This window comes from Aphelocoma coerulescens, chromosome 2 (genome assembly GCF_041296385.1).
Source record: "Aphelocoma coerulescens isolate FSJ_1873_10779 chromosome 2, UR_Acoe_1.0, whole genome shotgun sequence".
Lineage (NCBI taxonomy): Eukaryota > Metazoa > Chordata > Aves > Passeriformes > Corvidae > Aphelocoma > Aphelocoma coerulescens.
This window is the reverse complement of record NC_091015.1, coordinates 27,470,865-27,536,628: the sequence shown is the minus strand read 5'-3', so window position 1 is coordinate 27,536,628 and position 65,764 is coordinate 27,470,865. Positions and strand designations below refer to the sequence as shown.

Sequence of the window (65,764 nt, the reverse complement as noted above, 5' to 3'; positions counted from 1 at the left end):
TCACCTCTGAGTCTCCTTTTCTCCAGGCTAAACAATCCCAGTTCCCTCAGTCGTTCCTCATAGGGCTTGTGTTCCATGCCCCTCACCAACCTTGTTGCCCTCCTCTGGACACACTCAAGCATCTCAACATCCTTCCTAAACTGAGGGGCCCAGACCTGGACACAGTACTCAAGATGTGGCCTCACCAGTGCTGAGTAGAGGCATTTATATTATTTATTTATATTCAGCCATTTTTAATTTGCTTGATTTTCCTTTTAGTTGGTGAAGTGTTTCACAACCAGTTATCTGTCCACTCAGTGAATCCCTGCCTCATGGTCTATTAGGTAACTAAGTATCTGAAAACAACTGTATAAATGTACAAGTTCACTGAATTGGCCAACTTCTTGAATGCAGCAGAACATGGCTGGATGGCTGCACTAAGCAGCAGTAATGTGCATTTGGTGCCTCCTATCTAAAAAGCCATGTGCTAGCAGTGGATGTGAGGTTAGACTGACGAGAGTTCATCAGGCTCAACCCTCAGCAAGTTTTAAACACCCCTGTTCAAAACTGTCATGTTCATTATCCCATCCCATAACCTGGAAGTGTCAAAGTACTTCAGTTGTTGCCAGAGAAGTTCTTCAGGTGCTAAGCAGTGGATTTTCGTGTGTAGTGGGGAAGGAGGGCCTGATCTTCTCTTTGCACAGTACCCAGCCCAGCCGGGGCCCTGAGGCGGCACATAAGACATGGAATCTGATGTCAGTGCCTTACTCTTTCTAAAGATAAAACTTGGTTCTTTCCACACTATTTGCTACTCTTTGGCACTGGCAGCTCCTTGCTCAGTGAGCTGCCTTGTTCTGCACTCTGCAACTTTCTTGAGCATTAAGAGGGGACTGAACTCACAACTTTGGGCTGCAGTTCTGGCAGTAAATAAGACATCTACTAAGGGGATTAACTGGGAAGTACCTAAGGTTTACACTGGGGTGCACTTACACGTAGGAGTGCTATTTTGTACTCATAACAGAGACTGTTTGCCCTAAATCTTCTTCATCCCAAGCTGTAATTATCTGCAATGCCAAAAATGTTAGTTAGGCGCTCAAGGGAGAGCCAGGCTGCTCTTCAGCCCAGCTGGGTTACCACAAAATCATTAAACAGATTTTTGCAACTTTAAGCAAGTCTGTGGTTGCTAAACTTGCTGTGGATTACATTTGTCTGGATAGTTTCTAAAACACTTGTGGACAATCCACTCCAGCATTTTTTAGTAGCTGAAGCAGTTAGGTGAAAAGCAGAGAGGAGGCTGTATTGACTTCAAAACAGACAATTAACTGTTCCGTAAGGCTCAAAAAATGTTTGTTTTTTAGTTCACAGATTATAGACTTCCACTATTAAAAAAAAAGCCAAAACAAGGCACAAAAAACCAAACTCCTGTCTTGGCTGGGACAATTAAGAGCATTGCAGAGGTTCAACTAAAGATTTTCTGAATCCTCATCCTGTTTTTAGGTAGAAAAGCATCAGAATGATCATCCCTTTTACACAAGGCAAACCACAGCTGCAGGGTTTTTTCTTTTCCCTTCTCCTCCCACAAACTGCCCTACCAAGTAGTTCATATTAAGCATTGCTTTCTTGTAATATGTAATTTTTGAAATTAAGCTTTGAATCACTTACAATGCAATTTTTTTCACACTTTCAAATGAAAAAAAAAAAAAAAAGTCGGAGTTATTTAAAATATAATTGATTTTGCTTAAAGAAAAGCAGTTGATTTCCCTGTGTACAATGCACTGTCTTCATAAAGATTTATTGAATTTGAAAACTAGAGCAGGAAAGCTACCATCCTGCAAATAGACATTGTTAAGGCAAAAAATCTTACATACAGAGTTACAAACAATTCCTCCCTACTACTAAGGAAGTGTCTGGCACGTGCTCCTCGGCAGCCTGGGCTGTGGAGTCCCTCCCGGGCCAGCGCCACTGAGAGGATTGGCTGTGCTGTGCTTTCAGTGCTTGGGACAATGGGGCAGTTCATCATCCTGGGAAAATTACAGATTGATTTTTCTACACACATAACCTTCATCTTGATTTAACATGCTTCATTCCAGTTGCATATTCTGGTTGAGTAGTGGATTGTTTTAAAATAAGAACAGCTGCAGAACCCCTATGGCAGATGAAAACAGTGGCAATTGATTAACTGTCTTTATTGTGAAGTTTATTAAATTTGATGTAATTGATTCTGGTGATTCAAGGTTTCTACAAATCTCAGAGCAGCTGCTTCAGAGGGATTGGGACTCTGAGCCTTGGCAATTGAACAGCTCATAGAGAAAACTAACAAGTAACTTTATAAAGTAACTTTTCTGGCTTTCTTACATGACCATGATTTATTCCAACAGAGTAGAATAGGACTCACCTCGTTCCCTTCTGCTGTTTCCCTATCCAGCATTGCATGGGCATGACACTGATGTACTTTGAAGCAGAACCAATTGGCCACAAGCAGCCACCTGCCTCCTCCCAACATCCTTTTAAATTCCCTGCAAACATTAGGGGCTGCACATGCTAGGAAAAAATGGGACCACCTGAGCAACAAGGTGACCAGCAAGCAGCTTTGCTGCAAGTGGGAATACAAGAAATGTCATGGCCTACAAGCCCTGACAGGATCTAAGCCTGGAAAGGCTCAGCAGGGTATGAGATTGATGTGAGGACACAGCAACCCAGGTACTGCCATCATGCCTTTTCCTGGGGCCTCCATCAACTGCTATCTGCCACCTTCCATCACATCCCACTGTGAGTGCCAGGGTATACTGAATGAGCACCGCCAGCCAATGAATGGTGGGTGTACTGTCCAGTTTTGCTGTTCAGAGTATGTGGGGTGGAATAGCCCCAGAGCAGAGGAAGGGCACTCCTGTCTTCTCTCAGTGCTCAAGATGCTTGGATCTCATCATGCTAAGATGATCAGATCCCAGAGCAGCAGCAAGAATTAACATGGTAAATGTGCCACTGCTGGTATTGGGTCTCTCCTCACTTCTTCAAGCTCCCTTCAAAGCAGTTATTGCAAATTCCCCTCTGGTTAGCCTACTTTTATGACTTCTGCTCCTTGTAAATGTCTTATTTTTAAACAAGCCACCATATGGGGGAGGCAGGAAGCAGAGCAACCAGCAGGCTTGCCAACAGCCAAGCAGCAGAGGTGTTGCCTCAGCTGAGGAGCAGAAATGCTGAGATGGTCTAGCACCTCATTGGCCAACCAAGCACAACGGAGCTGTTGGAGCTGCCATCCTTCCTCTGCGTGTGCTCAGCCCAGCACAGTGCACACACACAGAGTGCACACACACAGAGCCTCTCCTGCGACAGTAAACAAGGGCACCATGGCCAAACAGGCCCTGCAGGTCCAGCAAGTCTGGCCTTGGGTAACCATCCAGCCTCCAGCGCCAAGGTGGACTGGCCTTGCAGTCAATCAGACCATTACCTGGCTATTCATTAACAGTGCTCTCCCAAGCATAAAATTGGCTTTTCCCCTCACTGACTAATTACAAACCAGTATAGCCCTCTCCTTAAGTCAGACAAGGTACTTTCCAGCACAGGAGCTCTCCCTGCTGGAGTGGGCCCAGAGGAGGGCCACTAAACCAGTCAAGAAGGCTGGAGCACCTCTCCTATGAAGAAAGGCTGAGAGAGCTGGGGTTGTTCAGCCTGTGGTCCAGAAGTCTGTGGGGGGAGACTTTATTGTGGGGCTTTCTTTTCCATATATACCATTTGTAAGAAAGACTGAGAGAGACTTTATTGGGGCCTAAGGACAAGAGGCAGTTTTTTAGCAGAAAGAGTGTAAGGTTTAGATTGCACATAAGAAAGAAATTTTTTGTAGTGAGACATTGGAACTGTTTGGCCAGGGAAGTGAGAGATGCCCCATCCCTGGAAATGTTCAATGGGACTACAAAGAACCTGATCTCAAAAAAAAAAAGTCCATGGCAGAGGGGTTGGACTAGAAGACCTTTAGAGGTCCCTGCCAACCCAAACCATTCTGTGAGTCCGTGACCAAGTGAGGAGGCTGCTGTTTGCCAGGCAGCAGTGTTCAGCTCCCAGCAGCTGCATCAGCTTTTAACTCTGTTCTACCGTAGCCAAAGCTTGATGTGCCCAGCCTTGTAATTAATCCATAGTGTGCTTGAAGTTTTGGCTGCTTGCAAAAAATTACAAAATTTAAATTGAGAGAAGCATGCTGTAGCTTGGAGGTGGAAGCCTGGCTGATACTACCTGCCAGCTATTTACACTGGTTGCTGTTAGAATCTTAATGGGATAAGGAATACTCAAAAATGAGGAAAAAAAGTAGATAAGCAATTTTAGAAGAGAGAGCAGACCTACCTAAGCTGTTAAGGAAGTTACAGCCAGTCTTCTCTTTAAACAGTCTTTCCTCTGTCCCAGAAACTTACTCTGCAGAGTGTTTCTTTTATTTTGGACTTCCACAGCTATTATGGCAGTAGGAAAGGCCCCAGGACAGGTGCTGGAAGCCACACGCTTGCTTCATCAACAGGCTGGAGCGAGGTGAAAAACAACTTTAAAAGTGCTACACAACTAAATCATCCAACCTTCTCTCCATCTAGATGGGTGGATAACAGGTGCCTGCAGGAAACAAACATGCTGAATGTAACGAGCAGGATGCAACAAGGAAAAAAATCCAAACTCCTATTATTCCAGGTACAATCCTCAGAAGAAACCCTTAAAACACAGGAATTGAAATCACGGGCCACTTTGCTGTTACAGCTGCTTCTTTTTCTGGACTGGTTTGGCATTCTGTGTGGTCCTCCCATGATCACCTCTACCTTGAACTTAAGTACCAGAGCTTCAGAACAGAACACCAAAGCCTGACACCAGAGAGCTGCCTCACTGTGGCAGGTAACAGCTTGATTGTCAGAAAGATTTTTAGAAGACAACACAAAGAATGAGACAAGCCCTGTGGGGGACTTTTCTGATCTATGGTTCAGCTGGATCTTGGGCTGATCCAGCCCTTCCTGCAAAGTTTTCCCTGGTTTTGGAGACAGCAGCCATGGTTGCAAGAGCCAGATGCACTGGAGCGATTCAAGGCTCTTCTCCCAAAAGGCCAGTCTGGGCTCCAAAGTCACAGCAGCCTGCCCACAGCCCAGGGTTGTGAGCATCCCAAACCCATCTAAACATGGGCCACCACTGTCATAGCAGGTCGTTTCCAGCTGGAAAAGAGCCTGCAGTGGTACTGATCTGGCTGAAAACTTTCCACCCTCCCCCGCAAAAGATAAAAAAAATAACACGTTTGAGGCAGCAGAGGCCACAGATGGGCGTGAGGCTGCACAGCGGCGAGACACCAGCAGCACTGCGACAGCCCTCAGGCAAGACCTGTGGTCACCTCTGCTTGTCACCAAACCACAGCCAAGCTCGCATGCAAGATACTCACAGCCACTGCTGCTCTTCATGTAGGGAAATGATTACAAGAAGCCTTACTTGAACAAAATCTTCCTTTTTTGTTAATTCTTAACCTTCCCTCCCCCTCCAACACTGAGCACTTTGCAACTTTTGCTTTCATTTTTAAGGGAAGTGACCCAGGTCTCCTTGGAAGCAGGAGACCTCTAGGCTTCACCAGCCTTTGCAACCTTCCTAAGTTACTACCGCTGTGCTTCAAAGCTTGGCTAGACCTCAGAGTGTGCAGGTCCATCTCACTGCTTGCAGTTTAAGCCATGGGAATGTTGCCAAAACAAAACATAAAAGGAAATAAGATTAAAAAGCAAACAGAGGCATTCAGGAAGAAAGGCTGCACTGACACTGCTTTACAGACCCTCCTCTTGCCCCCATCCATTTTATCAGCCCATCCTGTTAGCAAATATTAAATTAAATTGAAAAAACACTAAAAATCCATAATGGCCATTTTCCTATTTGAGATTTGGAGGAGCAGATTGAACTGTCTGTCCTGGGGTGGTTTTTAATGAACAGTGCAGTGTGTCTGCAAGTGGTTTGGGTTCCATCTCTGTTCCCCACAAACACGTGAAGTATTTAATGCAGGGCTTAATTGAGGTTGAGGTACATAATATTGTTTTCTTTAATGGCTGTTATCCAAGTGAAAAAAGGAAAGTGTTTTAAGATACAAGAAGATGCTTTTATAAGTCCTGTTGTGTAGCATCACCAGGACAAACCAAGTTCCTTTCTGCAAGGGCCAACTGCCAAAGTGAAACAAGTGCCTTTCTCCAGGGAAGATTAATCCAATATATACACCATTAGCAATGTCAAAATCTCTATCAAGGTGCTTAAGTTTGTGCACCAGGGCATATAAGAAAAAAAAAAAAAAAAAAAAAAAACCCACAAAAAAACCCACAAAAAACACCTGACCCACAACATCAAACAGCTTGGGGCCAGTCTTACCGTGAGTGAGGTAATGATGTTCTGTCCCCAGTGTACAAACGTGTACACCACAGTGCTGCCGTAACTCCCAACAGCTGCAGGAGTCCAGGGTTGCAGATTTTTCCTGTTGGTTTGCAACAAGGAGACAGCGGATCCCCGTCATCAGAGATGGTGGAAAGGAGACTCCCATACAGGAGGGACCAGCAGAGCCTGTGCAGACCATGTTGGAAAATGGAAACTTCCACAACAGTGAAGGCTGAGAGATGGACAAGAGCTCCTGCTCTGGCAGACCTGCACCCACAGGACAGAGCCAGTGCCATGAAGCCCCTGGGCCAGACAGAGGCACCAGTTTGTTGTCCAGTCTGGAGGTATATTTTCTCACTGAATACAAAATCAAGTCATGATACAGAGCAGAATTCAACAGCCTTTCAGCCAGGATGCCACCAAAGGGACAGACTGCAATCTACAGATGGCCTGATTTAGAGAACAAATGACATTTATCCAGGCTAATACTCCTCTGGAGTATTAAGGCATCCACTGTCTTCCTAACCTCAGGAACATCCTGTACGTACAAATACAGACATACAAGGTTACCCTCCAAATCAGGGGCCTAGGCTGCCTTTGCTTTCCCATTGTTTAGAAAGTGCAAGACCTACCGCTCCCATCTTCATCACTCCCCTACCCCAAAGGTTTAGTACTCCCCTGCAGAAGAGAAAAACCAGAAAATCCTCCCTAGATGAGAACAGATTTCTTAGGTACTCAGTTCAGAAGGTGTCTAAACGATCTCCTTGAAATTCTTCACTAGAATCAAAACCAGACCCACCATTGTACCCAAACTCATTTCATGAACAAGAGCCCCTGAATGAAGTGACAATCCTTAAAATACACCTACATGCCCAACCCAAAATATAACCATGCAGTGAAAGTCTGTAGTATGATACTATCTCTGTACTGTCGTAGAGATGGAAAGCTACATCTAAAGCCTCCTGTGTTTTCAGCAATTGACATCAAAATGAATGATTCTCAGCATTCTCAGGATGTACAATGAATTAGAATCCAAAGGAATCACAAAAGCAGATTTAAGCGCGTCCCCCCCACCCCTTCCCATTTCCTAAAAACAGTATTTACTTTCCAAAGGCAACACCCTTTTAAAATCTTTCGTAAGAATGAGTTCTTACTTTCCTATGTAAGAAGCCCAAGGATAGCACCAACTTTATGGAAAGGGAGGCTGCTGCCCCTCTGACCCTCTGAGGAACCTCTATCACAGAGATAAGGCATGACTAGAAATTCTTACCCAAATAAAACTCAGAAAGGGAGTAATTGCATCACCCAGCCTTTTGGCACCAAACCTTAACAGGGAGTCTAGTTTCTTTCAGCTTTCTCCTCTTTGGAGAAAGAACCTCTGTCCATAAAGATCTCAAGAGCACTCAGATCTCACCTGTGGAAAGCAGGTGGACACCTGGTTTTAGTTATCATGACTTATGCCTGGCAGTCTGAGATTTACATGATGCTATTTACTTACTACTTATTTGGAGAAGTTGAACAAAGGTACAAGAAATAGATAACCATGAGTATTACTATTACCCTGAGCAAACCCTATTTTCAACCAACAGCTGCACAAATCACTGAGAAGTTTAACCATACAAAAATAAAGCTCACACACACACCCCCTTACTTTTCTACAGGCACAGTTATTAACCTAACTGTGCTTTGTTATGAAGCTCAGTCTCTAATTCAGGGGAAAGAGATTACACGACCTTCTCTTCTCACAAGCTTCCAGCTCCTCTGCCTTTGAGCTTTCCAGGCTACACATCATGGCAGCCTAAAAATTTCCCATCAGAACTTCTTACAACCTGAGATAAAATTTCAACTTTTTCTTAAAAATGGGGTCACCTCTCTATCCAGCTTCATCTAATTGCTCTTCTTTCTTGTTACCAATTGAATTTGCAGTTTTTACTTACATGTTCACTCACTTCCAATGCAGCCTTTACTGAGGAAACTCCCTACCTCCTCAATTAGTGTTTTCCTCTCAGCCCCACTTGATAACACATTATTTCTGTGACCTGCTGCACTACAGAAAGACAACATCTACTCTCCAGTTTCTTACCACCTCTCCATAAATATGGTGCTATAGGGGAGGTGCCAGAATCAAAATAACTAATAAAGCTACTCAACTACCTCTGCTTTACTGGAGACTTCATTCATGTTTGACAAACCAAAAATTTCCAGAGACCTAATTCCAGACAGTTTAAAAGATGTGTTAACACACTAGTTGAAAATATTGCAGCACCTGCTTCTTTAGTGAGGCAGGAATGCTTAAGGTAGTTTAAAAATTCCACCTCTTTACTATCAACTGAAATATAAAATGCCCCAAATAATCCCAAGTTAGTAAGGCTTATAAAAACCTTATTTGAGCACTTTCTTTGTAAAATCATCTCACTTTAAACATATCAATACTTGGCAAAAATTCTTCCTTGCATGTTGGCCCAGTAATTAATTACACTTAGTGCTAAAACAAATGCACATTTTTAATGTGAATTTATCTACCTTCATTTTCTTACTGCTTTAGTATTCCATGTCTGTTAAATTTAAAGCTCATTAGTAATTATTTCCCATGTGTAGGTATTTACTAACTGAAATTAAGTCACTCTTCAACCATCAAGTTAATCATGTTGAGCTCCCACACAGCCGCCTTCTAGTTTTTCCAGTACTTTATTCCTATAGCTCTTCCCTGAGCCTTTTACAGTCTCTCCCAAACTAGAGTTTTCCAGGACTGGTTACACTAATGAAAACAGAAACAAGATACACACATTTTAACTGCATGTCAGTCTTTGATCAAACAACTTCCTTCAGCCAAGTACCAAGTTTGGATGACTGTATGTGTAATGCGTGTACTTTCCCAGCTTTAATTCACTTTTTCCTTGCATTTAGGTTCTGGACATACATAGCGTGGACTTCGGTTATTTCCTCCCAACTGAGTCGCTTCAAATCTGTGTTTTCATGGCTGTATTTTACATAGCAAGGCAGGCTGTTTTTCAACAGTTAATTGACAAACTTCTACTAGTTATCTGTTATCTCCAAACTGCTTGGGTTGTACCTCAAGTAATGTCTGAAGGTCCCAATCCGTTACCCTGGAGCAAGGCCAGGAGCTGGTTTGCTAAGCCTCAATGGTGTTTCCTTGCAACTGAATGGATTAGAGATGTTGGCTGAAATCACAATTTCTCATTTGTGTTACTCCTTATGCTTATACTGTGAAGATACTGAGACTCTATCCTTGTGCTAGTATCTGGCCCTTCCCAAGAGCTAATTTGTCAGGAAGCCAGAAATCACTTCCCTGACAGCACCCTGTTTCCTCTAAGAAGCAGGTCACTATCTTTTGTCCCCTACCCCAGCATACACAGCCAAGGGCTCCCCTTAGAGAGTCCTCCAGTCTCTGATGTGTTCACTTCCAGAGCCATGAATTACTAGAAAATGTATGTATGTTCAAGTCAAGACCTTTTATTCACCAAAGAGAGACGCAAGGCAAAATTATTTCATTAGCTCTCTACTCTCAGTGCTTTTCAAACTCCTTGTTTTGGCTTTGGGGAAGACAAAGGCAGTGAGTTAAACAGAGAACACCAAGTGTGGCTCATGTGGGGAAAAAAACCAAAATGTGACTAAGCAGGCAAGGCCTAGGTTCATGAGGATACTTACGAGTTCCCTGTGACACAAACTGCAGCTCATCTCTGCACAGCAAGCTACACACCTTTGTCAAAGTACTTCCTGAGAAAACTCCCACTCAAGGACAGCCCGAAACTGCTGCAGCCAAATCCATTCAGGGGACAGGATGGCCACAAAGCTAATCCTAGGAACCCCTTCAAGCTGAGGATGAAATGGCTGAAATGACGCCACTTCTCACTGAAGGACACCAAGCACTCTCGTAGCAGGGTGTGATCACAGAACCACAGAATATCCTAAGCTGGAAGGGACCCAACGAGGGTCATTGAAGTCCAACTCCTGGCCCTGCACAGGAGTTTTAGTTAAGTTCCAGTTGATGTTTTTTTAACATAGTCACATAGAACATAGAAACCTTGCAATCTTTGGGATGCTGAAAACTTAACATTTCCACTGACTGACGACCATAAACATTAATTCTTGATGGTTATTGCCATAGTGCTCTTCAGTAAACACTGACTTTGGAGGATTTACATGGATTTAAATATTATCCTTCTTTCTTCCTCCTTCCCCCTCACCCCCATCTGGAAAGAATTATTCCACAAGTCAAATGACAATCATTTGAGTCATACAAAACAACATGAAACCAAGACTGTCAGTAGATTTATACCACATCCTTTAGGGGTTTAGCTTAGTTTCACATAGTGAAACATCTAATGGCTTTCATCATTTTCAACAGATAATTTGAAATTAGCCATACCACATACACAACAGCAGATACATCGTTTCAAATAACTCTTAACTGGTATTTTTCCTGTGCTAGGCAGAAACAGAGTATGCTATTTAAAGCATATTAAGGCATTCAGCTATTTTTAGGGTTTTTCCCTGCTTCTGAGTACAGCATTATGCAAAAATCAATAGATAAGAGATTATCTTGTTGTAGAAGACATAGCACACTAGTCATACATGGTTGGCATTATTCTAGATGTAAATTTGGAACAATATTAAAATTTAATCTCCTCCTATGGTGTTTCATGCAGAGTTTCCAAAACAAATGAATGAACCGCTGCTTTTGTGTGTTGTCCCCACCACTTTTTTTTAACTATAAGTTTTATTTAAATAAGACACAGGAACTTCTATACCGAAAAAAATACAAAACAAAAGCCACACATTTCCTTGTGTAAAGCAATATTGTGTGATAACTTGAATACTGTTCAGCACAGTGGCTAGAAATAACAGTACAACTATGTACAAAACTTTAAACAATATTTGACAAATTTCTACAGCTGGATGTAGAATACAATTGAGATAAACAACTGCTGGGAAATTTACATGGCAAAGCATTAGCTTTAACACATTTGGTTCAAAACCTTCAATTCTGCTAAGAACAAATGTGCATTTTAATTAATATTTAGTTTCTCATGGAAAAAATATAAAGAACATGTAATGGCATTGCAAATATTGTACAGAGTTCAGCACTGATCTAAAAACCACTCATCATATCCCCTGGTAACCTAACACCAATAACTGAGACTACAATTTCTTATCTGGACATAACCAGAGCATAAAAACGTCATCGTACTGCAATGTTAGTCTAAAAAGAAAAATATTAAAAGGAATTGATACTTACATCATGAGTATTTTCTGCCCTTTATCTTCAGTCTATAAAATATATAGTGTTTTCACCTAGGCCTGAGATTAGTAGGGTTAAAGATGGCTGTTGTGTTTCACGAAGCTTTTTCACATGAAAATGGTTAGAGACAGACCTCTCTCCTTCTACATTTTCTGCAAGGGGAGTCAAAAAACAGTGGATGTTTTATAGGCTGCAAATTCCACCTTGTAAGACAGCGTTAACAAAAACTCAGTAATAAAAAGGAAGCAATGCTTTATTTCCATAAAAAGCACATATCTAGTGAGTAGTGGCTCACTCTCACCCCCCTCTCACCTCACTAGTGGTGAGGGGTGGCTCACTCTCACCCCCCTCCAATTTCATCTCCAAAAGCAGAAAAAAAAAGAGCAAGTTTAAATGCTCCTAGTAGCTGCAGGCTACTAATCTCTTCAATTCCTGGAAAAGGTGAACCTTATTCTCTTAGGAGTAGACAGCATAAACAGAGTTCCAATGAGCTGAAAGCAATGGAGCAAGAACACCAAGTTTATTTTGCCTTTGGGGTCCTCTTTGTATCACAGAAAATTATCTCTGAAAGCAATGCTCCTCTTTTTCCAGTATAATAGAAGAGCACCACAAATCCCATCTTGCCATGTACTATTTTGAGAAAGTGTCCAGCCTGCAAAACCAGGATTATTTTACATGGATTTTTCTTTTATTCACACTTAAGGAGGGGGGAAAGCACACTTTTACACACACAAGTAACTGAAAGTTATGGGAGAAGCTTTAAGTACCATGAACTTAAAACTATTGTTTTCCCCACCCCTCTTAGAACACCCACTTGCTACTTCTGGACTTTCACCCAAACACAATTACTCACTACATAAATAAAACGCTGCTCTTCTAACACTGCTCAACAAAATCTGAAAACCTACTTCCAACCAGCAAATGAACGAACATTTCCAAAAGAGAAACTAAACATTAATTTGACTTTTAGACGGTAACAGTAGCATTTCACATCCTTAACTGCCAACAAAAACCATGAGAGGAAATCCCCAATCGCCCCCTGTGAAACCTGAAAGAATTTCTGTCCTTTAACAAAAACATTCTTGTCTTTCAAAATCCTCTCACACACAATGTGGAATGTTTCTCATGTACAGCCTAGTACTGAACACTTTATTTGCAACAGTTTAACAGTCATTAACTGAGCAACACCTGAAACCTTTAAATGCCACAATTTTACATCTATTGAAATGACAGTAAATGCAACAGTTGTTTTACTTGTAAGCACATGACAAAGTGATATACATCACAGATTTGCTGGTTCTCCTCATGTTCACCCATGTCCAGGGTCATCATTCACCTGGATCTGAATGCACTTATTCCAAGAAAGTGGAATGTAATGAGGAAATATTAATGCATAAAACAAGGAAAGGCAAAAGAGTGATGTTCCCTCTTTAGCTTTGTAGCTGTAAAATATTTTATATTCCAATATGACATACATTCCAAGTTACCTGAGTTTACACTTCAAGAGAAGTACCTGAAGCTAGGCCATAGGGTGGGCACTGTGCAACTGCTGTGGCCATTTTTTTTTTTTTTTTTTTTGCATTGTGTGTATTACAGAAGTTAGAAACATAAACACCTGGATCAATTGTAAACATAATTCTGAAGTACAGTATTTTCCATAGGACACAACACAGCAAGACATTTTCTATTCAGACAGGCAACATTTTTTTATATATAGAGAGAGCTTATTTATACTGTAGAATTTGAAACAGAACACAGGACACAGTACTAATCTGGTCAAATGTACTATGAAATGCATAGTCTCCACTTAAAACGCTTAATGATATACGAATTCTGCAGGCATTACTGCTTTCTCACCAAAAAATGCTGAATATGGATTCCGTCCCTGCCAAGAACAGTGTTGAGATATTTTTTTGAATGCTGCTAAGTATTCCGTGGTGTTCTGAAAGGTTGCCACCTCATGCAGATGTATCTGAACTAGGATCTCCTCACTCCTTGTCTCGGGGCAGAGGCCTGCTCCACCTTGCTCTAGATTAGCATGTAGCTCTGAGGAGAGGAATGGTCTTCAGTCTGAATTTCTTGCAAAAGCGGCTGCTGCTGCTGGGACGGTTGCTGTACCGGGATCTCTGGGGAGTCCATTGTGCTGGTGTCATCTGACAGAGATGAGATAGAGACCCGGGACGAAAGCTGCTCAACAGTCAGGGTGCTCAAACCTGTGCTTTGACCAGAGTTTGGAGAGTTCTTCAGTGTCAGGTCTGAAGCGGGAAGGAGGGGGCCCAGAAGTTTTACAGGACAGAAAGCTGATCCGGTTGGGATGAAATTAACCTTGTTTTTGTCAGGACATGAAAAGAGAGGGGCTGAGACAGGCTGACGAGACCTACAACGAGAAAAAAGATTATATATCTGGCCAGCTGAGATGTTTTTCACATCATGAACTTTGTGGTTCTACACATTGCTAAAATGTGAATGACAAGGAATGGGATTAATTGGACAGAGGGGCAAACATCTTCCATATTGGTAGTCAGCTAACTGATCCACAGCATTAAAAATAGTACCATCACAAAAAATGACTTGGTAATTACTGGACAAACATGCAACTTCCAGCACAGAAAATCTGCACTACATATGCACACGAAAAATGCCGCAGTCAATTTCGAATGGCACAAATTCTTCTTTGATAGGCAATGCAGCAACAACATATTCAGTCATTTTAAATCCCTTTGAGGACCTCCATAAAAAGACCTCTCCTTTCCCATATTCCATAATTTGTCTGGAGGCTTTTTCCACAACCCAACATTGCTCCCTTCACCACCCAGCAGGCAATGGATGCTGTTAGAGCAAGAAACGTCCCCTCCTTAATTCTTTCATCCACAGGAGCTTAGCATGCAACCTCAACAGCATGTGCTGTGCTCAAATACTGCTGGGTCTAGGGAAAAAAGACATGATGTCCAAGAGTTTAACTTCCAATTTCTTGCTCAGCAAAAATATTGAGCCAAGTCTATGCCATAAGCATACTACCATCTACAAATGTTTTACATATCTTTCATTCCATTTTATATGTTTAATACACATCAAAATGCAACCTATGCTTGAAACTGGTAATTATGACAAGGAGAGTTTTTGTTTAAGGCATGAAAATTTAAAATGTTATAAAAAATACATGGAAAGAGGTTTAAATAAATGCTTAGGAAATTAATGTACCTTATCTTTCCTGCTTGGATTTTTGTTGCCTTTTATAAATGCACAAAAAGAGGTAAAAGACTCCATTTTCTCTTCACACCAATGTAAACACTTCAACTTCTCTTCTGCACAAACTATAAGAATAGTTTGCTCCTGAAAAACCCATCAGCTGGAATAGTTTATTCATCTGCAGTTGAATAGGCTCAGTAAACAGGTTTACTGCTTTGCAGATACCAGCTGATATAAAAGGCATTACTTACGACATTTCCTCAAAGACCTTCACTCGCTCACATCCCTCTGGGGGCTCTCGTTTGAACATGTAGCTGTTGTTTGGTTTGGGAGATGAAGCATACTTGGGCAACGGTGAGCTACTCCCACTGTCTGAAAATTTAAAGCAGTTATATTACTAGAGATTGAGAGTGCTTTTTAATTAAATTCGATTTCCAAACAAGATGCCTTTTTCACAATTTAGCCACTACGCTGGTTTGCTTCTACCACAACGTTTCCTTTATTGCAGGCTACTTCTAACACCCTTGTACAGCACATTTCTTCTGAATAACAGCTTCGGTGCAGCAGCAATCTATCGCATAACAACACGTAACAGGAGGATATTTTTATCCAGAACACTGCAATCGGAACAAAGCAGAGCTGTGATCCTGGAAACAAATACATTCTTTATTACGTAGTTCAAAAACCATAAATGAACAAGGCAATATGCCTAATACATGCAGGAGAATTATGAGTGGTAATGATAAAATGCCTTCTCACTGTATAAACAGTGTTATTAAAAATGTGCATATACACCTTGTATCTTACTTTAAAACATAATTCTTCACTGGAATGTTGACCTTATTAGTCTCATGAACAGCTCAGAAGCTGTAATAAAACAAGTTTGTGACACAGGTACTGCTACCTCATCATTACAATGTCTTATCTTACTTGCTTCACAGTTGTGAAGTTGTTTTAGTATCCAGAATAAAACTTCTGCAGTTTAATTCTCTCATCACTACTGGCTATATGATACAGGTATTCTTCAAAACTCCAGCTGTATGTGTGTATTTTAACCAGGCACACTTAGAATTAAAGGTGTGAAGATCTAAGACAAAAGGCAATGGGCGGGTTTGTTGGTACTTCTCAGAAAGTATGAGAGAAGGCTCAAGTCCAGTAATGACAGCAGCACAAAAGTTTGAAATATTAAGTCTATGAAAGGGTTCCCTTTAAGCAGTCATGCTGACAACATCATAGTGAATGCATTAAGGAAATGAAGTAGGTACAGAAATAGGTATCCACAGAAAATTAGCTTTCTGCAGTGGCTTCTACCTTTTCAAAGAGCAACATCTCTCCCAGGGTTGTATTAGTGGTTCCCTATGCCCTGCTTAGGATTACAATTAAAAAATGAAATATTAAAATTACACCTTAATTGGAGAGAAACAGCTGCTCTTGCTTTAGCTCTTTTGGAATCTTTCCACTAATGTGGGGTACCTTATTTTTAACTCAAGTTTATAACCTTTGTTTACTTTGCTGTTGTGCATGTGTGTCGCCTTTCAGCTACCCAAGCTTCAAGCACTATGATCTAACCTCACCAAAGTGGACAGATTTGTCTTTAACAGCTTGCAAAGAGTAACTACACAAACTTTTACATTACCATGACTCCAATACAAAGGCTAATATTAGCTGTTTTGAAGCATTTCTGCTTCCTCTTACAACAAGAAACAAATCAACTCGAATGTCACATTTCCCTTTGAAGACTTATGAAAGATATGAGGAAAAAAGTAAGTTGAAGTGAACCTCAGTAGCATATTGATTATTCAGCTCTTTCCTGCTGTGGAGTGAATACAGAACTTCTATTTACAGAATTTTTGGTGTTAACTACTAAGGCAGAAAATGCTTAGAAACGATACAGATATTTGCCAAGTTGGGAGCATGATGGTCCTGTTGGCAGCTTTCCACTGTTGGCCCACACCGCTCATTCCAAACACAGAAATCATTAACAGAACTCAGACAGTTTGTTTCCTCCTTCTAATATTTAAAATTGAAGATCCAAGTTTCTATTTAAAAAATTAGAGACATAAAATGTACTACTGTTCATTTCACCAAACAGTGGAAAACCATGGCAGTACATTCAAGGGAAGAATCAAACAGAATTCAAAGTTAAGTCAGTTCTTGGAAGATTCTAAATCTTGTCTACTAGCCAGTTCAGCTTTCAGACAAGGTTTTGGTTTAGTTAGCCCTGTCTGGCTGAAACTTTCTATGTAGGGCAGCTGCTAAACAAGTATCTCTCTTTACCCTCCCTGCTTTTAAAGCCTATGAGTTGTAAGATTTTCGTTTTGACCAAACACACAGCACGCACTATTTGAAGAACATGTGTGACTGTGATCAGACCTGCACATACAGGCCGGGTGTTGGGCGAGAGCAGAAGGGGCTGGGAACACAGGCCACAAGTGGCAAGAAGTGGAATTCACAGCTTAAGACAGTCTCCACCTGTGTATCCTGTAAGCTCTGCAGTGCTCATCTATCCCATCACTAATCCCCGACGACACAGACGCAGCAAACCTTGAGCGTTGTCCGAGTGTTTGATTTGTGCCCTTGTTGCTCTCTGAGGCCCCAAGGCCGAGCCCTCATGTCCCACCAGCAGGGGGCGCCCTGCCAGCGTGTCCCAGCCCACCCATCCCATTCCACCCCATTCCATCCCGCTCACAGCGACCATGGAACCTTTGGGGAGTTTTGCTGCCACAAACGCACAGCAAACAATACGAAGCCTTATCACACGGAATTTCTGGATACATACTTAAAACAGATATATTCTGTTATCTAGAAGACATTTTAAGATTGTCATTAAAACACTAAAAATACCTTTTTAACCTCAATACCAGAAATTACAGCTGGCACATATTAGAACAACTAAAGAGGCTAACTAAAAAAGAATCCGTAGAACAGTTTTTTCAGTGACAATACTTAAATGAAACAAAAATTTGCCAGTGAGCCTTGGGATTTGTTTTGATAGGTTCAAAAACACAAAATAAGACTATCCAAAGACTTCGCTAACAACCTCCCTTTAAAATACTACGAATCAGATGCCCAGAATTTAACAAGTATCTTCAGTTCATCTTCATGAACATGTTACTTGTAAGAGCCTGCTAGCAACAGTGGGACTACTAAATGCTATGTAAAGGCACATAAATCAAAATCCCTGAAAAACAGGGTATACCATCTCTATTTGTCCAAAAAACACCCTCCAAAATTCATCTGCTTATACATTCGGATGCCTTTGAATTTCACCTCTGTCACAGCTGCTGAGAATGCTATGTAGGGCTCTGAATTACAGTTTCATGGACCAGAGCATCACAAAACAGATCTAGTGAAACCAGTGGTTTTAATATAAAATCATAAAGCCAGGTGCCATGAAAATACCTTCTTTCCCAACCCTTCCTTGTCTGCTCTAATCAATACTGTGTTCAGAGCAATATTGTGGGCCTTTCCTGAAAATTAGCTTTCACTTGCTTTTGAAAAATTCAATTATTTAACAGCTTCTTGCAAAAAGATAAACCCAACAGCTGACAGAGTCCAAAGGACAGCTGTGAGGGCCTCAGGCCAAAGCACAGCTTTGCACAAAAAGTAAAAGATGCTTTAGGAATGTAAAGCAGTGCTGTGAGACGGATCATTGGCTCCTCTCACTGCTTATGTCTCTCAGTCAAACTAACCTTCCTTTCTTATTCAGCAACACACCCCAGAACCATTAATAATGCTGGTAATTCCACTTTCTAATGGTAAACCCAAGTTATTCCCATCAAGAGGAAAATCAAGCATTGAGAAAAGTAACAAGAAAACATAGTTAAAACATCTACATTTGGTTACACAATACATTTTTCCGAACTTAACAGGTCTCACAGAAAACTGATGATGGTTTTCCTCTAGCATCACAAAAGCCTTTAAAATGAAGGTGTGGAAACCTTCCCAAGTTTTTGTTGTACAGAGCAGGTAACATCCACAACAAATGTAATAAACTGTCCCTCATAACTTGTTGTTCTCTGGTATTTCTACCTATACTGCTCATTTATCTATAATTTAATGATTTTGAGTAACATTCAGAACAACTGGCCTGTAGTATCTGGATGATCTAGAAGTAAAAAGCACCTTTCTGACTATGTTTTAATAACCTCTGAACAAATTACCTTCTTTTGGAAAACTGCTACATATTTTCCTAGTTTTTAATCTTGCCCTTAAAGAATTGTGATGAGCAGTTCAAACTTTCATCCTTCATATGCACAGTATAACATTCCTTACTTAAACTGATTTTAAAATGCCATCACAATGACTTAAACTGGCTGTTTATCACCATCACCTACACACTACTACTGGAGAAGACTTTTGATACAAGCCTAGCATTAAAGCCAGTCTTAAAACCAAAATCCACAAATAAGTATCTACTCATAAATTTCACTCCAGTCAGCTGTTCAAAAAATACAAGGCAGGAGATAAAAGCCTTGAAAAGCATTAAAAAGGATAGATGCACTATTTCAAACGGTCTTCACTCGCTACTGCCAATAAATGTACTGCTGAAAATTCCCATTACTGTGATAACAAAGTACTAACTGCAAAAGGAATTATTCATTTCCTTGCTTTTTAACTTATATTTGTTATCAAGACATATATGAACCAATTTACCTGTCAAGATGGCTTTTTGTGTGCTAATACTTTAGTGGATGTTTCGATAGTGAATCAGTCTTGACAACATATTAAAATTCACATGCATAGTCTAAGAGGAATATGGTGTGGGTAAGCTAATACCACTGTTATTATTGGAGCACAGCCAACTATCATGTTGACCTAAGACTTTTACTTTAATGTGGTTAACTTAACCCACCCCCAGTTCAGGATTTGGGCAGATGGATTTGTTTTCCACTACTTCCTTTTAAATCCAAGATGGGGAAAAAAATACTTTTCAGAAATCAAGAAAAGCTAGTATTTCTCCTGCTGACTTCCCCAATCCTATTCCCAAATTACCTCAACAATTAACAAACAGATAGTATTTACAGAAAAAAGCTTAACCTTACTTATAACCTCAAAATACTATCTTTAGCTTATTAGTAAATATATGCTAAATCTTAGAAGTTTTCATTTCCTCTGTGAAACTTACTCCTCTTAGTTTGCATGATTTACTCAAATCCTACATCCTCCATACTGAAGTCCAGGTTTCAGTTAGCTGACCAGAAGCACAAGGGTAATTTTATTAGCAAACTGTTGTCAAAAAAAAGCCGCAGTCTTTTTCACACTGGTGCCTACATTCCCATACTCCATAGTCTGTCAGTAACTCTTAATTACTGAAATTCCAGTTGTACTCCCACTATAGAACCAAACATTTACAGACTTCAAAAAAAAAAAGCAGGATATTGATAAACACATAAATTATTCAGAACTTTTGAGCTGCTATGCAGCATACACAGAGAAGTAATTACTCTCCATCAGGTTGTTCAAACAGGTATCTGAACTTCTCACCAAATACCTTCAGGTGGAATGTAAGAGCTCAGAAGCAGAATACTTTAAAAAGCAGTCCAAAACTTCATCACCATTTTGAACAGCAAGCAACTCACCTACGATAAATATACAGTCTACCACAAACCTTCCTGAAACCTTTCTTAAATGTCAACATGTTACAGTCTGAATTCTTCACATTAGAATCTTCATAAATAATTAACTGTTTGCTGTGCTCCTCTGACGTATTTATGGAAGATGTTTGTGAAGTTTCACAAACAAGAGGGAAAAAGATATGTAAACAAACAAAACCAATTTTCAGATAAAACCTCAATCCCTCCACAGCCATCAAACAAAAACAAAAACTGATGTAATGAGTAAAATGAAGGTAGTTGTAAAAGCAGGACATCACATGCCTCCCATAGGTAAAGGCAGGCCATTCTACTCTCACCTTTATCACGGTCATAGAGTAAATCTTCTGTTGAACAGGGACTCCCATCCTGAGATTCAGGAGGGCAAAAGGGAGAGACACATGGTGAGTGACTGCTGCAGCTGCTGCTGCGCTCCTGGACAGACGGAGTCTGAGTGTCAATGCTTCGGGTACTACTACTACGATAGTGAGCAGGTAACGGGGCCCTTCGACCGTCAGGGATATCCAAAGGCTGCAAGAGAAACAAGCAACTCATGTTACAGAGAAAAGATCAAACTCACAAGCAAGGTCAGCCTGTAGCAGTCAGAAGTGAAGGCCTTAAGAAGAACAAACAAGGCATTTTTGAAAGAAGATCTCACACAAGAAAATAATGCAGTGTACAATGGACACAACATAGATTAATTACGCTGAGTACTGGGGCAATGTGCACATGGTTAACATCCACATTTCAACACATGCCAGTGTTATGTTTTTATGGTTTTTATGACAGTTTAAAAAAGCAAACCTCCCTCTCTAATCATACTTAGTACTACAGTTTTCAATAAAGGTCACCGTTATTATAAAAGAAAAACAAGTACCCTGACAGAGATTACATTTGGATAAAAGAGAAACTAGAAAATGTCAAATACAATGGCATGCTATTGCCATAACAACCAATTATAAAAGGAAACCATCCAAGTTTTGCTACTAAGTTGTAATTCTTTAGCACACCCCTACATTCCATCCCTCTAGAGAAGATGCACACACAGGCTTGTAACAAGGCTCACAAGCTTTGTCTTGAACCAAAGCTAGTAAGCTCTGCCTGCCCGTATCAGCCTAGCTGGCACTGGCCAGAGAGATCCTGCATCCCATTCTGCAACATACTGCATAGACATGTTCACAGCAGTAGATTGGCACGCTCTACTTACTTGTCCTTCCCAGTGGAAAATTAGCTTTTTAATAGAGACAGTGCTGCTTTAAATGTAAGAAATCAAATGGGAATTAGTGTCTTGCTTAGAAGCGAAGAGGGAAAATCGCCTGCAAGATTTAAACAATTTTTATTCTCACTTCAGGGAGAACTGTGTCCAAACCATAGAACAGCTTAAACGTTCTAGCTACAAAAAATTAATGTCTTTTTCCTTCTCACTTCAAGTGAACATTTTTATTTTATTACCTCTCTTCCCCATATATTCCAAAACTGTAACAGCTTGTTCCAGAGCCTAAAATTCAACCCAACACTTTTGCTAGCAATGAGGACATGACACCTATTGGCTGAGTATCACATTTTCCCCTTTTCAGCAACAGTCTATCCAGAAAACCACCACATATTACACAGAGAGGCAGACATAGCAGAGCAGGAAGATAATTTTCTTCTTATGAGCCTTCCAGTTAATACCATTTCATATTTCAAGTAAGAGCAAAGAAACACACTATAAAGAGAACATTACAGTTGCTCCATCAAATGCTGTAAGGTTTGGGCACAGCTGTGTGGTCTGTTCCAACAGCTCAGTTCACATTGCATATGCGTTACAACACGACTGCACGTTCTATTCCCACCACCCCCAACAGGCCCTGACTCATTCAATGCACAACACAGACCTGCAGCTCTGTAGTTTGTTACACACAAAGAAGAGAGAGAAAACAAGACTGAAGCTGTAGAAAGAAAACAGTCTCATAATTATCATAACCAAACCAACAAAGAAAAAAGAAACACATAAAAAACCAAAAACCAACAAAAAAACTGTGATGCAAAACAGCATTTTTATTTCTCTCTCTGCCGCAAAAATTCTGTGGGATGTCAGGGAATCAACTGAACCAACCTCTATCTTTTACAGTATCTCTTCTGGATGCCCAGTTTATACAGGTGTGATCTGTAAAAGTATTCTGCATTAAGAGATCCAGAAGGAGACTACACCCTGAACTCCTAAAATGGAATACAACATCCTGAGTTACCTGAAGAACGACACTACAGAACCCTGATGGATTTGTGTTTCCCCATCCATAAAGTGTAAATACTATCTTTCTTCTCACATAACTGTGATGTAAAGTGAACAAAATTTCAGACATACTCCTATTAAAAAGAAGCAAAATCTCAGGAAAAAATTCAGATTTCTGACTTCAAAGCAAGGTGTAACAGTAAGCATGAGGACACAAAGCTAAGGAGGAGAAAAGAAAAACACCAAACAGCTGCTAATTAAGGGCATACACTATGGTCTATATAACAAGTAAAACAAGGATTCCAGCGAGGGGAAAAAAACAGTAAGTGATCACATAATTAAAGACTTCAGGATAACATAGATGTTCTTCCACACCTGGATGAACAATGTAGTCTCAGCTAGTCAGGAAGTATATCCCAAATCACATATTTCAATCTCCTCTGAAATAAAGCCTGAGGTACAAAAATAATCCATATTTTTACACACATATCTAAAGATACACAAAAGCAGAAAAAGCTAAATATTTATCATACTTTCCAAGTGCAGTAACTTTTAAGGCATAGAAAATGCCAGTTAATATCTCAGATTACTGTGCTTTTGTATTTATCTTTCCCTTAATGCTGACAAGTGCAAAAATCTCCATGAAAATACCAACTAAAAGTATTTTGCTTGTCAAAAACTTTATGTATAAAACCTGATCAACATAAAAAACCACTTCTGAAGTTACTTTTCATAAGTCATGCCCAAACTATTCTAAAACTGAAGTTCTCACAACCTTACAACATAAGAAAGAGGGTAACTAATTTGGTACAGCTGCTATTAGTTTCCATAATGCCCAATGCATGGAAAACAACAAGAAATTACTGCATTCTATACACTATTTCTTGAGGGGTTTTTTGCAAGTATGTCCAGTCATTTATCTCCCTTATGCCAAATGCATTCTGACAGGACACCTGTCCATCCCTATGGGATGCGTGTTCTTGGACACAGTTACATACTGCTCTCATCTCCCTGCAAAGGTATGAAAATGCTCCATTTGACAGCAAGCATGCATTTCTCAACACACTGTTAACATTCACCTATCTGTTTTCAGTATTGATCTTTTTGCTGGAAAAAACACCAACAATGTTCTATTTAGGAGAATCAGGAATGCTACCAGTCTATAAAAATACTACTGATGGGAGTCTCCTCACAAGCTGTATATCTATCTGGGAGGCAACTCCTTGAGAGCAAAGCATTCAATGCTATTGATTTAAAAACTTTCCTCTAGACTGGAACACAAAGGCCAACATAGGTAAGTGCTTCTTCCTGCTGGCATCAGTGCATTAGATAAGGTGCAAGTGCAAAAACCATAATGTATCCTAGGAAGGAACACTTGGGAAAAACACAGTTTTCAGATGAAGGCTATGAAGATTTAAGTGAGGATCCTCTGCATCTGTGCAAAATAAAAAGTCCTTTTATTACAGGATTAAGTTTCCAGATGGGTACACAAAACCACCTTGCCATCTCCTTCCAGCAGCATTAAAAATCAAACAAGGAACACAGTAATCAGTTTACTTACATTGTGTGATAGTCCATCAAAATGTCTTTATTTCTAATTACTTCTGTATACTTGATAGTTCCAGAAGACTGTTTTTCCTAACAGGAGGCCTATGAACGCTTGCTTCCATGTTCTGCTACCGGGCACTTTTCATGATTTTCACTCTTGTATTCCGTAAGTGGGAACACCTCTTACCCCTTAATCCCTACAAAAAGTCCATCATCTTATTGTACCTCAGTCTCCAACATTCGTGTTGTGGAGTCACAATGGGACAAGGACAAAAGCCTGCAACAACTTCAAAAAAAGCTGATTCCATCTTAAAAGTTATGGTGAGAACAGAGACACACCATCACACCTTGTCAGAGTTAATCAGCAGGTTATAAAAAAAGGAAGCAAAATATATCCAAGAATTTTGAATAAATTAAACATTTATAATTTAAGCATTAGAACATGAATTAAAAGTTTATTAATAATTTGAGGAGAAAGAGGTGATTGAAGTGACTCAATAAGGACAACTTATTTTTATGAGAGCAAAAAGAAAACACCTTCAGCTAACTAAGCAAGATGAATTATGTGAAAAAATACATCTATAGCTAAACTGCAAAGAATGAATTTTTTTAATATTTTGACCACTCTGCAATCCCTCTAAACTTTATAGTCAATTGGATTTTTAAAAGGTAACGACACAAAGACATTACTAATCATCAATTATCTTTATGAAACACAAAAATAACAAGACAGCACAATAGTGGTGCGGTTTTTTTTACTTTTATAACTGCAATTTGAATCATCATTAAGATGTTAAAACAAAAAAAAAAGGTTTCAAAGAACCAACAGAATTAAGTCAGCACAAGTAAAGACAGAAGACATATTCCAAAGCAACAAACTATCTTTGACTGTGCTTTTAAAACAGTTTCTAAAAATAGAAAATGTTACAGCAAGAAAGAATGGCAGAAAATTCAAAGAAAAACAAACAGGTTCACTAGCAGTGAAACCAGTGAAGTTTGGTTTCCTACGATTTATCTTTTGTTCAGTAATTCCTAACACTTAACCTAGCTGCCCCAACTCCCCCAGGCTAAAACACAGCTAAGTTGTTTATTAGGAGAAAGTTCACCAGCAGTAAGATTGAGTAAATTATGATCTTGTTATGATCTTCCCATGAGCAAACTGAGATCTAGTAATCTCAAAGACAGTGCTAGGAGTCCCACTACAGGTCCCACAAGACCAGACTTCACAGAAATTAACAGTTACATAGCAGGAAACAACCCTCTGCCCACAAAGATGGACTTGACTTCAAGGGCAATGTCTGATTTATGACTTTCTTTTGTGTCTGAAGCTCTCGCCAGCTGAATGTTTGGAGGAAGGGTTCACTATTGCCTTGGTTGCATAAACTGCTGAGCACCTCTGGCCCAAATCCAACAATGCACTTAAGTATGTGCTTAACTGTTTTGCTGGATCAGAGTCAGTACATTCAGTAACATATGCAGGAGAGCTCTGCATCCCAAGCAATAAGCTGTTAAAACCCAAGGACAACATTTACAAGGATGATTTGTCTGACAGATAAATGAAATATCCTCCAACTATAGGAGATTAAAACCCTAGCCATAGCAACATCAATGGTGGCACTACAAAACACACCTTTTTGTACTCGCTTTGGAGATGCTGCAACAAGGCTTATTAAGCTGGGCTTTCAGTTTGCATGTTTGATTTTTTTTTTTCCTTATTCCCATTACAATACACACCTCTTCTAAAGGGATAAGACAGCCTTAGGAAAGAAAACTTAGTGTACAACTAACTACTACAGTATTTCATTCTTAAGACTGCTTTTTCCACACAACTAGGTGTCTGGAGAAGCCAAGACTACTACCAAACGTTTAAAGTTTATTAATGACACGAAGAACTGCAAATACAAGGTTTCAGAATCTTAAACCTCTGATTGAAGTTTTATAGCTTAACTTGTACACTGAATTGCTATTACATGACCATTCATGAGAAAAGCACCTACACCTTGCAGAAGATTAGAAAAAACAGTGGAGTACTTTACTCCACAGCAGAAAATTTTCATTGGGTATTTAGGAAACAGTGGCTGTAAAGCAAGAATTCCACATTTTAAGTGTCATCCAAGCACTAAACTCCTCAATGACAAGTCCAATGGCTCCAAAGCAAAGCTGCCCCATTTGTCACTATTTCCCACACAGAGATCTTCCAGGGCAGACTACAGAGGTTTCATGGAATTAAAATGGTCCACATTCAGTTTATGGAGAAAAAAAAGCATTAAAACCAAAAAAGAGAGCATAGCACCGGAAACTCACATCTTGCTCAAGAAAAAGCAAAATGAAGAAAATATAGCAACCTCCTGATCTCTTATTACTTATTACTGCAGCCTGAAGTGTCTGAATGTTCAAACACTTGTATTCGTCACAAAAACTTTCATGTTCTCTACAGAAAGGGCATTCTAAACAAAGTAGGTCTGGCCAAAAGCCCTTTAAAAATAAAAAAGAAAAACAACAACAAAAAAAACCCCACCATGCTAAAACACTGAAACAAAGTTTTCAAACAGTTCTTTGAAGAAAATTATTTGTAATTCCAGCCACAAGGAAGGTTCCTCAAGAGGAAGGTTTTCCCGGTGTTTATAGATTACAAAGAGATAACAACCATAAACATGTTACTATACGCTTACCTTGGATACTTCTTCTTTTCCACTGTTGTCCTTAATGAATACTTTTTCCAGTTCAGGGCTTATTCCTTCTACATTACACGGCACACGTGAAGCAGTTGATTTTGGCACTGAAATGTTTGACAGTGGCATAGGGACTGATCTGGAAATACAAGCCTAGAAGGTAGACAGTAACATGACTTAAAGATGGAAAACAGAATAAAGGCACAAGTCTGAGACCAAAACTAAAAACATTACTAAGTAAGAAGCTGTGTATTAGTTTTGCCATCCAGAAGATCATCTTTACTTAGTGAATTTAAATAAAAACAAATGCCTGCATAAATAAAAACCCAATGTATCATCTCTACTTAACTCAAAGAAGAGTTGTATAATCAAAGCATTCTATGACTTCACTTGGTAGTAAGTAGACAGGTGTATGTACTTTCCAGAGGCACCAGACTACAGTTTACACTGGAGGGGGACGGGGAGCGTGTGGGGCCCTGATGCTAATGTTTTAACTGGGATCCAAAAGGCATTTCATAACATTCCTACAGCTTAATGACTCAACTGAAATATTCACTTAATGCACTTTTACTCTCTTTTGGCTGGCTTTCGCAAATGAAAATTAAAACATTCATTCTGAACCTTTAATTTCATTAGCTTATAGCTTTTCAGAACTTTATGTCAAAAGTCTTAAGAGAAATCATCTTGAGTTTAAGATAAAAAGCATGTAAGTAAGTAAAAATATGGCTTTCAGAAAAGCCTGTTGAGTGGAGCTCTGTTACCAACAGGAAACACTCACAAGAATGCACACACGTCTTGCACAGTCAACCTTAAAAGCTTCACCTTGGCAGCAGCTACACTGACAGCCATGAACCGTGTTCACATGTCAATCAATGTGTTCTCCTCCTACTCACAGAATCACAGGATGCTTAAGACAAAATGTAAACATTTTTTCTGAGTTCTTATCAAGTGAATCTTGCACAATGTGCAGCTCCCAAGGTGCAAGTCATTTGCAAGCCATTTTCTGACTGCCAAAACACAATGCCTGCAGAACGGCTCTATCAGAGAACACCTTCCTAAGAAATCTAAATGTCACATGAGCAATGACAAAGTGAGCTCCAAGTACTAAAGAATGTTTCTTCACAGCATATGTCCTAGGTGGGTTTCAATCTGTGTCAAAGACTGTTTGCTATGTGACTATAATGGCACAGGTACTTGCAACAGCTTGCTCTGAGATGTAAAGCAAAATCCTCTTCTATGCAAAATGTTCCAGGACCCTTTGTTATAAAGGCTTAACAGGTTCAGGAAAAGTATGAAATTCCTATTGTCTTCACTGCATTAGGTTTTGACCACAAGATTTTACCCCCACAGAAGGAATGTAAGGAATCAGCCATTACAGCTCAACCAGCTGCTGTAACTAACTGTTTTATAGAACACCAGGTAGCTAAAAAGGTACTCAGGAAATGCCATGATTGAACCAACATTTCAGATGTTCAAAGAGTGGCCTGTTAGTAACAGGGACTCCAAGCTAAGGATCGACTACTATAGGTGAAATTTAATCAGGACTCAAATATCTGCACTCCCAAATAAGCCATGATTAAATGCTTTCTACAAGTGGCTTAAGGTCCATGAAGGCATTGACTGAACCTCACCTGAGCTTCAGAACTGTAACGTGGGTTGCAATTTTGCTGACACGTTGTAAGGACTAGATCATGACTGCTTTGGGCATCCTCCACTGCACCCTGCTTTGGTACTTTCTTTTTCTTTATTTTCTATTTTTATTTTTTAACTAGCCCAGATAAAATTAGGCTGCAAAACTTATAAGCAAATACCCTCCATAGGAGCTTTGAAAGTTTACCACAAAAAATTAGTCTTTGAAGCAAGTATGTATCCCTGGAAGCACAGGCTTATCTGGCCATGCCCAAAACTTTTACATCATTATGTATTTCACTTGCTATCCTGGTGCAACCCTTCTTTTATTATATGATTACCATCAGATAAATTCCAGTGAAGGTACAGTGTATCAGACTGTTAAGCATTTCAGCGTACCACACAAGAGAACAAACACAAGACAGATGGGAAGGCTCAGCAGGCTGTTCAGCCAACCCTGGTAAGGTGGGAGGCTGTTAATACAAGCAACTAACCACTTACCTGAGTCTGACTGATTGCTATATGGTTGCCATGGAGAGGGGACTGACGTTCCTTCTCTTTGTTGTGACGACTGCTCTGCTTACTGCGCTGAAGCTGCTGCCTCAGTTTGGCAATCTGCTGGAGAGAAGTTCAGGTCAAGTGAGAATGAGTTATCGAATGGGTAACTGCTCAAACCTTCACATATCAAGTGAACCATGGACATTTTAAATCCTCTTTGGAGGATTTTACAGGCATATGGGATTGCCTTTCCTTAAAGTATGAGCATTAAAGCTTCTTTTTGCTTATCAGATACTCCAAAGTATCTGCCCTATTCACCAACCTAAATACAACAGGCTTCGTTTATTTAGTGAATTTCCTCATTTACACACAAGCACTGTAATATCTGATGCAAATAAAAGTAGTCAGAATGACAATTTGTAGCATTTTCTAACCTCTAACTGGTTTAAACTGGGGACTTTGAAGCCTATAGTTTAATTTGTTTGATCTTAAACCAAACCATAATTTTTTAGTAGTAATTCATCATAAAAGTAAAGAGCCTTCACAAACAACTGGCAATCAAAATGCACTGCTCATCTTTGAGTACTTATTTAATACATTCAATAGCACTTCCCTGCAGGCAAAATTATCACAAATTCCTTCAGGCATATGGAATTATCTTTCCTACTGTCTGCTGCAAAGATGTCTAATCAAAAGTTACATATTTTAAATGTCAAATGCAACTAAAGCCATTATCCATTTGACCTGCTCCTTAACAAGAAACCTAAGAACTTCATTTGGGGATTGCTCTACTTATTTATCCCTCCTGGGAAACTTCTACATGAAAGAGAGTACTTACCTCTATAAACATTGTCTCAGAAGTTTAGACTATGTGCAAATTCACACAACAGGTACAGACACTTCCTTAAAACTGGATAATTTGTTCCCTTAGGCGCAAATCCTACTGTTCCCCATGCTCAGCTCACTGGTATATAAGGCCATGCATGGCCCCATTTCATTTTTAACTCAGCTAGAGACAGAATTTTTAAAAACCTGAGGGCAAGTAAGGAGAATGAATGCACATGGAATTCATACATCAGCTGGAAACTAACCTCTCTTTCTGAGTGACAACTTACAAGTACATGCACTCTGTGGTTATTTCCAAGTAGTTAAATATATCACTGGTACTCTTGCAAAGCAACTCTGTGGCAGAGAATCACTTCACATCACTCTTCACAGTGTCAGAGATGTGCTTGGTGAAGAGGTTTGGATGGAGCTTTGCTGCGGGCTGTGAACTTTTCTTTGTGCTGTTTCTGGTAGCACTCACAGAAGAACAATCTACCTTTAGGGCTTCATATCAAGTCTTGCCACAGCTCGTTACCCATATTTAGAGAACTGCTACTCAGAAATGGCTGAATGCTTTGATCTTTAAGCAACAGACAAACAGTTCAAGACTTCCAAAAGGGTCTGTGTGTTCAATACATCCAGAAAAACAGAGCCCTAATACAGCTGCATTACTTACACAGATGAGCTACATTTAGAGAACTGGGACAGTGAGCTCTTGATAAAAGGTGCAACTCAAGCACCATGCTGCAAGAAACTTTGGAGTATGAAGAGATATTTCACCTCTAAAAAAAATACATACGTTTGTCTGGAACTTTTCCCTTCTTCCTGTAGGAGTAACAGCAATTGGGAAACCCAACTCCATAGATGAAAAAAAATGCAGGTAACTACTCTGGTAAATATACACACATTACAAATATCTGTCTTACATTGGAATGCTGAAGAATGGGGAGAACTGGGAAATAATCTTCATCTTCCCTTTTAAAAACAGAGGAGAAAAATGATGCCCAGATCAGAAGACAGCTGTGGACAGAGATGGCTGGCTACAAGAATAATCAGAAAGCAAGGAGAGTGCTGTATATAAATCCTTCATTTCTACTGCCTCTCCTTGATGCTGCGCACTTCCTCCTAAATCAAAAAGTTAAATACACTATTTTGTTTAATTTAAATGAAATATGGTTTCTGAGTTCTCCTCAGGAGCACACTATGAAAAAAAATAACTACACAATACCACCTCAGAGGTCTGGCTGACTGATTTCTGTCACAAGTAAGCTTGCAAATCTTTGAGGACATAGACACTCACCGTAAAATTTGGATAGTGAAAGCTCTAAATGGGAGAGTGTTGATAGGCTGGTATGTCTCTAGGCTAGCCAAAAACCTTGAAGCTCTGATACTGTGAAAGGAATCAATGGATCCCTGGAATTTACGGTTCTCTCAGCCACCTCAAGAGTATGTGTATTTTGGCAGTCAATAGGCTCTTGACACTAACATAAAGAAAAGACTTCTTGGGTCACTGAGGAGAAACGGAAGAGGGAAAACAGTTGATTTGACTGTGTATCTGGAGCTGATACGATCACTTAAGCCAAACAAGCAATGCAGTGAAGAAACAGATGTGCCTTCTTAGATCATACGTCCTTAGCCCTGAACTTGCAGGACCCTAACTGTCCATGATGTGGTAGTTACCTTTGGACAAGAAAATGAGAAAGTAACAATGGGCATATAAAAAGGAATTCGCCATTTCTTATTTATCCAGCAGACCTGGGAGACAGAGGCTTGCTGGCACAGACAACCAGCAAGCTGGCAGTGTCAATGAGTACATGAAATTCGCTGAACTAAATGATGCTCCAGCTCTTCACCAAGGGGAGTCCCCAGTGTTCTACCACTTGCTCAAGCTAATTCTGACATTGCAATAGCTCTTTTTATTCTACAAGATTGTCTTTTAATTACCAATTATTCTCTATCTCAAACTGAAGTAAAGTCACTACTATTAACAGGAATAGACAGCTGTGCTAGCTTCCTTGAAGTTTATCTACACCTTCTTCTCAGGTAGCAGAGAAGCGTCATCAGAGCATCAAACATAAGCAAAATGATCTACAGACAAGTATGAGGTACCCTAATTCTTACAAAACAAATATAATTTATGGAGTAAAAAAGGATCTGAAACATATGCCTTGATGGCACCTGTTCTACCAATTATCTCAAAGAAGCAGCAGATCCTTTCTCTTGGGCACTCAACTGATGCAGCTAATATGAGCTAGGGAGCCTGCTGTGCAAAGAAAATGGTGCCAAGTGAGTGGTATCAGGAAAACAGGCACTTGAAGATCCACCATTAGACCAGATCTATTCAAAGGAAATAGTGCCAATGAAGTGGCAGGAAAGGAACCATGTGCTATGCTGGGGAAACCAAAGGGCAGTAACAAAACACTCCATTTTCACTGAGCAGCTAAGAACAGAAAAGGTTTGGGACACCACTTCCCTCACACGCCCAAGTTCTGAGCACGAACATGAGTGGGGCATACACAGTCATATTAAGGAACACATGTAAATCATCACAAAAAGATCTCACGTGTATCCTAAAGCATCCACTTGTCGAAGACATTTAAGCGTTAGCCTTGCGCATATGTGCACTTAGATCCATAACGTGAATTATATAAGTAAACAAATTCAAATGCTCTCCCTGCCTACCTAACTTGAAGACATGCAGAATATTCCCTTTAGAAAATACAGCTATTTTCTTAGAGGATACAGCTGAAAGTAAAACAAATTTTAAAACAAGAATCAAGGAATTTATAAAGGAGTGAACTCAATTTGAATGCTACTTCCAATGTTCGAATGCCCTTTGTTATTGAAAACTGTTTTGCTACATTTCGATGGGTAAACATATATGTAGTGAATTTCAAAGTACATCTTTTAATTCACAATTTGGCAAGTACTCTCATGTGACTGCATGGAGGGGGAAAACACAGCATAAATCTGTGCACATTTCAGAAAAAATTAAAAGAATTTTCAGCCTTTGCACTTCCAGTGACTGTTCTCTGCAATGTTGCTGATGCAGCGGAAAGACTCTTTTCTTCCCCTATTTTAAAGTAATTTATAAAAAAACCCCACCAACAATGAACACCAAGGAAACACAAAGATCAGTGCATCAGAAACCTACACAAAGTCATTCAGGGCACAAAGTTTCAGTTTGGTCTTAATGATTTGCTGTCAGTCAAAGATAAAATGACCATCCAGGATTATTAAACAAGTCAGGAAAACCCCCTACAAATATATTTTCTGCTTCCTAAGTATTTCTCCAGCTTGAAGCTGTACAATGAATATTAATTTTGTCTATGCCACTTGTAATATGCATGCAGTCTAATATAACTAATGACACTAAACTGAGAAATAACCAAATTAGGTCAGTGCTTTACAACACTGGGATAATCTGAATATCCTGGTAATTTCTCCCTTTTGAAGGGACCTAGATGCAGATGAATACGAAGGAACCTGACACATCCCACTGTACCTCTCCAAATGCTCACTAATATTTACTGGTCAATAGGCTGTATTTTTACAGCTCAGGCTACACAACATGGTAACTTCCTACTGCTGAACAAACCACAAACTCCTTGGTAATTAATGAGTGAGCTCCACCTCAATCATGAAATGTTTGTTAATAAACAAGTTAACCAGTAGGTCAAAGAGCAAAACAAGCATTAAAATTCACCCTAAACCTTTGAATACAATCTTTCAATTGGTATATGAAAGCCCATTAGGCATGCAAGCTCTAATATTCAATTCTCTTTTATTCCCAAGTCCTTTTCAAGTACTCTGTAAGAGCAAAAGGGACCTTCCAATGGGGGGCTGTTGCTGTCTGTGTAACAGATATAGCACAGAGAGCTGCTTAAGGGAAGTGAAAAATCAGCTGTCTGAAATATGTCTTTAAAAACCTATACAAAGCGAAAACTACTTGCTTTAAATAGAGGGTTTTTCCCAGTTCTGGGTAAATTCCAGTTCAGGGTAAGCTATAACTAAAATTGTCCCTGAACAACGTCAACAGAATTTCAAACTAATTATTCAGGTTGAAAAGGGAAAAAATACCAGTGTTTTTAGCCATTACTTGGTTTGTATTCAGTATAAAGACTGATAGCAATCTTCATCTCCCAGTCAAGACATGTACCTACTGAAATAATGTTAAAGCAGTGCGGCATCATCTTAGACAAGTTACACTTAAGACTTCTTAAAATCAAGTAGTAGAGCCCTTCAGAATAAACAATTCTTTAAAAGCAGATTTCGTTATGAAATTATTAAAGGAAAGTTTATATTGAGAGCTGGGGACTTTTAAATTTCTGACAGACTCACTACAAGAAAGCAAATATATCTATTTCAGCGCTAGACATTTAATCCTGACGCATACCTATTCCAATTAAGGGCAAAGTAAGTTTCACTACCCAAAGTGAAATCCTTTTTAAAAGTGGTAATTCTGAATTCATTTGCTTGCTTGGGATCTTAAACCTATACACTCACTTTTAGTTTTTATGATAAAGATCTTTTAAAAAGAGCTACCAGTTGTATTAAACAAATGTATCTCATTTTAATAGTACTCAAATTTAACCAAGAAAAAAATTTTTTTAAACTTAAATGCACATTCAATCTTATTTTATCAAAACCAGTAACTATCACACAAGTGTTTAGCTAGTTTACAGAACCAACATATTAAAAAAAAAAAACCATGCTAGAAACCATCCCATTAATTTCTGAAGCAAGAAAACATGAATCCAAACTGCAAAAACAACCCAAGGAAACTGCAAACAGCTATCTACTTGTTTACTGTCAAACGCTATGGGAAACAATTCAAAATTCTAAGCAGAACAATGTTACCTACACCACACATAACAAAAGCAATTGCCCAGGAGAAGGTGGTATTTTTATTTCTATTACTTAAGCTCTTGCTTTCAGCTGCCCATAGTTTTGTCAAATATCTACCATGCAACATTCTGATCTTCTATCTCCTCCCCATCAGAGACTTCAGTACAAGTGTTAAAGTTGTTTAAGAATGTGATTTAAAATGAAAGGGGGATGGAAGAGATTTTACCATTTTATGTGCCAAAACACCTTACTTTAGCTTTTTACCTGTACAGTTCTGTTTTCCACTGTTTTGGATGAAAAAGCCAAACATTTGCCTGGGGGTCCTTTATGCTGTAAATGTGCTCTTTTAGTCCCTTGGAAGAATCTTTACATTTGGTGAAGCTTTGGCAAAAATTTCAGTTTGCACATGTTCAAGAAAGATATCTGGAACTGGCAGCTGCATTTGTTAACAATTCTGCCTCTCGTGGGCTTCACACTTTGAATAGAACCACCCCAGAGAATTTCTCCTTCCAGGAACTGCAGATTACTGTGGCACAAAGAAAGTGAGTGCACAGATACTCTTGGTATTGAACAAACACTTAACACCCACCACATACAGGCTGACACGTGAGGGAAAGGAAAAGATAGGGATAAAATAGAAGCCAAACAATGGAGAGCCAGAACTGACAAGGAGCTGAAAGGTAACAGAGTAAGAGCTCTAATAGGTTAGATGACGAGTGCTGGATGATGCATGCAGAATGACACTGGGTTATGAATCCAAGGAACTAGAAAAGGTAAGAAAACTGCCCTGAGTAGCTTGAGAAAGGAAAACAGAGGAAGGGGAAGAACTGTAAGCTGAAGAAGACAAGGGTGGTTTTGGGGTGAACAACCATTGCAAAGTTTGGATAGAAACAACTCCCTTCCACAGAACCTATTTTGTCCACTAATGCATTCTATCGAAAAAGGAACTGTGAAACACATTGGCCACACATTTCTTATCTTTCTCGTGTGGTCAGTACACCAAGAGGGTGGAAACCCAGTACAATGGATCACTGTTATCAAATAACAAGAGACTTGCTCACATGCTGAAGGTTTCACTATCACTGACAGCCACAGGCCTGTGGTGAAGTAGAGCTGCTTGTTGCACAAGTTGATAGGGAACTGCCAGAATACGAAGGATATTCTCTCAGTAAAAGCAAGGAAACATTATCCTAGAAAAACAGATGCTCCTCCTGTCTGTATTATAATTTCTTTGTGCTGGTAGGTAAGGTTTAAGCCAAAACTTCTCTGACACAAAACTCCTTCTGCACTAATTTCTGATCACTTAATCTGTGATTCTGAATGCTTCCTCACAGCTGCAGATGAAGTCATCCAGGCAACTGAAGGCCCATGTTCCAACACATCAAGGTTTCATAAGAGGTACTGAGTGAGATGGGAACAGAAAAACCTCTTTGGATCAACCTCCCTTTGGCCCAGGTCCTCATCTTTAAAAATGAGGCTATTGCCACCAGTGGATTGCAAGATTATTCCATATTTGTCAAATGTGATTTTAAAATTTGAGTAATTAAACTTGCATCACTCCTTTTGATAATTACTCTTTCTATCAATGTCTCACTCCTTTTGATAATTACTCTTTCTATCAATGTCTGTCCAGAAGAGGAATATATACTGCCTCTAACTGTTTCTCCTAAGATAACCTATACATTTCTTCTCATTTTTGAATGCCTTATTCAACAGAGAGTCAGGAAAGAACATGCAAAAAGCCCCGAGTATGAGGGAAAGTTACACCTCATGGGAACATGCTGCAGGATTTTTTTTTTTTTTTTTAAGAAAGTGCAGAAGAAGAAGAGAGGCTACACCCTTCCTGACAGCGGCATGAGGCTGAACGTAGCCCGTTATTAGGTTCTGGACGGATTTAGTTACTCAAACTCTGGACAAAATGGAGGTTACTGGGACAAAAACTGAGATACTGTCATTTCAGCTGAGCTGGAGACCATTTTACTCTACTTTCTCATGATGCAAATCCACTTCACTTTTGGTAGGTTCTTTCTAGTTGCAATTATAGTCTACAGCAAAATATTTTTGACTAAAGAGCATTTCAAGTACTCATACCATTACTGTATCAACACTTTTTTGTGAAAGTGGTGTCCTCTCGATCTCCAACCTAAAATCTGAACAAAATTTCTAAACAAGAATATGTTAACACACCACCTGACACTTTGCCTCTTTCAGGACAGCAGCATTAAAGGTCAGAGAGCTAACTAAGGTAACACTGAACAGAAAGCAAGTAACAAGAAGCTGGTTCCTCAATGCTCACTCTGGCCAGTCTCTCACAGCCAATGCTTCATAGTATGCAGGGAGGAAGTCCAACAAGCATAAAATAACAATCACTCTTCAAACAACTCTTAGATTGGAGGTAAAACCTGTTTCAAAAGCAAAAGAGGAGAGGGAAAGGGTGCAGATTCCATGACTACAGCGAGAGTTTAAAAAATATCTTGGGCTTATCAAAATTTGAAAGGCTCCACTGTGCAAAACTTCTCACCTCTTTCAGCTGATCAGCACTTCCCCACGATGCTGAGCGCTGATGTGATCTCTTTTCTGCTCCCTCTTCAGCCCAACAACTGGGTGTCTAGAAGGGGGGGAAAAAAAAATGCACTGTACTGAATTCTCCAGGTAAGACGAACTTTTGGCACAAATTACTGCTTTACTCTTTAGGCAGTGTCAGAGTCACATGAATAAATCTCAGAATCTGATATGCAGCACTAACAGTCTCAACAAATAAAAAGCAATACAGAAAACCAAAGCTTTGTAAACTTGCATTTACAAAGCATGAGAACAATGCACACTACTGAAGAAGGAATCAGAGGCCTGACAAAAAACCTCACCTGGCTGCTCCCACCCGGTGCTTTGGCATCCATGTCTATGTTTCACTCAGCAGACAGTTTAGAAAAGCACAAGATTAAAAAAACTGTACAACAAACTCAAGCCAGGACTCACTTCTCTCACCTGTCTTCCTCAACCACTGGACCACATAATCAATCCCTTCTTGCTAACTCTGACTTGACAGAGAGTTTGATACACCTTTTATTATTTTTGGCACCAACTTACATGAGCAGTACCATGACACGCAGACCTTTTTCAGCCATATCTCAAAGCCATGAAGTTTGGGGACTGTCCTCAAGATGCAGGAGCTAAAGTTAAACCCCAAAGACTGAGAAGCATCTGAAAGCCCAAACTCTTAACTACTATGCTTATTCGCCACAAGGCTATTATGAAAATTGAGGTTATCCACCAGAATTCCTGACCAAGAGAGTCACAGGAACAATGGAAACATCTAAAATTCAGGAAGAGTTTGGGATATCAACTATATAAAACTCAGGGCTATAGGCACATAAATATAAATCTGTTTACACTGGGGGCTTTTTCCCCCAACAATTTCTACTAGTATCAGCTGACTCTTTCAGAGTAAGTCCAAAATAAATAAAACCATACCACAGAAAACAACAATTTGTCCATGGGGTTTTTAAGGGAGGGGGCTACTGCTGACACTTCTAGGGAGACAGAACCCCAGACGGCAGGACAAATAGGATCTGGGATCCACATCCCTGTGGGACTTGTTCTCATGCATGGAAACCCTAATCCTCCACAGCTTTCCTTACTCTTGCTTCCTATCTAGGATCTAGAAACTTCCATAGTACCCACATGGATAACAGCGATTCTGTTTGGCTGAGGAAGGAGCCTGGGCACCACCTTGGAGAACACCATAAAACCAACAGCTCCTCACTGTCCTGCAAAGGGAGTTGAGAGCAGCCCCCAGGCCAGGCCCCTCCAGCTAAACCAGGCCAGGCATGGTACCATCAAGCACAGAACTGCAATTTCAGAGTGTGGCCTGCACCTTCAGAACCACCACACTGCCACAGCATTATACAGCCCTACAGCCCAGCACCTAACTCATCAGTGCTAATATTTAATGTACTCAGTCTCTGTGTGCACAGGCCTACTCAACCCCCTTGTGTTTTCTGCCAGCCCTGCACTTTCCATGGTTTTGGTGGGGCTTTTTCTCTGCTATTTTTACACCACCAGTAATACTTCAGCCAAAGGCCCAGCAAGCCGTGTGGGCGACTAGAAAGCAAAACAGAAAAAAATCAGTCCTGAAGTTTTTCCTGCATGCTCCCAGAAAAGAAAAAACAAGTTCTTATATAAAAAATTAAGAGTTCTGTGTATTTATTACTTGACTTTGGGTCTGGGGAAGAAACCAGAAGATAATGCGGTTATGAAAAAAAGAATAAAATCAAATGTGAAAAGTTAAAACAGCTACTTAAAACTATGTGAAAGACAAGGCAGCCCCTCAGCCAAGCAATGCTTAACTCTCCTGACCCAAAGCAGAGCCTCTGCCAACATGCATGTGCCACCTGTGTGTGCATCTGCTTGCTCTGCATTTTAACAGAGCCATGTTCTAAATAATTACTTGTTTTTGCAGATCAGGTACTTACCATCTTCTCTGGAATTTGTGTGAAAGACATTCTGTTGGGTTTAAATGATGTTTTTTTTAAAACACTGAAGTGGCTTGCAGATTTCTACTGAACTAGAGAAAATGAGGAAATTTTTTACTTTTTCAAAATCATGGGCTTTCACAATCTGTTACAATTTACTTTCCAATTTAAATTGCTCTTACAGTATTTTACTATATCCCAAGTACAGCTGGGATATAGTACCACACCCTGACACAACAACAGCATCGCAAAGGGAATTCCCAGAAAATTTATCTTTTAAGTGTGTTTTCTGAATACAGCACTGCTCCACAATTTGGGGAACACCAGGATGATGCAGAAGCAGGCAGTTTGGCAGCTTAAATACTTACTGGTAGTGCAGAAGGGTGTAGCAGGGATCACTATAAGCTCATACCCTTTCAACTACAGCTTAAAAAACTGAAAAGATACCAAGAATCTAAAAAGCCAAGTGACTTTCTCAATAAAGAGAAGTACACTGTTAAAAAACAAAACAAATATATAGAATACATGAGCTTGACAGTATTTTTAGTAAACACAGATACTGATACAGATAGCAAGGACAAAAAGCAAACTAAAATCAACCCCTGAAGTTCATCAACAACACTGACTGTTAGGAGAGAGAGATGGGAATCCTTGTATTGCAGAGGATTTATTCAGAAATCAAAAATAAAAATCAGAAGACATCTATTCACTGAATACTAAATTTTGTACTTGTTCAAGTATGCTTTGACATTCTCTTCCACTCAAATAGCATCTCCCTGGAGACAAGGACTACATGGGTGCTTTCAGCCCCTGGTGAACTGAGTCAAGACACAACCCTTCAAAATATACACAGTATACAGGGGGCAGACTACCTGTGACCCCAAATTTTACCTACAGTATTAGATTACAAGCACTGTATGATGTTTCTAGCACAATACTGAAGTTGGACTACATTATATTAATGTGCTATTTAGAGGCAGATTTAAAAAAGAAAAAGCTTTACAAAAATTATACAACATAAGCAGTTACTAGAATATTATAGCAAGGTAGTCTTCTTCAAACCACAGAAATTGCTGCTTATAATATATTGTAATCCACATTATATGAAGAGTAGTTTTGGGTTTGTAACATCAAATTCTTGTATTCAAGCAAAAGCTTTTAAAAAACAAACAGGAACACCCCAGACTTGTTGCAGTCAAACAGAAATTCTGCTTTTCTAAGTTTAGCTTATGTATGACCACCTCATATCTGCCTTAAATGCTGTCATTTAGACCACAAATATTGATGGATACGTAGCATCCACAATCTGTCACATTTCATGAAAATTATTTACGACTTCCACAAAAGAGGCTTATCAATGGAAGCTGCAAGTGTACTTCTCAAATGTTAAACATATGAAAAAAATTAAAATCAAACCATAATTCAGAATTGTATCAGAAGAAAAATTTCTGAATCACAATAAACAAAATCACAGTAGCTGCACCTCAAGTCAGAGAGAAAGAGTACCTCTTACAGTAAGAGAGGTCAGGCACCAAATGTGAAACTGGTAACATTCCAGAGCAGAAAGAAATTTAGAGCATCACAGAAGTGATGTACCGAACTTCATCAAGAAGGATTAGTCCTGCTAAGATCTTAGGGGAAGAACCTTGAAAACATTAGATAACACATGCTGCACCTACAAAACATGGGTCCTTTGTTTTCAAGATGTGAAGGTTTATGTGCCATTTCAGTTGACACATGGGATAGGACATGCTCAGAATGCCACATCTGTTTGCCCTCTTCAGTCTTCATGTAAACCATAACCACCATTGTTCTTACTCACCAACCTTGTGGAGATCAGCGCTTTTTCCAACACGTTTGGTAATCCTGCCTTGCTTTTCCACCCATGCCAGGGACATACACCTACATTCTTTCCACTTATATCAGAATGACTGCATAGCATACCAACCTACCTAAACCTAAAATAAGACTGTATTACTTTAAGTATCTCACATTTATTGCCAGCCCTTCACTCCAATTACTACATACAGCCTGCATTCTGGAATACCTACATATGTCCACGCTTTACAGGGGAAGCAATGTGTTTTTGAAGAACTTCCACATTCAAAAGAAACCCAACAGCAGCACTAGAACATAAGAATTGATGGGTTTTCAGGTATTTCTAAAGCATTCAAAGGCCATCTAGAAACTTTACAAAAGAAATTGCCAAAGCAATTAGAAGTCAATTTGACTATAGATGATGACTCTTAAACATCAAATTGTGACTCTTATACACATGTTACCAGGTTAAGTAAGGTTAGAAGGATAAACTCATAGTTCTATGACACATCTTATTCCCTGTTCTTTCTGCCAGTGTACATCATTAAAATATCCCATAAAATCAATGACAACTAACACACCAATAAAAAAGCTTCATGGAATTGATCCTCTTCATTTATGACTGTTAACTTTAGAGCAAAAAAAAAAAAAAATCTACCCAGAAGAAAACAAAACGTGCCTAACGAGAGCTAACTACATTAAAGCCTTGACCTATCCATAAGAAAACCGTATTTTAGCCAAGCATTCCAGCCTAGTAACTCTGCACTATTCTTTAGGTTAGAGAGAAGTAAAAATTCTCAAAGGTGTTTTACAAACTTACTTTCATTTCATTTGTGCAATACCTAATTGCCATATACAATGAGAAAAACTGGATTCCAGTTGGATTGCTGGATATGCCTCAGTCATCAATTGGAAATCACTGGATAATAAATATGCCACTTGGCCATTTGCTTGTTTCTTTGTATTATTTAGACTGAGAAAGATTACACAGATTAACTGGCAATATTTTTGTTATGACATTAACACCATGTTTCTTTTTAATCTCTCTTTTCTAATTTTATAAATATCTTTTTAATTACTTAGCTACTGCCAAATAATTATATTTATCAACTCTGACAATTATCCAAAGGTTTCTGAAGATTCCAAGGTTATACACAGCCATTTCTATATCTAGTTGTTCTTTACACTATTAAGGGGGAAATACTTAAAAGATGAAGCATAAAGAAGTGGTGTACAAAATTGTTCCATCAGTGCTCCAAAAGAGACAGAAAAAACGGGGAAAGAAGTTATACTGAGTTTTAAATGGCCTTAATGAAAAGTTCAGATTTTAAAAAAGGAGAGGAGGTAGGACAATGAAGGAACTCAGGAAAGGGAATCACGAAGTACATCAACAAAGGTAACTTCCTACAACAGGAAGTTTACCTGCATTTCTGAAATACTAAAACATGACTAAATAAAATTGCAAACCTCTGATTATCCAAAACGTGCTGCTCCTTAAAGATCAGCTAGTTGTATGCAGATGCACACATATACGCATGAACATACACATAGAATTCTGAGAAATACTGATTTGTGCAAATACCACAATGCAGTGTTATAGGGTATTTTTCCAAAAGCAAACATAACCACCTCACTTCTCTTCTGTATTTTCAGTCAAATCACTTGGGGCAAGTAAGAGGGACACAGAAATATGAACCATAGTCCCATTCTCCAAGACATGACAGAAACTAAACCAAACAAAATTCTGCTCCCTCCCATCTATTCTTATGAAGAAACATTTTACTCATGAGCATTATACAGGTTGAAAGAATTTAAGTGGAAACAAGAACTTGGAATAAAATTCATTAAACATTCATCTGATCACCATGAAGACCAGAAACTGTCTCTCTTTCTTTAAAAACAAAAAGGCTAAGAAATTTGGAACAGCCATAATTACAACCTTAACAAAACTCCACAAAATCTGGATTTTAGACTATGTTTAATTAGGAACAAAACATACCCTTGAAAGAGAAATAATTATTCCACCTACCATGTAAGTTATACTGACAGCATTGTTCATGAATTTAGAAGTAAAACAAGAGATAATTTATTCTTCAATGAAACATGCTCATACAGAAGAATGGTTTATTGATTTTCATTATCTTCCTTTTATTTAACCTAATTTGCGATGCATGCACCCTATCAACAACTTGGAACTCATCCTTAGTTCTTGAAATTAGATATACTTCAAACTACACAGAGCTCAAACAACAAAAACCCAGACACACACTAAAACATGAGACAATGTTTTATGATCATCTTAAAGCCTTCCTAGTGAGCATTTTATTTGGGAAAAAAACCCCCACCAAACAAAAAAAAACCCCTCAAACTGGAAATCACTGAGCAAATCAATATGCTTGTTACATTTTACATATTCATAATCCCAAGGAGTGACTCATCTTAAGCACTGATAAACGCTTGAGTTTGGCATAACTTGGAAAAAAAGACAGCTAATGTAATTCCTTACTAGGAGATATCCACAAATCCAAACCTTGCAATCCCAGTGTTCCTACCCCTTTGAAATAATACTTAATTTTGTAATGACAGCAGTATGCTTTTCCTCTCTGTTATACCTGATTATGCTGAAAAGGTAAAACTTCATTTTTAGTTTCTGAATGAGGCAAAAGGAGGCAGCCAACAGTTCACATAACCTGAACACTTACTTGAGCTCACTAGGAAAGCAATTTTACTGCCAAATACTTGGAGCTCAAATATTTATAGAACACTTTGTTTATCTTTTCCGTAACTAGTGAAAAGGTTTGTTTGTGAATGTTTAAATATTCTAAATTTTCTATTCATAAGAGTATTTGTGAAGATTGATATGGATATATATTTTAAGAGAGGGGTTGAGAAATAAAGTAAGTACAAAGCATGCTACTGAAAATCTCCTGAATGGAAATTTTATTTTCAAAACAGAAAGACTTTAAAGGCATAGTATTGTGAAAGGAAGGCACCTTTCACAATAAATCCAGGATTAAGGGCTTTTTAGGTAGATCCTTTTGTGACAGTAAATGTGACTGCTGCCTTTTTGCTAAAACTAACTGTCTGGTTCCAAAATAAGCAGGACATGAAGACAGGTTTTTCCAAAGGGTCCTCACTACAGTTTCTAAAATTTTTCTTGGAACATTTTAATCATCAGTTTCTCAAATTCATTAAATGAGATTTCTGAAACATACAGACCCATTTTTTTTTCTTTTCTAAGCGTTCTATGCTTATCTTTACCCCATCAAAGAGCTTCCTGCATTGCAAGACAGCATATTTTAGAGATGAGGAAACTTCTACATACATTCGAACTTGTCCTGAGAAACTCAGTATTACACAAAAGACTAGAACCATAGAATCTATTTCAAGACCCATAATAACTATGGATCAGAATCATGGCACAAGAGATAAGCAACTGATTTAACAACTACACCTACATTGCCTGTTAGATTGAAAACATAACTAAGAGAGCTAGTTTCTTCTAGTTTCCAATTTAGTTTGGAAGTCAAACTCAAATGGCTTATTCCAAACCCCAAAAGCACTACTGAAAAAACAAGAATGCAGCTCCTTTGATAACAATTGTGGGCTGGTTAGAATTATGTATTTTTAATCATCTTTGGGGGCAACAAGCTCCAGCAGGAGGAGGAAGCAGGCAAGAAAGAACATTCACCTTTCTAGCCAAAGAGCACTGGAGCAGCAGAATGCCCCAGGCAGCCTACCTGCCATAGGCTCCTACCAAAGACACAGCTCTGAAGAGAATCCAAAGCTATGACAAGAGTATCAGGCCATCAATAACCTCAGTAGCCTTCCCTCACCCCCATGCATACACACAAACACACTTTGAGACCAACAGATTTATTACCATGACTTAGTAAAATCTTTAGTTTGTCAGCCACTGCTATAGGGACTCTTTCTTAAATAACACTCAGCACAATTTTGCATATAGAAGCTTCAAAATAAACCAGATACAAGGCTGAGATTGATCAGCCTCAACAGATCTGCCCACATTGAGAAAATTATTTTTAACAAACTGTTTTCTAAAAGCATAAAAATATTATCGTCGCATACCACGTTACTGCATCAGCACCGATTAAAAAAAGACTACTGCAACCTATTTTAGGGTTTCATATTTATAATAAAATTAAGTGAATCCACATTTCTTCAGAATTAAATTGAGTAGACAGTTACACGAAACATCTCTGTTGTCTTGTTTTACAGCTTTTACCTGAGTAGATTTATCTTTCATACATGAAGGGTAGTGTACATGGGGATCACGTGGCCACTGTCCTGTGAGGTAAGGTCCTGTTATTGTGTCCAAAGAAGAAGTTCGCCTTATGGTACCAGAAGTTCTGATTTGCTGGGATTTTGGCCTGTCCACTGTAGAAAACCAGAACAAAACCAACAAAAAAGTCAGGCTAAATTTGATGTGAAATGTTAAAAGCTAGCTATGACACACAATGGCAAAAACATATCAGAAACCTTTGTCTAAATGCCAAGCTGAAAAGAATGCCATCACATCAAAGCAAATAACATCAGACAAAGGACAAAAACAAATAGAAAAGGGAAAATTTAACAGTTACAAAAACCCCACAATGCTTCAGATGTTCATATCTGCAAAGAACTGGGCTACTTATACTATGTATTTTCATCAGCAAGAAACATCAAGCAAATTGAAATACAGTGATGATGCAACTCAGGAAAGCCAGACACGCAGAAACTATAGCACAGTATAGCACTTTTTAAGTCAGCTTGCTTAGCTTTCTAGATACTATAATACAAATAATGAGAAAAATTGTGGTTATTAAGAAAATGCCTCTCCAATTTATTCTCTTTTCTCTATTATTTCATAATTTAAATCAATTCTGTATTATTTACAAGATCCTGCTACAGGCCTTAGCAAGCCGAGAGTGTGTCTGTGTCTTTCCCTCTGAAAGAGCTCAGGTCAGAGCAGCTGCCTTGCTTGTTTTCACTCTTCATTTTGCCTGCAATCCTTGACTCCTCCCTGTACTTCTCTCTCCATACACCCAGATCATGGAACACTTTTTCTTGTATTTCATTTGGAGAGCAAAGTGCAGGGTGATTCATGAGATTGATGTGGGAAAGAACAAGAGTTTTACAGCACACTCTCTAGATTGTCTTGCTTTGTCCTTTAGGCAAAATTACTTTATACTCATCGTCTAGACTCCACCTCAGCCAACCTAAGCCCTACGTGGCAACTACTGTCTGTTTTGCTCACCCCTACTAAAAGAAATTCACAGGTGAGATACCTTCCAAGTTAGTCACGTGGTATGCACTGATCTGACCCACCAAAAGCCTACTCACTGCTCAGAATGTGAGAGCAGATCTGCTGGCACACTTCTGACTCCAAACAAGGCCACTGGCCTTCACAAGCCTTTTCTATTTGTGTAGCACCTAGAACTGATGGATCTCAAAAGGCAGGGTCCACCATCAATGTGATATATAGCATTCAGCACAATTAGGGTGTAGCTTGCACTAATACAGCATGGTTACAGCATCATATATGAAGACAATAATGTTAAAACAGACCATTTTATACAAATATAGATCTGCTGAAACACTGCATTAGCTACTCATTTTAGGTGAAGACTTCTAAATAATGCTGTGAATTTGACATGATGTAATACATCATACTGCCTCTCACACTACAATTGTTTTGACTGCCTCATCTATAAATCAAACCCCTAACATTTCAAACAGATCTATTCTTATAGGATTCCCATTGTGACAAATCTGCATTTTAAGAAAGATCCCTGAACTATTAAAAGTAAAGAAGTCTGAAATCCAAAATAAAGATGACAAATTTTAAAAATGAAACGAGTGTTTACATTTGTGCTGAAACACAAGTGTACCTAATGGGTACCCAGCTAAAAAGAATTCTTCCAACCTTCCCTGTCATGCTATGGCACTATGCTACTCTTTCAGGTAGCCCAAGTTCTGAAAGTTTCTCAAAAAACACCTTTTAAAACAAGTCAAAGACAATGCATAAAATTATGTTTGAAGATGAGGAAATAAGGACTAAACCCAAGAAAACACAAGCCCAAAAGACACAACAAAATATATACAACCAGAGAATTAGCTACGGTCTGTGACTTGTTCTACACCCAGAAGAAAGACAACAAATCCAACATTAATAACTAAACTAATGCCATTATAACTGAAGAGAAACAACACCACCAAAAATTACTAGTTTTATTTCTCCATGGTCATTTTGGAAGTGGACTGCAAAACATTGTCAAGCCCTGAAGCCAAGAGAAGAAAATGTTCAAGATGTGGTTTTTAAAGTCCCTAATATTCATCAATATTACTCTGAATTACAGGAAACAAACCACTTATCAACTGCATAAATCAATTCAAGTTAACAAAAATTTAATGTCATCCCTATTCCATCGTTGTCTGCACTCCTTCCATCTCCTTTGAGATGGCATGCACAGATGTGTGAAAGCAATTCACTGAGTTAAACATAAAGAAAACTAAAGTGCATCCCCCCAAAGTCATAAACACATGGTTTTCCCCATTACAGCAAAGTTGCCACAACATAATGGGCAGAAACCGCCAGGAGCACTAGAACAGCAGCAGCACTGTGGTCTGTTCAGTAACAGTTTTGGCTCCTCATCTTTTATGATAGATCATTAGATCATAAAAAATAAAGGAGAAGGGATCTATAAGCATGACATTTGAAGGAACTTTTGCAAATTACTATCTGACAAGGTGTCCTGTACAGTAATGTATTCAGAGATGATGGGATGCCCTGGAGAGCATCACTGTACTGGACCCCAACAGTGGCAGATCAGGTTAGCTTAAATTGTTTTCTAAATACTAGAACTGCTCTCAGAGTTTATTTCTTAATCTTGCTTTTCTCACCTCATAAGTCTGGCTTCCCACTACTCTAGGAAGCTACTATATAACACTTCTCCCCAAATTTTCATTATCAATGGAATACTGATGCTGTCATGAATATCCTTCTCCAGCCCAAATCACTTTCTCTGGTTGGAAACCTCATGTTCCAGTTTTCTCAGAGAATCGAAATAGCTGAAGTGCTTCAACAGCTCCTGAAGATAGCCAACAGACTTCAGCATTCAGAAAGGCTTCAACAAAACTAAGAAATCTCTAAAATTACAGACTTGATTTTATCCAAGTTTCAGACTAATACTCATCTGACAACATCTCAAGCATATGAATGGATTTTACTGCAGTGGTAAGTCAAAGGATTCTGTTGTCTTCCTCAGTGAAAAGTGAGACATCTCATATGAAAACCAATTCTACCTCCAGAATAAGCAAACTTAAGATCACAGCACTTAAGCAGCATAACATTACCTGAGGAAGTTAGCCAGAAATTAAAAAAGCAAGACATATGCTTGCAGCAAGGCAAAATACCTCATGACCACTGAGATTAGCTTGGTGGATTAGACCATGATGATAATAATGCCCAGGCTGTGGGTTTGATCCCTGTATTGGCTGTTCTCTTAAGAGTGGGACTCGATCCCTGTGAGTCCTTTTCAACTCAGAATATCCTGTGATGCTATGTGTCATTTAAAATATGCCAAAAGTTTTAATGGCATGTATTTAGGACAAATTGCTACACAATTCTAGTTATGAATGTTAATGTTATACAAAATGACACATGGGTCCACCTGAATACTACAGCTGGCAAAATTCAGCATGATCCTACCTCCCAGCAGGAATCAACTAAAATAAACTGCATGAAATCATGATTCTGCATGCTGTGTTGAGAGCAAAGAGAATTCTAGTTATACCACCTAGACTGACTGAAAAAAGGTTTCCATTTCTCTGACAGCAAAATGTAATTCAGTAAGAGGCTAACATGACAGCTCTTTTGAAAAGGACATGGGGCTCAAATAAAACCATCTGCTAGAGCTCTAAAATGAAGAGCTTGCCTTCCCATCTAGGATAGGCAGCTAACCTGCACATAATCTGAAAGCCATGTTCACAGTCCATTTTCAGCTTAAATAAAGCTTTGTGCCACATGTGCAATGAGGAGAATCACCTGCAGTAGAAGAGCAATACTGACAGTAAGCACTGGTAGCATTAAAAAAACTGATTCAGCTCAATCCACCAGAGTTCATCTGTCAGCATCCTTTCTTCCTATGTTCTTTCAACAGTTAGCAAATCCAGTTCAAATTCAGCCAAAACTCCTCCACTCCTGCACTCGCATAGATGTAACTGATTTTCAAAGACTAAAATGATCCTAAGAATGTCTCAGATAACACAGACTCATCTCAAACTGAGTGAAAAATGTAAAATAAAAATAAGATTAATTCTTCTCCCAAACTAGGAGTATTGTCATCTCACTACTGATGTCAGATAATCGTGACACTGTCCTGACAAAAGGTTAGACAATATTCTTGTAATTTCTTAGTTTCTTTTCTCAAAAGTTCTTTAAGTATTAACCCAAGACACCATGAACTATCAGTACTAAATCCCACAATACATTTTCATGAGATGTTGTTTCTCTTCAGTTTAGCTGCTAGCACCCTGCACAACCTTTTGGTCACAAGTTACTAATGAAATGAGTCCAAGCTTAGGACTCATCCATTCCTTAAGAATTTCAGATTTCACCTAGGAAATTAATATTAACTTCAAAAGAATTTTCTCCAAAAATACTCTTAGGAGGACTCACTATGATGGATTTCCTAGGCAGCTTAAGACTCTTTTCAAGAGCCATGGAGTCAGAGTTCAAGCAGTCTGGCTCAAAGAATGTTCAGAGACTGGGTATAGCACCATTAAATAGTATCAGGTATTTCTAGGACATTCCTACCAGATATGACAACAAATTTATAAAAATCTACTAACCCAATGAGCTGAAGAAGTGCATGTGTGAATGCTTCTTAAATAATGACTTATGTGGGAATGCAGCCTAGGAAATCAAAAACTAGAAATAGAAAGTTGAATATTAAAGAATGGTGACCCACAGTGACCCATAAGAACGATGGCCTGACATCACTTAGGTCACCTTTCCCACAGCAGCTACTGATGACTGTCCTACACCTAGTTAAAAGCCCCCCCTCCTGTTACACCCGTACAAGCATGAAGAAGGGTTATCTTTGCTCTTGCTTACTTTGGACAGTGATTCCCTGAGTAGCACAAAAGTAGATTTTTGGATTCAAAAGGACTCTGTCTCTGAAGAGTCTGGTCAAGGGAGGTGTTTTGTTTGTTTGTTTGCTTTTTAAGCAAGTAAAAAAAAACCCCACTGTGCTGATATCTAAATGTGTATCTGATTGGTCTTTCCTGCTCTGATTATATAGGTAGATGGTCCAACTAGTACGTATTTAACTTGCAGAACTTGTCTCTATGACTTTGCCAGGAAAAAGATAGAATAAGGAGGATTTAGAGGCCACTCTAAAAAATATTTCAACCTTCATTCTCAAGAAGGCTTTTCTCTTGTAATTGGAGCCAAAATCTCTCATGAAAAAGATTAACAAGGGATTTGGGGTCCCCTGAAGTTTTACTCCAGAGGAGTAAAGAGATCTATTGGCTCAAAGACATTTCCCAGTTGCCAGTGACTGACAGACTTGTTTCTGACCCAATCTGCTAACTGGCTGCATGACTGCATTAACAGTTCAGAAAGGTGCAGAGCAACAAAGAGCACACTGTTTGCCATGTACTGTTCATACAAAATAATAAAAAATAGGATTTTAAATAGCATCTTAAAAAAACCCACAACACCCTTTTATGCAATTGAAAGGAAAAAATGTGAAATTACTGCACTCTTCCTTCATAATTTCAAATTAAATTGCTTAATCTTTTTAATATCTTAAAATAAAGAATACTAGCTTTTTCAAACATTTAAAAGGCAGTACAGTGTTTTGCTACCAAAATTATAATTCTAAGAGAATATAAGAAGAGACAGTCTTTTCAAGTTACCTTCCAATACGTCTCTAAAATACTTTACATTCAGCCACTTAAAACGTCTGTCTTCATTATGTGCACCACATTGCTTTTGGTTCAGTTCTATCAACTTCAGAAATTATTCCCCAGTTTCTATCTTTAGAAATCAAGCGAGAGAATGACTAAAAATGAAGAGGGATGACATTCTAAGTTACTAAGAGACTGACACAATCCACTCTAATTTCCTCTCATCATCCTAACTGAAGAAAAAAAAAAAGGCAGCACAGAACAGCACCAAAATCTAACCAAGGCTCCAACAACCAAAACCGAACAAGCAGAAAGCAGGCTACTTCATGAGAGCAAAGATCTTTTTCAGAAATCCAGGTCCATGAATGATATGCTTTCTACATACAGAATTCTTCAGGGATTAAAAAAAAAAAAAAAATGAAGAGGGAAACCAGTCTTCCACACAGATCATTTTACAATCTGGTAGTCAGGGCAGATTTGGTTTTGTACCTGACCAGGCTTATGACAATTCAGACTGAACTGCAAGAAACAGAAGTCTATCAAGACAGGACGTAACCTATCCTGGGAAAACAACATAAAACAAAACCAGCTTGTTCCTTCAAAGGAAAATCGTACACACACTGACCCACAGTACAGGATTTAGGAATCCACTATACTGAGTTATCTTTTACAGCTATGACTAAGTCATCTAGAAAGGGAAGAGGGCTTCTGATTAGTCACTGAATCCAACCCATAGGTTAAGGCATTTCCTTCCATAACAGAGGTTTCATGCACAACTCTTCAAGGACGTACAGCTCTGCTCACCCAATCACATAGGAAGGCAATACCAGAGGAAACAGAACACATGGATGAAGTTGTAGGCATATTTCACTGGACCTGCAGATGACTCAAAATCCTGGTTGCCTATGCATGTACATTGAAGCAAGGTCTCTGCCTCGTGTCCCTTATTCCCCCCAACCAGCGGTCAAGTAAAATGTGACTATGAATGTCTTTCAGAAGTCAGATTTTCTTCATAGCAAAACTCCCCTGTTTAAAATCAACATTATCCTTAGAGATCAAATACAGAAAGAACGCTCTAATCTCTGCAAGAAAAGTAAACAAACCATATGGCAGAAAGTTTCAGCCCACTAAAGCTAAATTATTCTTCTAACAAGGATTACTGCTGGCATGTATAGGACCTGTAGCTTTTCATGTCACAAAAGCCTGCTTTGTTCAACCAATGTAACCTACACACTTGCACTCTTCTAACAGGATGCCATGTAGGTAAAAAACACTAATTCCAGACCTTTCCAATTTTTATGTATTTCACATTTTTAGAGTATGTTTTTCTTTGTAAGGGTATTACTTCAAATATAAATACTACACAAATAGTATAATTTAATAAAGTAACTAAAAAAGGCTCATACTATAAAGTTAAGACAAATTTGATTTGAGCTCAGCAGCTAAGTACTTGGGAAAAAGCACACTGAAACAACTACCCATTAACTGTTGGGCACTTCAGCAGATATAGAGAATTTCCCTTCTTTTAGTTCATTAATTTAGATCTGCTAAATCATCTATTCTATGTCTAGAATATTGAGAACCAAACTGGGAACCAAGAACAGCACTAAAGATTGGGGTGTTATTTTTCCTTCCAGGATATTAATAATTAAAATACAGAAGGTCATTATAAACACACCCAGTTGATCCAGCAACTGAAGAAACTGCCACTTTTTTTAGAATAAACTTCATGACTCTGAAAGGATTTTTTTTTCTTGTTATAACAACAACACTTAAAATTTAACCAGATGTAGAAAGTGAGGGTTTTGTAAACCTTTAATCTAATTCTTCTTTCCATCAAAATGCAGCTGGACATAATAATGAATAAAACAAATCAGAAGGCACAACTCACTACTTTCATAATCAAAATATACAAAGAACTGTAATCAATGCACATAGGCTATACAATGCCATCATAATGTTCACCAATTATTAGAGAAAGAAAGCATTCTCCTAGCCAGAGAAAATTACACTAACAATAATATATTTTTCTGAAAAAAAAATTGAAAAATAGAAATGTAAAACCAGATTAAAAATGATTGCCTAAATGAGAGTGCTCAACTTCAACAATTAAATAAATTATTTTTTCATTATCAGTTAAGACACAGAAACAAAGGACTAGGAACAACTTCCTAAATCTGGAGCCCACTTCGCAGCTAGCACTGAAAACACATAATCACTTCAAAACAGAGTACAGTCAGTCTTACAGCAGCTATTTTGTCACAATTCCTACTGGAAAAACGACCCAGGAAAATTTTTCTCCTGATGGTTTCAGGCCTTCTTATAGTTTAATATATAAATATTTACACTGTCAAACCAATCCCACTCATTCCCTTCCTTGTTCACCCGGATTCTGACAAAGCAACTGTGGTTTTGTTCAGAGGTGACTTTTTTTTAACATCACACAGTTAAACTCCTAATCTGGGAGTCCTTCTCTGAGTCAGCTCCAGTTTGACTTTACCTTTATTGACCTGTGGAGCACCAAAATGGTGGGCAGTACCCCATATAATGCCTCAGCAGACCCTGTGTGGCCGGCTACACTTCATGCAAGACCAGACCTGTGCCCAGCAGTTTTTCAGTCACTTCATGTTGGCAGTTTAGAGATCCCACCATCACCCAACTCCACCCTCCAGAATTTTCAAATTAGATGCTCCTCCTTTACGGAAAATATATTCTCCTCAAGTACAACCTCACATACATAAACTTCCACTTTTTACTTTTAAATCTTATTTTTTAAACTTATTATTTCAATTCCCATGGTTCTTAAACTCTTCTTGCATAAGCTTCCTACATACTAATTAAACCTCTCAATATTCATCAACAGTTTCATCACCCTAATTTCAAAATTTGCCTAAACAGATAAGATCTACTTCCCGTTTAGGAGATCAGTTTTCTTATCAAAACCACCAGGTTAGCATGACACCCTTTGGAAAGCTCATTTTAACATTTTTTAACATTTCTTCCTGGTTTCCACCATCCCTTCAAATGTCTTCTGAAGTTTCACTGACAGTTCTCTATACTCTAGCACTAGACATGTTTTTCACATTTTTAAAACATCAGCATTGTATATTCTATACTCAGGTATCTATTCTCAAATGATGTCACTCCTATTAGCAAGACTGCCTCAGAAATTTGAATGTAAGTGTCAGTTTCTGAGTAGGCTGTTCCAGAATCCTGCAATGGAGATCTCTGAACTGACTTTACTGAAATATGCAATCTGTATTTATCACAGTCTTGGTAATTCCTAATTCCAAATTATCCTTATAGTATTTACAATTTTGGGGTTTATCTTTCAGAGTTAAAAATCACTGTCCTTATGGAAAGCGATTTCTTAGACTTTGTTCTGGTGAGCACAAAGCATTGACCAAGTATTTGGGCTATTTCCTCTGAGACTGTAGCTACTATTCCTTGGAGCTGACTTTGAAACCATACATGCTAGCAAATCAGTCTCAGATCATTCTCAGATCTTTTCTTCTTTGTACCAAACGCTACAACTTTTTCCTCATTTTTCCATCTGCCTGTTTTTATTTTCTGTCTTAAAGAACACGAAGTCCAAGCCTGTTCGTGTTTTAACAATTCCCAGCTAAGGTTCACCTTTTGATTGGTAACATGACATTCTTTCCTCAGTTCCTCCTGCTGTTTCTTGCAGGTTCTCTGCTTATTCCCAGCAGCCTTTTCAAGGTAAGTGTCCATGCAATCAGATCACACTCTTGAACTTTTCTGATGTCTGAAAGACTCCAATAGTGTTAACATTTTTCATTAAAACAGATTATCTTTGTATTGAAGGCAGAGCAACCCTGTTTAGACGAATTTTCAAACTACTTCCTTCAGAAATCCAAAGCTTTACTCCAGATTTATGAATTTTGAACATACCTCTATGTAGGATTTTCTTCTTTTGCTGTATATGCATGCAAACTTGCATGACTAAACAAAGACAAGATCTAACATTCTACGTACAGTGTCAGCACACCCATTTCTTCCACTTCTCCCAAATTTTGAGTTGTTACAGTTGGCAATTCCTATCTTCAATGTGGCCAGTCTGTTTCTACCATAAATCTTGCAATGAAAAGATCTCCCTGCATCCTTCGACTTCATATTAAAGGCTATCCACACCACTAAATAAAACCATGAGTCTCAAATCATCTGAATAGCCTAGTCCCTTCTTTGGAAGGTGAGTCTGTACAAGTTTTACTGAATATTTTAAATAATATATGTATGGACTGCACACTTGTTTTGAAAGAACGAGCTTCTCTTTCTACAACAACACCTGAAGTGTATTTGGATCTTCCACATGGAGAATAACCTACACAGAGTATGTGTCTCCAGTCACTTCCTTGTATGGACACTTCTCAAATACACATTACTTTTAAACATGCATGAGTTAATTACATTTTTGCCCATGAGAAATTTTTCCCTTCCAGATTAGGACTTTTCCTTGTTTCCTTTGAAAAGAACAGCAAGTATTTAAAATGTATTTTATAGTTTCTTTGTGGGTGAAGAAAACATTGCGAAGATGATTATTCTGGGCAGGGTATCAGGTATAACAAAGGAGCCACTGAAGGTGAAATACCAAAGGAATCAGAGTATGAGAGAAAGGAAGTGTGGTATTCCACTATCAATCACCACAATTAAGCAAACACAGCTATCAGTTAACAATAAAGATTTTAAGACCTTGAACAGAAATTTACTTCTGTGAAGATAGCTTCTCCTTTAACCTGGCAGCCTCCCAACTACTGTGTAAACCTAAGTCTCATTCTGCATTCTTCAGCAGTTAGCTGGTATTTTTAGAGTCACTCCGGTCAAAGTCTGTTCCGGGGCACTCAGCGTAAATCTGGATTTAACTTTCTGTGAGCAACTCAACTCTTCACTGCTTGGAAAAGGAGAAAGTTAAGATATCACATATAACAAAGATTTAGAATAATGTACGCTGAATATGGAGGTGTAACACCTAACTCACAGAGTCAACACTACAAAACCACTTAGTTTTCATAGTGTACTTTCCAGGGCTCCAGATTCCAGAAAGACCAACTAGCTGACACTCAGGACTGAATTTGACTCCATGTGTGAGAACTGGACTCACCAAACCTTTCCAGAGTACAGACAGCACCACTCTGATACCTGCTATAATCACCAACACCTTTAGTCCTACTGGGCTAGGGAGCTCTGCCGTGACGTGCAGAAGGGGTGGTACTGAGATCCTGTTAAATACCCACAGAAACCCACAGTTCTTGTAGAGCTGGCTCCTCCATGCTGTGTCTCTGTGGCCTGAGTTATGGGAACACAGTGCAAAATTTTCAAGGTTTAACCAGCAACATTTCTGATCCAGCACGGGTACAGCACTTCATCTAAGAAGAGCAACTGCACTGTTATCCCTGAGAGCTACATGTTCATAAACCTGGGAATTTATATTTGCACTTAAGTAATCTGCTCCCTAATAGCCAACTGCTGACTGCATGACATAATTTGAAATAAGGTTTGTATTTACAGGGTAATTTCTGCAGACTACAATTAATTGAATTAGCTAGTAACTGAACACTGAATAACCAAAACTTGTTTCCTGGTAAGAACACGTTATTTCCAATGATAGCTTGGTCTCCAAACGCTGAAAAATGTCAAGCAATTATTACAGTTTTGAAATTTTTTTGGTACTGCAGCCTAAGCACCTATATTAAAATGTTTGGGGTTTTTTTTCTAACTATGAAGACTTTTAAAAAATGTAGATACCCAGGTAATCCAGCTAGCCAACCTTTACTAATTATTTCTTTCAGAACTCCAGAATAGGCGCTCAACACAAAAACACCTGAGATTAAAAGGCACATATTATAACAAGACCCACACTGTCATACATTTAATCGGTTCACAACTGAGTAATTACATTTCTAAAAGACAGATTTATACTTACTATATAATATTAAAATTCATTTAGCTACAGAAATTAGTTTCAAAATCAAGTATGAACACCAGTCATCTTGCAATGACCTATCAGTCAGAAGTAAGTGTTAATTCCTGAAATTCAGAAGCATGTCTACAATAGTGCTAAATGCCTGGCGGTTAAGTGCACAGGAAAGGAGGCTGAAGCTATCCTTCTTCAAACAGGTGACTTGCACTGTTCAAGGAATATGACACTTAAATTATTATTCTTGTTTAGACTATCTCACAGCAGACTGAGAAGAAAATACTCTACAGTGGATTTTAGATTATTCAAAAACCATGACAGAACTACTATCTACTGCTCTTATGAGCCAAATATGAGACACTTTCTTCCTAAAGAGGAAATAGAATGCGTAGTTTGGGTACTACTAGTAAAACTAGTTTCAGGTTGTGCAAAATAAATGGCATGTAAGAACCAATGCTGTTAATAGCACATTTGTATTTGATTCAGAGAACAATATCCATTGCAAACAGCTACTCCTCAATTTGACACCAGCAACAGGGAAAGTTAAGTCCTTATGAACACCAGCATCAGTGGCATCATTTATCATCAGCACATATGCTACACTAAATGAGGCGGTCTAACCAATACAGTACCTTGTATTAAGGTTTCAAAACTCAAGCTCATAACATTTTATGACCTACTGGGAAGTGTACACAATCTCCAAAGCAACAATATCTAATATGGAAGGCTAAGAGATCTGCTACTACAAAAAATGAAAACTTCCCATCACAATCATCTTCACTGACCTAACATCAACTGTTTAGGTTAATCCCCCATTTACAATTTTTTTGTGCAAAAAACTGTTATTGCTTGAGTGTAGACACACTTTCTGGGTGTTTTTTCTTCAGAGAATAGTTTGGCAGGAATCAGCAGCAGCAGCTAGGAAGTGCACAAACCAAAGGAGAAGTGGAATGAACACACCCAGGGCAGAGACATTACAAGTATTACAAGGCCAGAGACAGCAGACTGAGGGCACTCCCCAACAAGCCCCACTTGGCCTGGCTGTGTTTCCTTCCAAGACAGACTTCCAGGTGCTACATGCCTTCCTCTGTCCTACTACCAGGACACACTGTCTGAGCAAAGTTATCACCAGACAATCCAAGGGGGCCACGTAACCGTACAGCTCTGGTCCTAAGCCTAGACTCACACAGCTGGGACAGTAGGGAAGAGTTCCTGAGAGTGCATGTTTTTCAGTTTCAGCTGTGGATGAGGGCTTCCATGGATGCGATGTCAGCTTCAGAAAAGTAAGAACCAGAGAGCCTTGCCCTTCCAAAGGATTGCTATTACACACTGTATCATGATACAGGGTGGCATCCACACTGCAAAAGCCTCTGATCCCCTTCAATGCTATCTCTACACTTTAGCATTTAATTCCCAATTCAAAACTAGTTGTATAGTTGTGATGAACTTCAGAGTCAAATCAGATGGGAAAAAAATAAAGCATAACTGAAGGACTATCTAATTTTGGGGAAGTAAATACAGATTCAAAATTATTCCAAATTAGATTATTAAGTACCCATTTTCCTTCACTGTTATCTCCAATGCTCTTCATTTTGCAATAACCCAAATCTTAAAAACAGTGACACAAAGGAAAAGGGCACAATCTCAGGCTGACAAGTTGCTGTGATGCATCCTTTCTAATGATGAGACGTAAATATTATTTTACTTGCCTGAAAATGCCTTAAGCCATTGTTTAAGCACTACAGATTTACATGGGAGGCAGCACTGAAAGACTAACATAAACATTCATTTAAATACTAACAGTAAACCAAGATGATGATCATTAACAGTTAAATTCTTGAGCAAAATTTTCCAGTCATCTTTAATACACGGTCACTTTTTCATCAATAAAAGATACTTATTAAAAAATGCTAGTTGATGCTTAAACCCTACTATTTTAACAACTTCCCGTGAACATATGTGAAATCCATGAAGAACTACCTATTTTGTCAAGTGTTGGCAATGCTTTTCTCTACTGAAGTAACTGCCAACTGATTTAAACAGGAACTTTCGTTTTTCACTGCAGGTTAAAAATAATTATTATATTCTTCAGATGAAGATAATTAATCAACCAGTGAAGGCCCACTGAAAATGTATTTCAGATACTCACTTAAACTGAAACACTGAGGAGCATATACTCCATTTCCAACACATTTTGCATTGTTACAACTACAGCTTTCAAGTCTAGACTGAACTGAAACTTCAGAATTACAGCATCAGTTATTTTTATTATTTTTTTCATAATGACAGAGTAGTAGCACAAACCCATTTTGAAAATAACTGGCTTTTCACTGTGAATTTTTGCAATGTAGCAGTCTAGGCTTGGTGAACAGTGACTTTTTTTGTAAGATTATAAGATACACTCCCTTGATCTACCATCCCTGCATTTTAAAATACATTTTAAGAACCTCCATTCACCCCACCACCATGGGAAAGAAAACAACAAAACACAGGAACCATGAATTTCAGAAACCAAATTTCAGTATTTGCCTCTGTTTTACTATGCACAGATGTTGGCAAGTAACTACTTGCTTATTTCCAAAGAATAAGAATTAAAGGTCAAGCAGCAATTTAAAACAGGTATATACATATACATCTTTAAGTTAGGTTTTTTCCATGGGGTACGGAGGTTCTTTTTTCATAGCTAATGCCTTGCTACAGTACTATTCAAGTTTAATGGAGAAAGTACTTTCCTATTTTACTTTCCTGTAGTTTAACACCAGAAAGAAGCTCAGTTTATTTGTTTTAGAAAGCATATTTATTAAAGACATCTAATACACCATTCTCATTTACAGTCATGTTAAAACATATAACTAAAAAGCCTCTGAGTTCAGCACAACTGGATTAAATTTAGCCAGGGTCTTTTATTTCATCATATTATATTCCAATGAAAGCTATTTTGGGAAGAGAGAGGGACAAAGCTGGAGCAAAACTGTTTTGGCCATACAATTATGGGAATACTGCTATTATTCAGGGATCAGGAAATAGGAAGCATCACAAGAATTACTTCCTTACCTACATTTGTTAGAAATAAAGGAAAGATCATCTTGGTTTCTGGTATAAATGCTTATGATGCCACGATATTGGATGGCTTGAATCCAGGATACTATAATAGTTCCACTTTTTGAAGCCCAGATTTTGAGTGTTTTTATAATATTGATAACCCTTACAAGTCTAGAGATCAACAATACTGTTTGTTTTACTCCACTCCTCCCTCCACTAGCCTAAAAACAGATATATATACTTCTTACAGCAGAACGGGGTTATGCAGTTGTTTTGCATCTTTTGTAATTGCTTTCTCTCACCAATGCTGGCATCGCTTCAGGAGTTATTTTGGGAAGTACAAGACATTGGGAACCTTTCACAGCCAAACTGATTACAATATTTTTCATATGTCCTTAAAACTAACATTTGTCTTTAAAATTTTATATGGAAAAAAGTTTGTGCTATAAAATGTGTAAGTGAAAGTTAGAAAAATATGAAGCATAATACTGCAGTACCACCAGAATTAACACTAAACAAATCAAAGCATTTGGTGAGACCAGTGTTAAGTCTGAATCATACAGAAGTCATTTATACCCTCCTTGTATACAAAATATTCACCTATTGTGAAAAAAAGAAACTAAACAGGAAACTCGCTCTCATATTTATACAAGCTACTTTACATAACAGCAGAAACTTCTGATTTTATCCAGGTAAGGCAAGAAAGTAAACTTGCTTTTTTCTTTAGAAGATGTGTCCATGAGCAAGTAGCAAGTTTTATTTGACATGTCCAAGGGTTTGGTTTCTTTGGACTATTACCGGAACACCCTTTGTCATAAACCACATAGCTTCAGATTCTGTTGACATTACTTTTACGCACTCAGAGATCTAACAGATATATTCCCTCTAAGAAAACCATGCGTTGTTACATTCAACCAGACACTTTTTCCACTGCCAGCTCTCCAAAACATGAGCACACACCATAAAAAATATCTACTAGTAAGGAATAAATACATTTCAAGAAAGAGGAAAGGTGTACACTTGCACGTTGCAGATTTATCCTATGAGATCAGAAGGTTTTTCCCCTCTTTTTCCCTTTTTTTTTTAGCACCTTAAAAAAATACATATAACATTCACAATTTCTCACCCATTCAGTAACAGTACTAACCAAATACTGCTACTGGCATTGATGGTTTCCTAACAACTAAAAATCCCCAAATTTGCTTAGAAGAAAATATTATATTATTGAAAGTTTCAGTCCTAAAAACACAAGGTGTTGCTACAGAACAAAAACATTTACAGTAAACTAGAAAGAAGGTGTAGAAAACATGATGATGGGAGAAAAAACAGATCATGCTGTTTTCATTCATGTAGTAGTGATGTCAGTGCCTGCAGTGGTAGTTGCTCTGACCTGTAGAAGCTCAAAGCTGGAGTGCTTTCACAGAAATCTCCTTTATAAAAGAACCTCTAGCAAATCACTAAAATATCCACACAAAATGGCTTAGTAGAATAGCCAGATCAAGGAATCTATATTGAAAAAGGCTGAAAGGAGGTGGGGAGGGGACAGGTGTCTTAAGAGAGTAACATCTATCCATCAGAATCAGAAGCAGTCTCCAGAACAAGCACATTCGTGAAACAATCCAAGTCAGACTGCAGAGCCAAAGACAAACACATCTCCTGCACTGGTGAGAAAAACAACAGGATTAAACCTAGAGCCTAAGCTCATATTTTACAGCAGTGGGAAATGGCTTTGAAAAACTGACAAAAAAACTTAATCAAGCCACTTCCCCAAGACTTGCATACTGATAACAACTATAAATAGCTGGAGTAGCATTGTTTAACAAGCCACAGCAAAATGGTCCATGTCTGAAAATGGAACATATTTAAATTTTTTTTTCAAGTCCTCCATTATTACTGCAGTAGTCCTCCAGTTCAGCAATCAATTTTCTATCTACTATTATCACCATATAGACTGCAAACACATTTTTAGTGTCCACATATCATGTACTAAAATGCTGAGAACAAGCAGGGAAACAAAGACAAAATACTGCCCCATGGCATGGAACTATATTCCAAATTGTGTAAAAGCAGCTCTAGGTTTGGGGGGAAGGGTGGAGGGCAGACGAAGGGGAGCTTTGGTAACCTTTTTTCATTTGCAAGACTGAAGAAATAGAGTATCTTATTGCTCTCGCCCGCTAGAAAATGGTGCCTGTATTTCGGTAAAATAAAGCTGTTGACGTGTGCAATTGTGGTCATTATTAGGGCGATCACGTTGTTTTCATTCATTCATTCAGGATTTGCTAGAGGATGTCAGCTTCTGCAGCAGCAGCTGGCTTGACCTGGAGGAGGGGGAAGGAATTCTTTGCAGTGCATACAGATTACAGGGTGCATTTCTCGACGGACCGTTTATGATTTTATACACTGCACTCATTAAACCAAATCAAGCTCTGTGTGCTGCTGACGCGGTTCACCAGGAGGCAAGCTCAAACAAGTTTAATGACAGAAAAGTCATTCAGTACTAATTTATAGTCTGATTTATTAAGGCTAAAATAGCCCACAGATGAAGAAGACTGAAACCACTTTCCAAAATTAAAATTTCCCCTCCAACAAAAAATTCATACACATTAATGAAGTACTTCACAGCTTTGCAGTATTTTTCTTGCTTGCAGGTAACTGCCCACATTCCTCCCTCTTCAATACACCTTAAGCGTAGCCTTTATACACTGCACCACTACAATGTTTTCCTCTGGGTTCCCATAATTAAATAATTTACTGCTCATCATCAGCACCACCACTACTCGTACGCACATATATTTTGGTTTTTCCTCATTTCCCATTAGCATTTTCCAAAGGTTTAAGAGGCAAAGAGGAAATCTACATTTAGTGCTCCATACAGTGGGAAAAATATGATCTTTAAAATTTTAAATAGAGCTTGAATGAATCAAAACCACAGAAGCTCAGTTCCATTTTCAAGCATGCAAAACGCTCTGCAGAAACAGACTGTCTTTTTGAAAAATACATTATGAAGTATCTCTGTTCTGATTATAACACAATCAATTAGGTCATCTGCATAAGCAGATGCATAGGGCAAATTAACTCCATTTGTAACTGGCAGTGACATTTTGCTCATTTGTAAAATGCTGTCCCTGACCTAGGATGATTCTGATGACAGATCTGCCCAAGTAACAAATACTACAGATAGCAAGGGTTTACTACACATAAAAACTAAAAAAGGGAGAAGGTAAGATTCCACTGCTACAACACATACTGGCACCCAACGCAGACCACAATTTGCCACAGAAATCACACACAGTAAGACTTATGGAAGGGACAGAAAAAGCAAGGGGTATTGAACCACAGAAAGCATTCCCAGAAAGAGATGCTGTGCGATACCTGATAGCTACAGCAGGACAACATAAAAAGTGCGTTTAGTCACATTCATTCAACTGCTCAAGTGATGGGGGAAGGCAGAAAGGAGTGGGGGAGGTAAGATGGCCACTGCCACTTTAACACATTCAATAATTTAACAGACAACCTGATGCAGGTTAAGTTGGACTTGCTGGGAATCAATTCACATTTTAAACTTTACAGGCCTATTTTGGTTATTTGGGTTGGTTTGTAGTGGGTTTTGTTTGCTTGCGTTTTTTACAGTCTCAAGCATTCACAAGAAGACTTGTTTTTAAGCACCTCAATACGGGAATTTCCTTGTTTTGAAACCTCTGCTTGAAAACATCTCATTTTTTATCCTATGATCTTATAAAAATGCAAGTCTTTTAAGAAATTGAGTTCTACAGAAAGGAAGAGCATTTGATGCTTGGTTTTAACACACACTTCAGAGCTGGGTTGTGATACCCCAGATATAAATCTAACCCATTATCACCCCTACTAAATAGTTACAGCTGGAGACAGGGAAGCGGGTTAATTTTAGGCTCGTTTCCCTATTACACACCTCCGCTGACAGAGCCCGAGCGCAAGGGTAGAAGCGGCAGGAGCACCGCCGTCAGAGCCCCCGACTGCTTCTCCCCCAGGGAGGGGGGCTGCCGGCGGCCCCTGGGCTCGCCCCCCTCCGCTCCTCCCGAGGCTGGCGCGGGTGGGGTCACTGGGGCATTTTTCCTGAGAAGGATTCTCACCTTGCCCAAGAAGGAGGATGACATTTCAGGGGTCGCCTCCCCCCATCCCGGGAGAGGGCGGCGGGATGAAGTGTCCCGCCCCCCCCCCCCCCATCGCTTCCTGGCAGAGCGAACCCGGGCACGACACCTGCCCCAGGGATGGGGGGTTTAGGGCTCACCCCCGCCCCCCGACCCGCTCCCTAAGGCTCCAGCGGGGACTCCTCCCGTCGGGACGGGAGTCCGCCGGTGTCCCACCCCCGCTGGCCCGGGGGGAAGGCAGGGCGCACCCCGACAGCGGAAAGCAGATCCCAGGGTGCCCAGAGGCTGGGCGGCCCCAGCCCGGCCAGCACCCCCGCGGGGCAGGGAAGCAGGACCGGCTTTCTCCCGGTGCTTTACCTCTGTACACTGGGGAGCTGGGGCTCCGTCTCTCAGGTGAGCTGCTCCTCCTGCTGCCGCCGCTCTCCGGCGAGCGCCGCTGCCTGCCCTTCACCCTGCCCGGCTCCGCTCCGCCGCCGCCCGCCGCCAGCGGCGGCGTCGCGCTGGGCGGCGGTGGGGGGCTGCCTCCGCCGCGACCCCCGCCGCCGCCCCCCGGCCCCGTGTTGCTGCCCACCGAGGCGGAGGGGGACCGAGTCGGGCTGTGCTGGTTGCCCCGCAGGAGCTGATACGGGACGGTAGCTCGGATGGGCTGGAGCAGTCGGCTGGTCCCCGCCGCGCCTCCCCCGGCGCCGTTACCGGGGCCCCCGGCCGTGCCGGCGGTGGGGGACCCGGCGGCGCCGCGCCTCATCCTCTGCGGCGGGGGCTGGTGGTGGGACGGGGGGGTTTGCGAGGTGCTGGACGAGGACATGGCGGGGATGCGGAAGACCCCGCGCGTCACTCGCTCCGGCGGCTGCGGGGCACCCGAGCTCGGCCCCCAGCGCCCCGCATGCACCGGCCGCGGGGAGAGGAGGAGGAGGAGGGGAGGGAAGGAGGGAGGGGGCGGGGCGGGACAAGCGCTGCACGGCCCGAGGGAGTCTCCGCGCCGCCTGCCCAGCTGCCCCCGGCGCTTCCTATCGGCGACGGCGGCTGCTGCTTCCACGCCAGGCTCTGGCCATCGCTGCCCGCCCCAGCGTCGAGAGCACCGGGGGCGCTGCGGAGCCCAGCGGCCGCTCACATCGTACAGCGCTGCCGGCTCAGCGCGGTCGGCGGCAGCGCACGACGAGGGGACACGAAGCCGGAGGGGGAAGGATGGGGAGGGAGGGAGATGCTCGCAGCCAGCTCTTGCTCCAGCTCCTGCCCCCGCCGGCGCCCAGGAGGCGCTGCCAGCACCATCCGCTCCCCACGCCGCCCGCCCTCCGAATGGCACCGCGCAGCCCCGGCGCCCGGCCGCGACGGGCAGGGGCGGGGGGCGCACGAGCCCATTGGCTGCCACCGCGGCACCAGCGCGGGTTCCATTGGCCAGGGGCCCTGCCGTTCTTCACTGCCAGCCAATGGGAGCGGGCGGCGCGGCGGGGGCGTGGCCGGCGGCGGGGAGGCGGGCCGGGGAAGTGGGATGTGGCGGCGGCGGGAGGGGCGGGCGCGGGCCCGGCCCGGCTCCGGAGCGCTGGGATGCGGCGCCCGTAGGCGGAACGCGGGGAGAACAGCCCCGGGGAACGCTGGGTGAGGTGCAAAGATGTGCTGCTGAATTCAAAGTGGACTTTACAGGGGTGCCGACTTAACGCTGGCTTAAGAGAGCCATTCATCTGGACCAAATCTTGCGCTATCCCTATTCCCAGAGGACTGTCTGCGTCTTCCCTCTTACTCCACTCCCATGCAGGAAAGGCTGAGAAACAGCCAGAATTTCCTGCAACAAAGTCTGTTCACGTCCATCAAACCTTGACAGTATTTTTACTTTCGTT

At 39.7% G+C, this 65,764-nt stretch overlaps 1 protein-coding gene across 4 annotated transcripts; it reads right to left on the bottom strand.

Annotated features, from left to right (window-relative positions):
- Nucleotides 1-11,140: 11,140 nt before the first annotated feature.
- On the bottom strand, nucleotides 11,141-65,253 carry LOC138106381 (glucocorticoid-induced transcript 1 protein-like). 4 transcript variants are annotated; one of them, XM_069006901.1, is made up of 8 exons: nucleotides 64,287-65,253; nucleotides 45,157-45,308; nucleotides 37,142-37,228; nucleotides 28,951-29,064; nucleotides 26,821-26,973; nucleotides 20,706-20,916; nucleotides 15,043-15,163; nucleotides 11,141-13,979 (listed from the first exon to the last, which is right to left on the bottom strand). In XM_069006901.1, exons 1-8 carry the CDS (start codon nucleotides 64,732-64,734, stop codon nucleotides 13,631-13,633), a joined length of 1,635 nt encoding a protein of 544 aa, XP_068863002.1. In that variant the 5' UTR covers nucleotides 64,735-65,253; the 3' UTR covers nucleotides 11,141-13,630. The 4 variants fall into 4 exon arrangements, with proteins under 4 accessions (XP_068863002.1, XP_068863001.1, XP_068863003.1 ...); XM_069006900.1 differs by having other exon boundaries at nucleotides 28,951-29,067; nucleotides 64,287-65,235; XM_069006902.1 differs by lacking the exon at nucleotides 15,043-15,163 and having other exon boundaries at nucleotides 13,801-13,979; nucleotides 28,951-29,067.
- Between the last annotated feature and the right edge of the window lie 511 nt (nucleotides 65,254-65,764).

What these genes read in the sequence shown, in the direction of transcription:
- LOC138106381 (XM_069006900.1), bottom strand. Translation starts at nt 64,734, where the DNA reads ATGTCCTCGTCCAGCACCTCGCAAACCCCCCCGTCCCACCACCAGCCC. An exon ending in TAGCAATCAGTCAGACTCAG is followed by an intron (nt 26,974 to 28,950) that starts GTAAGTGGTTAG and finishes TCTACCTTCTAG; the next exon opens with GCTTGTATTTCCAGATCAGT. An exon ending in ACTCTATGACCGTGATAAAG is followed by an intron (nt 15,164 to 20,705) that starts GTGAGAGTAGAA and finishes TTAAATTTTCAG; the next exon opens with ACAGTGGGAGTAGCTCACCG.